General features: G+C 47.0%; 3 protein-coding genes and 2 pseudogenes across 3 annotated transcripts in view; 3 read left to right on the top strand and 2 right to left on the bottom strand.

Moving 5' to 3' along the window:
- Nucleotides 1-16,641: 16,641 nt before the first annotated feature.
- LOC136449903 (pentatricopeptide repeat-containing protein At1g07590, mitochondrial-like) lies at nucleotides 16,642-20,567 on the top strand (annotated as a pseudogene).
- Nucleotides 20,568-20,746: 179 nt separating this feature from the next.
- LOC136449904 (uncharacterized) lies at nucleotides 20,747-23,325 on the bottom strand (annotated as a pseudogene).
- A 990-nt stretch (nucleotides 23,326-24,315) lies between these two features.
- LOC136452094 (pectinesterase-like) lies at nucleotides 24,316-26,175 on the bottom strand. The gene is made up of 2 exons (XM_066452736.1): nucleotides 25,200-26,175; nucleotides 24,316-25,016 (listed from the first exon to the last, which is right to left on the bottom strand). The coding sequence occupies exons 1-2, from the start codon at nucleotides 26,173-26,175 to the stop codon at nucleotides 24,316-24,318; spliced, it is 1,677 nt and encodes a 558-aa protein (XP_066308833.1).
- Nucleotides 26,176-48,252: 22,077 nt separating this feature from the next.
- Nucleotides 48,253-56,004, top strand: LOC136452095 (pectinesterase-like). The gene is made up of 2 exons (XM_066452737.1): nucleotides 48,253-49,355; nucleotides 55,159-56,004. The coding sequence occupies exons 1-2, from the start codon at nucleotides 48,320-48,322 to the stop codon at nucleotides 55,842-55,844; spliced, it is 1,722 nt and encodes a 573-aa protein (XP_066308834.1). The 5' UTR covers nucleotides 48,253-48,319; the 3' UTR covers nucleotides 55,845-56,004.
- Nucleotides 56,005-69,997: 13,993 nt separating this feature from the next.
- The window catches only part of LOC136452096 (endoglucanase 3), a 2,349-nt gene continuing 257 nt past the window's right edge, over nucleotides 69,998-72,089 (top strand). Inside the window, exons 1-3 of the mRNA XM_066452738.1 lie at nucleotides 69,998-70,342; nucleotides 70,440-70,646; nucleotides 70,932-72,089. The exon at nucleotides 70,932-72,089 is cut by the window's right edge and continues 257 nt beyond it. Coding sequence (XP_066308835.1) covers nucleotides 70,109-70,342; nucleotides 70,440-70,646; nucleotides 70,932-71,996 — 1,506 coding nt within the window. The 5' untranslated portion in view covers nucleotides 69,998-70,108 and the 3' untranslated portion in view covers nucleotides 71,997-72,089. The remainder of the gene's footprint in view (nucleotides 70,343-70,439; nucleotides 70,647-70,931) is intronic.

Genomic DNA, 72,089 nt, shown 5'->3' on the forward strand with positions numbered 1-72,089 from the left:
CCACCCGGAGAGAGTTGACCACCCTCGTCGTGCTCTCAGACGGCATGGTCATGCTCCTCATGGACTATGTCGCGCTCCGAGCAGAGTCTTTCTGTGGTTTGGCATGGCTTGTCTCGCTCCCTGTGTAGCCAGGCAATCACCTCGGCATCCTAATTCGCCCTCTGCTACAGGGCCACAGACCTTTCCTTAGCTCCTAGCTTGAGGTCCCGCTCCTTCTCCAGCTCTTCTAGGAGCTTGATGGCTAATTGGCTAGCCTCGATGTCCTTCTAGAGCAGCTTGTCCTGCTCTTTTTGGACCCTAGCGACCGCCTCCTTGTCCTGCTGCACCCTCACCGATAGATCCTAGAACATCCCATGGATCTTCTCTGCATCCCGATGTGCCTTGGCTTCCCGCTGTTGGGCGGCAGCAAGCTAGGCGCCCACATCTCCGTGCAGCCAGGCCTCTTCGGTGAGGCGATCCCATTCCACCTTCTACTCATGGAGGAACTAGGACTTCTCCCGACAACGAGTAATAAGGGACTAAAAAAAGACTAGTGTCAAAAATACAAAAATGCATGAAGAAAGAAGAAAGCGAGAGGGAAGATCAGGCAGATACCTGACCATTGGGAATGATGATGTCATGCAGGACGACCCTAGCCTGATCTAGGACATCCATCATCACCGAAATCCCTTCATCGAGACTCTCCCGCTCTATACTCTCGGTAGCATCATCGAGCGAGAAGAGAGTCGACGTTGGGTCTCGAGGATCCATCCACTAGAGCGGCGGCTCACCCCACGTGGACGAGCGGCTGCCCCCCGACATCAGGGCCGAGAGCAACCTTCCGCTGGTCCTCTCTACCACCACCATGGCGCCCAAGGACCCTCTGGTCATGTCCCCCTCCGTCCGGCCAGCCTTGGGGGCTGTCGCCTGGGTCGTCGAAGGCATGGATTACGCCGCCCCCTCGAACAACATTGTGGCTACGTCTGGCTGCTCTTGGCTTGGTGCGGTCATGACCACCTCCACTTGCGATGCTGGTCCCTCGGCTTGTAGCGCCGCGCCCACCACGAAGGGCGCCACAAGCACGGGCGGCAGCTCTGTCCGCTCCAACGTAGGTGGTGGAGTCACCTCCACCGTCGTCTGCTTGGTGAACCCCGTGGGCGCTTCTTTAGCCCTGGCGCCTACTTGACGCGCCCACCATGAAGGGCACCACAAGCACGGGTAGTAGCTCCATCCGCTCCAATGTAGGCGGTGGAGTCACCTCCACCGTCGTCTGCTTGGTGACCCCCGTGGGCGCTTCTTCAGCCCTAGCGCCTACTGAGAGCGACCTCCCGCTGGTCCTCTCTACCACCACCATGGCGCCCGAGGACCCTTCGATCGTGTCCCCCTCTGTCTGGCCAGCCTTGGGGGCTATTGCCTGGGTCGTTGGAGGCATGGATTATGTCGCCCCCTCGAACACCATCGTGGCTACGTCTGGTTGCTCCTAGCTTGGCGGTCACGACCACCTCCACTTGCGATGCTGGTCCCTCGGCTTGTGGCGCCGCGCCCACCACGAAGGGCGCCACAAGCACGGGCGGCAGCTCTATCTGCTCCAACGTAGGTGGTGGAGTCACCTCCGCCGTCGTCTGCTTGGTGACCCCTGTGGGCACTTCTTCAGCCCTGGCGCCTACTTGACGCACCCACCACGAAGGGCGCCACAAGCACGGGCGGCAGCTCCATCTGCTCCAACATAGGCGGTGGAGTCACCTCCGCTGTCGTCTACTTGGTGACCCCCATGGGCGCTTCTTTAGCCCTGGCGCCTACTTGACCCATCAAAGGCATGGGCGACGCCTGACTGGCCAACAAGACCGCAACATCGGCGTCGCTCCTGCCCAAAATAGGAGCGACATTGGGCCATGGCGTCCCTCCTGCCTGAAGAGCAACGCTCTTCTTGGGCGCCAGCGCTAAAGAACAGCCCTATCGCAAGACTTTATAAGAGTTAAAAGGCATAAAGTCACGTAGAAAAAATAGAAAAGCAAAAAAAATAGAGGAATCGGCGACTTATGCTGGTGCTGTTGGGCGGTAGGAATGTTTTGGGGATGAACCCCTATTTTTTTGCTCCAACTCATCTGGGCAGGACTGCTTCGAGCCTGCCCCCTGCTCCCGAGCAGAGGGGCTCGTCCCCCTTGCCTCCGAGGGCATGGCGAGGGAGCCACCCCTCTCTATGGGTACCTCGAGCATGGCGGCAGATCTGCCCGCCCCCATCAGCTCATGGGGCGCGGTAGCGGAGCCGCCCCCCTCCACCGACACCTCAGGTGAGGCAGTAGATCTGCCTCCCCTCATCCACAGGTCCTCCATCGGCACCCTAGGTATGGTGGTGGATTTGGTTGCTCCCACCGGTCCCGAGGACAGGCCGATGGTTTGGCCCACCTCCGCCGGCCTCACGGACTCACTTCCCTCTGCGTGGAATGAGAAGGGTCCCTGTGTGGACAAGTGGGTACTTGTTAGCGTATCCTCGCTCTCCAGGACATCCTAGTCCACATCGTCTACTACCTCATCAAACTCCTCCTCCTCCTTGTCATCATCTTCATAACTGCCTGTTTCCTCTCCTCGCTCCCGTGCTTGCTGCTTCCGTAGCATTTTCTTCCTCTTGAGCTCCCTCGTCTTCCTATCCTACTCAGCCATGGTGCGATTCGCCTTCGCCATAACCCGATCCTTCGGCAGCGGAGCCAGGCTATCCCTGAAGATGAGTCCCTTCGGCTGGTCCTGCTATCCCGAGGTCAGCATCAAGGGGCCAGGAATTCAACTAAAAAGGAGGCACGGGGAAAGGGAACTAACAGAATCGATGAACCCCGGTTCTAGCCGCATTGGAGGATGCCCCAACAACAGATACACGAAATCAAGGACAACGCCGGTGTTGTCCTTCGAAGGCTCCATTGCCTCCTTGATCCACTGCGCCACTTCGGTGGGGGAGTGCTTCGTCGACAAGCGCCATCCCTTCAAGCGATGCCCAGGCGCCATCAGGTACAGGGGAAGCGCGTGGCTCATCAGCGGTGCCACCCTCCGCGTATGGTAGGCACCGATGATCCCCGATCCCTTCATGCCCCTCTCCTTTAGAATTTGGAGGGCAACGAGATGGTCCTTGATCCTCTTCTTATCTTTGTCTGGGACACCCCACTTCCATGACCCCGGGACCTCTTTGATGATGCGCCCAGAGAACACTGGCAAGGGGGCAGCCATGTTGTCCTTGATGTAAACCAATGTGAATGCCACACCTTGTTGGAGGTCGATAGATGCATCGATGGGTAGTCATTCACCTGGTTGTTGCGCAGATGAATGTTGGCACATCCCATCGGCATGCTCAGCTCTTGCTTCCCAACCCGCTTCTTCGACAGGTTGACGGCGAAGAGATACCACCAAAGATCGAAGTGGGGACTAATCCCTAGGAACCCCTCACACAGGGAGACAAATGCCACGATGTGCTAGACCCCATTGGGTGTAAGGTGCTGCAAATCCACCTGGTAGTAATCCAACAGCCCCCGAAGGAACTTGTGAGCAGGTATGATGAATCCCCACTCGTGGAAGTGAGCGAAGGACACAACATACCCTTTGGGCGGCGACGGCTCATCCTCATCACCAGGTAGCCGCCACTCCTCGACAACAGTCAATGGGCAAAGGAGGCCACGGCGAACAAGGCCCTCCAAGTGCTGAGGGGTGATGTTGGATCTGCACCATGGCTCCATTAAAACGATGGGGAGGGGGGAGGATGCAAACTTGACGGTGGCTGCGATGTGGATGCAAGCTTGACGGTGGCTGCGATGTGGGTGCGGGAGGCTCTAGCGATTGGCGGTAGAGGTTGTAGATGCGAAGGCGAGGAGGTGGAAGTACGGAACCTTGGGGGTGAACCCCATGGTTTTATAGGGGCAACGGATGCGAGAAGAGCAATCGCCCACCTCAGTCTCTAAGCCTACCATGATACACCACCACGTCACATCATGGGATATGCGCCTGCGATTCCTATCCTTTCCCACCAAAATTGCACTGGGCGTTTCACCTTCCCAAGTAGACCAGGACTCTTTTCCCGCAGAGGAGATATGGGTCAAAAGGCATTTCTTCGGCCCGCCTAGGCCCAGGAGTTTGAGGACCGACCCAATAGTTTCGGCGGTCATCCCAACGAGGGATGGGTCCACGAGCGGATAGAACTCAGGCGCACAAAACTCAAAGGAAGTCACGATCCACAAACAAATCTCAACAGGGCTGACCCTAGATGAATCCCTATGAACAGGATACCAGGGTTCCCCTTAAACTATCTAGTTGATAAAAACCAAATCTCACAACCACACCCGCGAAGGGTCCAAAATTACCCCCCAAGCGATTCTATCTGAATCACCCGGGGGCTCGGGGGCTACACCCGACAGGTGCGCTCGCACGCACCCTCTAGCAAATCAAAATACCCCCTAGGCGATTCTACCTGAATCACCCGAGGGCTCAGGGGCTACACCCGACAGGTGCGCTCACGCACACCCTCCGACGAATCAAAATACCCCCCGGGCAATTATGCCCAAATCACCCGGAGGCTCGGGGCTACACCCATCAGGTGCGCTCGCGTGCACCCTCTGATAAGTCCAATCACCCCCCGGGCAATTCTATCCGAATCACCCGAGGGCTCGGGGGCAACTGTTGGGGACCTAATACCGACCCAACAGTTGACGCTTCCAGTTAGACAAAAACACTACTACGCTTCTTGCCCGAACAATGGAAGATTGGTTCTGCCTCGCTCGACCCCCAAGGACTAGACTCCACCTCACCCGACGACTGAGGGCTAGCTCCATCTCACTCGATGTCTGAGGGCTAGATCCGCCCCACCCGATGTCCGAGGGTGGGCTTCGCCTCACCTCATGTCTAAGGGTGGGCTCCGCCTCACCCGATGTCCGAGGGCGGGCTTTGCCTTGCCCGACGTCTAAGGGTTGGCTCCACCCTGCCCAATGCCCAAGGGTGGGCTCCGCCTCGCCCAACGCCCAAGGGTGGGCTCCGCCTCGCCCAACATCTGAGGGCTGGCTCTGCCCCACCCGACGTTCGAGGGTAGGCTCCACCTCGCCTGACGGATGCACCATGCTCCTTCATGATGACGAGCACAGGGTACGACAGGACATTTGAGTCAACCATAGTATGAGGACCATGCCCTGCATGCCTGTAGGAAGGTGCCATCAGGATACGATGGGACGAGTGCTTTAAGCCCTTTCTGACCTAACAGGGCTCGAATAGTGTTGTAGGCACCAACTTTTGTCCTACAGTGTTGTAGGTGCCACCATCAGCCCTCGAACATAGATCCTGATGCAAGCATATGACAACCACTATGGTCCAAGATAGAACTCACATCATCTATAGTGACAGACATATGGTCACTTCCCCATCTACTCCCTAAAGGGTCATAGCTCGGCTCTCTGGCATACCGCACCGTCCGCTGGTGTAGGATGGGATGCACCCACTTATTGAATGAGGCCAGGGCACGACCCTATGAGTATTAGCGAACACGCCAACCCAGACACGGTCTGCCATGTTAGCAGGGCAGGCACAGGGAAAAAGGAAGACCTGGCTCCTTTGAAGGACCTTCTCTACCCTCTGGTTTTTCCTCTTTCTCCCATCTGTAATCCCTCCTCCCCCTTGCTCTATAAAAGGGGGGGACAGGGCACCCCACTAGGGAGGACGAATCAATTCCACATACAACACACAGCCAAGCAGCAACCAAGCTCTTGGCGTCCTTTTGACCTTTCCATCAGAGACTTAGGACCTGTCCCTCTCTCGACCGTTTATACCCCCTACTACGAACCTTTTTTGGTACTAATAACACGAGCAGCAGCGAACTGGACATAGGGACATTCTGCCTGAACCAGCAAAAACCTTGTGTCCTCTAATACACCATCCGAGCCTAACGCGCAGCAATTATAAATTTACTAGTTGGCATTTGTTCGAAACACCGATAGTAGGAATTGATTCGAATCGTCGTCTCTCCCGGATAGTGAGAACTTGATTGAGCAGCGGCAACGTAGATACACTTAATTGAACTTGATGGTTATAATGATGATGATGATGTTACAACATTATACCGGATATGGTTACTAATATTTGGAGTTAATCAATTACTTGCTCTAGTACAGGTGCTAATCTAGATGACAGGTTAATATTGATAACTTGCTACTTAATTAATAATTTAAGTTATGCTCTTGTATCATTAAAGCTTTTATGCAAAATGGTTGTCAAGCAAGATCCACCGATAAAGCCTTGCATACTCCTTGGTGTCATTTATTTTTGGTTTACGATGGGTAAGTCTAGCTGAGTACACTCTCATACTCAGGGTTTATTCCCCCTTGTTGGAGATGACGTGCTCTATAACGGCTACTGCAAGTATTGTCTCCACCCTACGGGGGATGAAGACTAGACATGGGGTATGATCATCTATGTTATCTTATCATGTTGCTTTTGCTGGATATGACTATGGAACTGGCTTGTATTTGAACTAAGTGTATGTGATGATCTCAAACTACTTTGCTTCCGCTATTTGTGAACTCATTTTATAATAACTATGTGAACTTCGATGTATGAGGTACTTGTGAACTACTTGTGAAATGGATGTAACATGTGGCTTATTATGTTGAATCACTACGATCTTGGTTGTATGCAAGTTGGTTTGAAATCCTTTGTGGTTTCAGTTGACTACTGGGTTTATATGGGTTCAAGTATGACAGTTTGATCACTCTGGTGATTGCTTTCATACTTGTGCCCTTATAAATTGGTCGGTTCTGTTACAAGTAGTTCAAACGGAAAGAAGGCCTCTATTTAAAGACCCAAGGATGGACTACGTGGCCTATGACCCCCACGTTGCGTGGCGAACTACGGGAGGTCACAGATAATGTCAAATGCTCGCGTGAGGTCGAGGAAATCGAGGTCCTCCTAAAGGCAAAGCCGGTACAACATCGACAAGCCACTCGGCTCTGCCTGGATCGCGTACCCTGGCACGTAGAACACTGACAAAGCCAGGCTTAGCAGAGCAGTCGTGTTTCGCACCATCAAGGTGGCTTGACGGGATGGGACGTAACAGTGACCTACCGCATTGAACAAACCAGCCCGCAAGGGGTCAAGCTCCGAGCTCAAACCAGCCATAACTTTGAACCCACACCCGATATGTGCAAACATTAGTGCCTCCACGATCACTTCATGATCATAAAGACGCTCGGGGGCTACTGTTGGGGTTATGATACCTAGGTATCTGAAGACACGATTAGTCAGCCGCTCGGGCGGCCCACGACAAACAAGCTAGTACAAGCCCAAGCGACCATGACCCAACTAAGCTACGTAGGCCTGGGCCAAGTGCCAAGATAGGGAGTCAACCACGACCTTCTCTCTCTCCCTTCACCGCACGCCTCCCGGCATCGCACGACCTCTCCTCCATCTTGACCCCTGGGAGGAATGGGAAATGATCGAGCTCCACCAAGTATGCCTGTTCTGATAAGGACATGCATGCCTGCTCAGTCCGCCAGGACCGAGGGGACAGCCGTCTCGGAGCAAGCACCATCCTTACGCCACGCTGCAGACAAGATAGGACTGCTGAGCGATGACGACAAGTATGGTGAACCACTATCTAAATATGGCCCGATAGGACGGGCGTACGGCCCCACCCACTGCAGGATGGAGCTCACAACTATGGCCTTGACTTTCAAGACCGACCGAGCTAACAAAGGCCACGACCCCGGAGCTTGAAATCATGGTCGCCAGCTCCGCAACCAGCAAGACTGCCAACTACCCAGGGGCGGCCACCTACTCCCAGGCTAACACCTCCAGAAGGACGAAGGACACAGCCAGCTCACGTTGCATAGGATGGCTGGCAAACCACCACCATGCCAACAATGCCGACACGACCGGCATTGTAGCACCATGCCACCCATGCTGCGACATGGGCACAAGACCATGACGACAACCACGTTCGGGCGTACGCTGACGTCAAGACAAGACGGTCTTCTTTGCAAGCCAAGATAGCTAGTTTCCCCTCCCTTAGGCTCACAGCCGTTCGGTCGGGAGAACCTAACTCTTTGTACGTGGCCTAGCCCCAGACTCTATATAAGAGCACCCAGGGCACCCTTCCAAGGGGATGGACTCTCGAGACTTCATTCGGGCAGTCCCTCTCCACTCTCCTACCTCTTCCACTCTTCTTGCATATCACATTGTAAGAACTTCAAAGCATTCAACCGAGGAACACGCAGTCGATCTTTCTCTAAGACTGGACGTAAGGCTTCGATCTGAACCAGTATAATTTCTTGTATCTTTAGATGCTACCATCGTCTTCCTCGAGCAGCACGACATATATATAAATTCACACGTCGGATGACAAAACACCGACACTATTAAAAGAGTTTTTTTAAATTACTATTAAAAGAGGTTTGATTGGTTAGAAATAGTTCTGCGTTCCGAATGTAAAATTGTTTAGAAAACTATTATAGATAACTATTAAGAGAAAAATAAATTGAAGTTGCTACTTATTTTGTTAACTCTCTAAACTTATTGATTTATAGCAAGTTAATTATAGGAAACACCTAGAGTTATGTGTTATTAAATTTGTCATGAGATGATTTTTTATAGCATAATTTATTTAGAGTCGTAAATATTGATATTTTATCTATATATTTAAGGAGGCAGCTAATGCACGGCCGTCCGTAATATAAACCAATTATTATATTCTTTTTCCGGCGAGGATGCTAATCACGTTAGTTTGTTGGCGCGTGAAAGAAATTTTTTCCCACTGTATGTAACTGAGACTACTCAGGCTTGCGTGGCCCAGGCCCAAATACTAACCACAGTTTATGAAAAAAAGACAAATCAGGCCCAGATATATGCTTTTAGGTACTACATGTATACGTTGCAAAGAAAAGAACATATTTGCATCTGCAGTTTTCTAGAGCACAACACTATACATTTAGTCCCCAGGAAAGCACACATTTCGGCATCTTCTCTGTATATAGCCTGCATCTTCTTCTCTGTACATGGCCTCTACATCCTGCTTGTCCCAAAAAGGATAACATGTGTCATAAATTTGTTGCTGGATGGAAATAAAAAATGATGCATATGTTAAAAAAAATAAAACCTTGTGTTGTCTATTTGAGAAGACATTATTGTTTCTAGAGCCTCTATTGGTGATGAGCAGGTTGTTGCTGGTAATGCTTTAGTAGATTAGATTTTCTTAAGCAATTCAAATGTCATTTGTTAGGCAACAATGTCTTCCTAAATAGCCAATTTAGCCTATTCTTACTAGTCAAAAAAAACAAAATTTGTCGATCACTGACCAACTCTTTTATTTAAAGGCACAAGACTGTACTTTAGGCTATTCTTACTAAGCAATTTAGCCTATTCATTAGAAACAAATTTTCGATCACTAAAAGAAACAAATTTGTAATTTGAGCTATTATTTATATAGTAGTCACTAATCAAATCCTGCTATTTCAAATTTTCATTGTATCATTGCTATTATAGATGCATAGTACATGCTTAAGTCATGATTGCTTAAAGATACATCACTGTCAAATTTAGCCTATACTTACTTAGTCAAAAAGGCCATCCATACAATGTGATAAAACAGGCATTGTGACAGACACAAAGTTGTAGGCATGAAAAACTAATGTCTACATAAAGTAAACATAAGAGAGTTAGAGACATTAGCAAGCTTTCTCTTACTAAGATCATTGTCAAAGAGCTTGCACAATCCACCAAAGTTGAACCAATGCTGCAGAATGGTTTCCCATCTCTAACTGGAGGACAACGCATGCCAATAAAACGAGATAATGTCAGGTTGCCATAAGAGAAGGGGTGCATGCAGAAATTGCACTCTCAGTAGTTGTGAAGTTATTATCTTTTACCTAGAATTATCATTAATCCATGTTTTATCCATCATCAACCTTTAAGCAAGAGATCCAGCAGCTTACAGTATTAAATAAAAAAAAGATATCATAAGCATTGAAATAGTTGCATACTTTGACAATATTGAAAAAACAGATGAATAGCTAGCGAAAGGGAATCCTACCCGTGGAAACAACAAGGAGAGCTGCTACCATAATAACGTTGGAACGTCTTCTCAAGGAGCGCAAGTAGAAATACCAGTTGTCCAGCAGCCGCAACACCACACTCAACAGCTGCGCCCACACAATGAGAGTTGCTGAACAAGTTAAAATCACATAACACAGGAACTGAAAAAACATATATATGCATCTACCCTAACACAGCAGTTTACTTTTGGACCTATAACATGAAATTACTGAAGGTTTGGTCCACAGCACGTAAGCAACCAACACCTCAGCACAAGCAGACTAAAAAGTGTGTTCTGGCGAATGGAGAAGCTGCCCTTGCACGTCGCCAAGCAATGTCCAAGAAAGCAAAAAGATTCACGCATTTAGCTAAAACTAATTCATTCAGAACCGAAAATGAATCTTGAAGACTGTTGACACTGAAGTCTGAAGAAAATCACCGAGCCGCTAACCTTTCTAATAACTTGTAGTGGCTGGCTGCTGAGACTGAAGTCCGGCACCACACAGTGTAGGAGGCTATGGCTCCCTAGGCGTGGCCCTCCTGCGCGGCGCGGCCCAGCTACTGGGCGTGGTGGTGTGGCCCCCTGCTGGGCGCAGAACCTGGGAGCGGTGGAGGCGCGGGACGCCCTACAGCAACCCACGACCCTGTGCAGCGGTGGCGCCCCTGGGATCAGCATGGCCCCCTACAGTGGCATGCGACGCCCTGCAGCAGCAGCACCCTGGGAGCGGCGCGGCCCCTACGTCGGGTCCGATAGCGCCTCACTGGATAGCGTGTTGGACACCTTGACGTGGCCGTCGAGGTCTGCGACGGCGAGCGCTAACCGAAGGTTGAGCATTGCCGGGACCAGGAAGTAGGCGCTGCCAAGGAGGTTGTGAGCATGTCCTCCAAGCAAGCAGATCCAGTCACGTCTGCTTGACTCCAACCACCAGGCGACCGGATCTGGCAGCCCCATCATGGGTCCACCCCTACCGACAAGCAGATCCGCGCGCACCGGCCATGTGCCTAGATCCACCTCCCCCTCATGGTTGCCGAAGCTTTGTGGCCCACTGGTGCCCAGATTAGAAGGCTGACGCTTGCTGGTGGAGCTAGGTCCACCGCTTGCAGCCGCACCTCCAGCCAGAACGTGGCTCCACCCGCCTTAGCCTTGCCCAGCATCAGGCAAAGGAGGAGGCATAGAGGAAAGGCAACATGGCGCCTACGGGACACCATATCTCCATTAGCGACAGCCATGCCCTCCCCCATTGCGCCAAAAAAGCTTCTCACCTAACCCCAACCCTAACTGGATTTTTTTTATTTTTAACATTTTTTGTAAACTAATTTTAAATCTAACACTGTTTAATTTTTTTTCAAAACTAACACTTTTGGCCGCGCCTATTGCCATGGCGCGGCGAAATGTCTGTGTCGCGCCATGCATGGTGGCGTGGCGGGAGGATGACGTGGCGACGACTGGGGCGCTGATCGATGATGTGGCAGGCTCTACCGCGCCATAGGCCACGGCACGGCACTGATGCGCCAAGGCCCACGACACGGTAGGACCTAGACACAGACAGAAGACCAGCCTCAATTGCAATTGAACGGGAGCTGTTGTCGGTGAGGATCGGCAACGACGCGACCATGGACCCTGGCTTCGCTTCGTAGTTGAACGGCACCTGTAGCTCCGACCCCAACACCTTCGCCTTCCTCGACCCCTCGCCGGTGGGCTTCGACAACGCCTTCTACCAAAACCTGTAGGTCAGCAAGGGCCTCCTGGGCTCTGACCAGATGCTCTACTCCGACATGAGGTCGTGCAGCACGGTTGACTACTACGCGTCCAACCAGGGTGCCTTCTTCGGCGATTTTGTGGCGGCAATGACCAAGCTCGGGAGGATCGGGGTCAAGACGCCGGCCACCGGCGGTGAGATATGTCGGGACTGCCGGTTCCTGAACTAGTTGCTAGTTAATCTCGCCGGCAGTGCTGCCGCGACGCATTGAAACGAATATGAAGCAAATAAATGGAGTCTATGCGCAAGTTGACAAGTTGCCACATAACATTTGTTAGACATAAGTTTTGGACGACAATATTTGTTTTACATAAGTTTGACATAACCAACTAAGTCCTAGGAGTGTAAGGATCCCTCAGACGCCTCTATCTCTTTGGATTTGTAGGCAACACATTAAGAGTGTAGCCAACATCGGTGTGGTCGCGTTACCGGTGTGTACGGCTCATACCCTTCAAGTATATGATATGCACGATTACTTATAATCTGTATGATCGTTAGTTCATGGAGCCTACGTATTTAAAGAAACTACCTTTGTTACTACCTGTGAGGCTCCTTAGGTACCAAGCAGGGCACCACCTAGCTGACACATGACGATCTCGTTCTACTGCCAATCGTCCCACTGGTGGTGCTGTATGCGGAAGCCCGGGGGGTCATTGTTGTCGTTGTCGTCATCGTCATCCTCGTTTGCAGGGTCCTTCCTAGTGCTATGATGTGGTGGTGTACGCACTACGGAAGCGACACCTATCACCGGCTGAGAAGAGTCGACTGGTGTAATCAAAGAGCCAGAAGACGTGCCACCCGACCGCGCCGGGTAATCGGGTTCCACCCAAGGAGTGTCCATGTAGCTCAGCTTCTAAGCTAGCTTCCTATAGCTCTTCTTCACCTTCTGCATAAATAGACATTAAAGTTAGTACATTTCCTAAACGCATATACACTAAAGAAACATTTTTGGAATGGACAAGTTTATGTTTACCTCCACAAAAGCCTCGAGAACGCCTGGCCCTTGCCCTCTAGACTCGTGAAGCCAAAACGCTGCTTTATTGGATAGCCTTGACAATTGTGTCGCCTAGTTACAGAAATATGGTTGGATAGTTTTAGTACACATACTTAATACCAAATGGATAACAAATTGTACCATTCGAGTATCTTTGAAGCGGGGCTCTCTATAGTTGTGTGTCGTCCCTAGTGGCAACATCATACACATCTTCGATCACATCTTCCTCGTCGTCCTCGTCAATCACCTCCTCAGTGTACGAGGGCTTGATATGTGTCCTCGTAGACCTATAAAGCCATCATAGGTACTCGTTGAAGGTGTGCTGGTCATGTGGGGGACCCGCATTGACCGGCTGTCGGTCCCTGTTCTGCCACAACTGGATGTATGCATTGTGTGTCACACGCCAATCCTTGGTGTTGTACCTCTTTCTGCGGTCATACCTGCAACAAAACGATTGTTAGTTGTACCATACACACCTCTGAATTATAGCTTTGTTATTAATCGATAACGCACCGTGCAATTCTTGGTTGGTGGAGTAAAACGGTGGTGGGTAGCCTGTCATTCTTCTAAACTGCCTGCAAACCCTGATGGGCAAGTGAATCTCGACCACGTGGAAGAAAATAAGAGGAACGTTACAGCGATACTCATCTGACTCATCCCTAGTGACAGGACTCAGATAGTACTAGAGCTCCGGAACATCCCAAGGACACCAATGCACCTGAACATTTCGTAATTGAGTTAGGTTGTGATATAGTATATATCGAATAAGACACATGTATGATAGTAAAGAGAGCGTGACCTGGTGCTGTGTCAGGACGTCGAGACAGTCCGTGTACTCCCTGTACTTACACCTCGTATTCCCTCTAACTAACTCTACTTGCATCTAGATATACAGAGTTGTAGGGAGTGTATCCTGCCCGTTCCAATGCTGCATTGAATACGATAATGAATTAGCCATTAATAATTTCATCATATATAACTGCCTCGAAGAATATAGTGAACCAAAGTACTTACCAATAAACCAGTAACAAGGGGCCTCCCAATAGGCCATCATTCCCAACACCAAACCTGGAGTAGGTAGGAGCAACCCCTAAGGTTCGCATACCCTGAGGTGCGACGATAAGCAACGCATAGCTGTCGATACGTCCATGCCAGGACTGCGCTGTCCTAGCTATACGCCGCTATGTTATCCCACGGCTGTCGTAGTATGTCAAGAAAGATCCAGCTGATGGTGTTGCCTGAGGTGTCTAGGAATAGGAAAGCACCAAGGAAGTGCCAGAGCCACACTCTAGCGAACCTGTTGATCTGAGCCTCATCAGCCTGTGGGTCCAAGTAATCAAAGCGCTCTGTGATCCACGACGACAAAACACCAGAACTTTTCTTGAAATTTACCAAAGAAAATGAAACCCGATGGCTGCAGGAAAGCAATGCAAGTATTAAATAGGCTTCAATTGCTCACTTATTTTTCTTGGAAACCTCGTTGTCCGGTGGAAGAAAGCCAGTGAACTGAGCCAATAGCTCCCTCCAGTGATCGTTGTCAACTATACCTGTCACTAGAAGTCCCCCCAACTGAAGGCCAAAGATAGCCTTCACGTCTTGCATGGTCAAGGTCATCTCGCCGTAAGATAGGTGGAATGTGTGGGTCTCAGGCCTCCACCTGTTATAAGAATATAACGACTGTTAGTTACCTCAAATTTATTATAAGATTGTTTATGTACAATGAAGGCACTCGCACCTATCTACAGCTGCAGTAAGTAATGTTGGGTCAAGGGGCAGAAGACCGTAGTTGACAACACAGACAAGCTCGAGGAAGCCGGCACACCGTATGTATGGGGCGTAACGCTCGTCCCACAGGTGAGCACTAGTGTACGTGTGGGGTCTCAAAGGAGGCAAGGGCACCTCTGTGTCTGTGTCAATCAAGAAGTGTGCTCGGTGTGGCTCGTCGTACTCCACCTCAAGAAGGGGTACAATGGGTGCTACGTGGGAGGGGCCATCCTATTACAAATTGATAAATAAAGGGTTAGAGTATTCAAATTAACAATATTCGAATTAACATTATGTAGCATTATAAATTTTGAACTACTTGTTATGCAATACGAACACAATATGAAAGCACGTGTATATATTCAAAGTAACATTTACAGACATATTAAACAACTTCACTATGAAAATAAGCAACTTCTATGTATAGACCTGCTGCCCTCGTCTTCTATGTCTGCGGCATCCGTGGCGCGGTGACCACGCGCGCACATAGCAGGGCGGCGGCATGGCTCCCTTTTGTGGCCACCGGCAAACTCGTGAAGGAGCCCGACGGTGCCATCTTAGTTCTTAAGATAAGTGAAAAGCATCTTACTGATCTTAGGGTTGGGGATTGTTACCGGATTTGGGTAATTTGCATTCCTAGGGTTCGGATTTGGGCAAAAATTGGAGCTTAGTGTTGAAGTTGATTCGACTCCCCTCCTTCTCAGTGCTTAAGTGAAACCATATATTCTGATTTGTCTTAAAGAACTTTGAATCAGACAAATTCGAGTCTATTTAGATCTTAACCAAACACTAATTAGTATTAGGGTTCAAGAATTAGGCTAAGCGGCTTCTCAGATACCAATTGTTAGAACTTATACTTAGACAAGATCTTAATTAACCTAATTACCAGAACGCCTAAATCGAAATTAGCACTTAATTAGGACTTTAATCAATCTTACTCGCTGTCGGCGTGCGTCGTCGTCGTGGTCTTACGGGTGTCATCGTCGTGGTGGCGTGCGGGCGCGACAGGCGGCATTCGTGGCGCGGCCGTCGCGGCGAACGCATGCGGGCACGGCGGGAGGGACGCGCCGGCGTGCGTGGCGCGGCGGGCGGCAGGTATGCGGGCGCGGCGAGGCGGGTAGGCAGACAGAGGGAGGGCGGTGGCTCACGGGCAATATTTACCTGGGACTGCCGCACCGTGGGCTATGGCGCGGTAAACCCTGCCACGTCACCGGTCAGCGCCCCGATCGTCGTCACGTCACCACTCTCGTCGCGCCACCATGCATGGCACAGCACAGGCGTTTCGCCACGCCATGGCAATAGGCATGGGCAAAAGTGTTAGTTTTAAAAAAAAATAAAACAGTGTTAGATTTAAAATTAGTTTACAAAAAATGTTAAAATTAAAAAAAAATCCCTAACTGTAATCTAGCCTAGCCATGTCTCCATTCGAGAGGAGGGAGAAGGCGAGGAGCAGGTGGAGAGGCAATCTCATCACCCTACAAGTAATTGGAGCACCAGAATCGCCATGAAACTGGGACCAGAGCTTGCGGGAGGAAGGGAGAGAGAGGAGAGGAGAAATGGATGGGATTGGGGAATCAAAGGACGAGCGACTGAAAGAAGTCGTGCCTTTCGATCCTATGGGCTGTGGATGGACGGGTGCGTGCGTTGTGACAAAATCTACATAAAGTCTTTAGCTACATTTTAACTAGAATGTATATAGAATTATATTTTTTTTACAGAAGTGAGAGAATGTCTTTTGAACGTGTGCCGTTCGGTAAGATGACACTTATTATTTAAATTTTATATAAAATTTTATGGTGTCACATCGAATATCACAAGAAGGAGTAGGGTATTGAATACTAATAAAAAAATAAATTACAGAATCTATCACTAATCTGCGAGACGAATTTATTAAACATAATTAATCCATCATTAGTACATATATACTGTAGCACCGTATTATCGAATCATAGATTAATTAGGCTTAAAACATTTTTTATCTCCTAAATTAGTTATAAATTATATAATTAATTATTTTTAGTCTATATATAATATTCATGTCATAGGGAGTAAATAAAAGGCCTAAATATTCCGCCTTCCGAAGCGTCCATTTCCGATCCGACGACACCGAGACCGAGAAGCCTTCACTGCTCATGCTGCTGCTCCGGCGCCGGCGACCGCCGCTCCCCGTCCCTGCCGCAGGATTCTTCACCTGCTCCGGAAGCAACGCCACCGCGCCTCCTCCTCCGCGTCCTCCTGGTGCGGAGGGGCCACGCAACGAGCCAGGGCAGGAGGGCTCGCTGGCGCGGCGGGTGGAGCGGGCTGCGTCGGTCGGCGCGGCCATGCGGGGCTGGATGGCCGACGGCCGCGCCGTGCACCGCGGCCACGTATTCCACGCGGTCAACCGCCTCCGACGACACCGCCTACACCGCACCGCCCTGCAGGTGCCCCTTTTGCCCCACTTCGCCTCTGCCCGGTCATCGCATTCCCTGCCCCATCTTAGTTAGATCCCCTCCGCCTCCTCACATGAGAGCTTTCCTTGGTGATCGACTCGAATTGAGCTGAGCAGTGACATGAAATTTCCAGGTTTCTTTGCGCTCCCTTCTGTTAGTGCTCTTGTGTTCTGCTGATTTCTGTACTTGTTCACAAATGCGGTGAAAAGCTTATTTGAATGGTACTAGTTCCCTTCCATCCCCGTGGAACTAGCTTCTCTTTATTTGTGCTTGGATAATGTACAAGTAGTGGTAACTAAATTAGACATAAGATCTCCCTACCTTCTAGTATTTGCTTAGGATGTAACAGTTTTTTCTTTTCCTTACCACAGGTCATCGAATGGATCGTGAGAGAGAGGCCCTACAAGCTGAGTGAGCTTGATTACTCATATCTGCTGGAGTTCACAGCTAAAGTCCATGGCATTTCTGAAGCCGAAAGCCTCTTCCTTCGTGTGCCCCAGGAACACCAGAAAGAGCTCCTCTACAATAACCTTGTCATGGCTGCGTTAGATCTGGGTCTCATTAAGCATTCATACGCTTACATGAGGAAGATGAGAGAATTGTCCCTGCCGATCTCGCCTTATGTTTACAACCACCTGATCATCCTTCATTCATCACCCGGCCATAGGAAAACTATATCCAAGATCCTTTATCAGATGAAAGCTGATCGTGTGATCCCTCACACGTCAACCTACAACATCCTGTTGAAAATACAAGCCAATGAGCACAACATTGATGGGGTAGCCAGGGTGTTCAATGATATGAAAAGAGCAAAGATTGAGCCCAATGAGATCACTTATGGCATTCTAGCTATTGCACATGCTGTTGCATGGCTATATACTGTTTGCCAGACATATGTAGAAGCCATTGAGAATTCCATGACAGGTACTAACTGGTCCACGCCGGAAATTCTTCTTATCTTGTATGGATACCTTGGGAAGGAAAAGGAGCTAAAGAGGACATGGGAGGTCATGCAAGACCTCCCTCATATTCGATCCAAAAGCTTCACACTAGCAATAGAAGCATTTGGAAAGGTTGGCTCCATTGACCAGGCAGAAAAGATATGGTCTCAGATAAAATCAACAAAGAATTTAACCCTTACAGAACAGTTCAATTCCATGTTATCAGTTTATTGCAGGCATGGTGTTGTGGATAAAGCATCATCTGTATTCAAGGAAATGAGAGCAAATGGATGCCAGCCTAATGCTATTACTTATCGCCACTTAGCATTGGGTTGCTTCAAATCGGGTCTTGTTAAAGAAGCTTTGAACACAATAGATATGGGAAAGAAGGAGGCCGTCACTAAAAAGGTGAGGAGTTCAACACCGTGGTTGGAGACCACACATATGTTGCTTGAGAACTTTGCAGAAATCGGAGACATGGAAAATGCAAAGAAACTATACAGTGAACTGAATGAATCAAAATATTCTCGGAATTCCTTTGTGTGTAACACCCTCCTGAAAGCTTATGTGAAGGCAAAACTTTATGAGCAGATTTGTTGAGGACAATGATTTTGAGAGGGGCAATGCCTGACGCTGAGACATATAGCCTTATCAGACTGATTGAACAGTTCAAAATCTAATGCTCTATGTGTGTTGTTGCTTTCAAGGAGTCCAAGGGCTACGAGGAAAACCACTGCTGGATTTTGCCATGCAAAAATCATTAGAGAACTTGTGGGTAACATGTTGGGTCTGTGAGAGTGGTAATTCTTGTGGGACAGAAAAGGATGGTTGCCGTAGGATGATGCTTGATGCATATGAGAGTATGCATTGTCAATTGGAATCTGTTGTCGCTGCTAGATGATTGAACTCCATGCTTAATTTGGTCACAACTTTAGTATGGTGATGCTGGCGGTATGGTATCTAATTTGGTCTTTTAAAGTAATCAGCAGCTAGTGTTGAGATCCTATGCCCACTGCCACTGTGCCACTGCCTAGCAGCATCATATTTCACAGCCATTGGCTGGTTCCATTCGAGCATATCCCAAGCTTGTCCATCTCATCTTTTTTTTGCAATGTACTCAACCAGATCGGATGGCCATGAACCATGGGTAAATAACAGAACTAGCTAGCTTTGTGCAAGCAGGCGGAGTTAGCTAGGTGGCACTGTGGTCCATGGACCACTCTGAAATTTGGTTAAATATTAAACTATAGTAGATGTGCTATCTAACATTATGAAATTGCATATGGACCACTCTATAATTTAGCTTTAGATCTAAGATGGACTACCCCTGACACTAAATCCTTGCTGCGCCAGTGATGGTGCGTGTGCATCTGCCCCATAGTCATAGAGAATAACAACTTTACGCTAGTTATTTGTATTTGTTTTGAGTTGAAACGCTCAACACACAAATGGAGCAGAAATTTATGCACAAATCCCTGTTGCAATGGATAGAATGATTGATGAACTGTTGGTTAGAAACTTCTGGCTGCTGGTCTGCTCGTGATGAATGCTGTGTTGCATGGGTTGCTTGCCTACCTTTCATGTCAATGGCCTGTTGGGCTGTTTGTTATTCTTCCATTTATGAGTATCAGTTGGAGGTTAGGCGCTGTCCTTCAATGCTTCCATGCCAAGCAGTTAGCTGCTAACTGATGCACACAACATAGTTGAATTACTAATGCTTCCTCCTTTTCTCATAGGCCTTTTCTGAATAAGGAAAATGTATCAATATCTTTAAAATGGCTCATCTGTGAACAAACCTGAATCAATAACACTAACAATTTGCATTCTTTTCCTAACTTAGTACTAACCTTTTCTTTTAAAAATCTAGGAATTATTCCCAGGGCGTCTCGCAAAACTTTGCCCAATGGAGGGTCTTCCATAATTAACTTTGGAAACAGGGGGGTTCTCACTACATAGTAATTCCAGTACCGCTCTATATAAGCGGATCTGATCTAGTCACTGGTCATCTTTAAAACCGAGAAGAAAATACCTGGCCAAAGGAAAACAATCCTAAAACCAAGCCATGGGTCTGCAGGTACACGGCTCATCACTCCCTAAATCACCATTATCTGTTACTCGCTTGTTAAAGATTAAATCTTTACTCATCTGATCATCTCCAAGATTTGTTCTTTCTTTCCATTTGGTTCTGGATCTCCAGTTCCGTTTAGATTGGTTCTGGATCTCCATGAGCTTCGTTAGATTGTCCAGAGAAACGATCTAGACTTTGAATCCGGTGCTGCATGGTCTTAATTTCCATCTAGATTTGTATGTGTAGCCATGATCTGGTGGATTCAGACTGTTGGCTCTTTGCAGCACTTGGAATCTTAGATGTTGTGCCCTTTATGTTCATGCTTAAGAGGGGATCCAATGCTTTTGCGCTGCCTTGACTCCTGAGCGGCAGTTACTATTGTGTTCATCATGCCTTTGGATGTAAGATGGGAAATTCCCTGTTTGTTTTAAGTATTTTGCGATCTCTCGGTTTTCTATATAATAATTATACAAAGAAATAGAGCGGCAAAGTGTGTGGTTCAAAGACTGGATTTCTTAAAACAATTTACATGAAAGATTACCTTGTAAAACAATTTAGCCTAGTATTCCAATTGTGGCCCCACGGAACATGACCTATGAGCTGTATCTCTGTTGCAGGAGGAATTTGAGGAGTATGCTGGCTAGGCGAAGACCCTGCCTGACAACAAGAGCAATGAGAACAAGCTGATCCTCTACGGACTCTACAAGCAAGCCACTGTTGGAGATGTGAATAATGGTTAGTATGTAATCACAAAGCTACTTTTGTTCTCTTTTTCCAGTTCCCTTTGTAAGTTTGTAGTGTGAATGAAGTTCTTGGTTTGCACAAACCCAATTTAAATGCCACTGCTTAATACTATTCCTAGCATGGATGGTGTTTAACTTTGTGTCGTAATACAAATTCCCTAAAAGTTTGACTATTTGCTTCCCCTATATTAATAAACAGCACCCCCCACCCACCCACCCACACACCACCCCAAGAAACAAGACTGCCCTGGAAGTATTCATATCCCCAGACTTTCCCGCTGGAGAAGAGATTGAGGCAGAGCACGCACACAACCAGCAGCACACCTGGGATCCACCAGCTGCCACTGCCGTTGGAAAACATGGCACACAGCAGCAGCAGCATGTAAAATCCCAGCTTGGGTGCCCCGGCGCCCCACTTGCCGCCGAAACCACCATCGTACCCGTACCCTCTGTCTGCCCGGTAGTAGTATATGCCGGCGAAGTAGGCCACCGCCAGCAGCAGGAGAGCGGTGAGCACGATGTTCTGGATCAGGAACATGACCACCACCAGCGCCACCTGGCTTCGGTTGCCGGCCATGGCCAAGGCGAGCAGTAGCAGCCCGGCACCAAGGACCAGGAGCAAGACATTGTCTGTCACGGTCTCGTGCACCTCTGTCACTTGCTCGTACCACCCCATCAGGGTCTCTTGTCGTCTCTTGTCAGATGACCCATCCCAGCACCACCATGATGAGCAGTGGCACCACCAGCGACGGCCCCCGGCTCGCCGCCACGACGGTGGTCCACCTGGGCTTCCCCAGTAACTCATGGTCACCTCTACAGGTCTACTGAGAATCTGAGATACATACCTGAAGATATTTTTTCTTCTTTTCTTTTTGGCTGTTGCCTACCCCAACTTGTTTGGGACTTAAAGGTTTTGTTGTTGTTGTTGTCTTTTTGGCTGTTCTATAAGTAACAACAGACTACTTGTTGCAAATGACAATGCAAGCCTAACAAGTTCCTGGTATATATATGGATTCATGCTCATCTTGTTCCAACTAATTTTTACCACCTGCTTTTGCAATGTGTAATGCTGATGTATATCTGTCTGGAGTGTGGTTAGGGCAGGAGCTAACTTTGATCTGGTAGATGAGCTGATCCCAGAGAAAGATGACACTGAAGACAAGGGCTCGCGGTAAAGGTCAGTCATTCTCAGGCTTAAGTCACAGTCACAAACTAATTAAACTAGGGTTTAATGAAGAAAATATTCTTTTTATCGACTCCATTAAGACTTAAAAGCTGGTTGAGTAAGCTGAAAATCATGGCTGATATCATGAGCTGGACCGTGGATCACTCCAACCACAAGAACTCTCAACCCATAGTGGGAGTAGTTATGTTAGCGGTCACAAGCAAAAGTTACAATTTGTTCAGATTGACCACAAAGTGCAGTGTATTATAGCACATCGGTTTCTACAAGTCATAAAAAAAAAGATGCTTCTGTATGAATCTAGAATCTATGCATGATCTTTGAAGTTTGGATTGGAACCTGAGTGGTAGAAACTTTTTGCGACAAAATATCTATGCTGATGAGGGCAGCATTGACAATGGAAGCATTTTTGAAAAGCATGCTGCCTTTCGGTAATAAAATTGAGTAACTGTATAACTAACAGTGCATGAAACTTAGACAAGCCATTAGCCTCAAATATTGTATATTTCTTTTCTCTTTGCTATATATCACTCAGAATGTTTTGTGAGAAGATCATGCACAGCAAAAATTGGTTATGGAGAATGAACAGCCTATCGCAGGCCATACACAAGCAGAGCCCCTACTCCGATGCTGCCGATTACCAAACTTATGATCACCGCAACAGGAGGCAGCGCACCGTCGATGGCCTTCCCAGTGGTAGCATCTTACCTTGCAAAACGCTTCTTTGGCGAATTGCATTGTGGGCAGACCATAGTCATCAGGCTGCAACCATACAGAAAATGGTTAAAATTCATCAGACGAAAACAAAAATACAGTACTAAATTAGATATAAACAGATAAAGTAAACATTAATTTTGTAATTGATTTAGAGAGACCTATGCATTGCTTACTGTTCTTCAAAAGGCTTGGGTAGGAAGTATATGTATCCACAATCAAGGCAGATGTGTGTTGCCCTCTCCTGGAAATGGGGTATTTGCAGTTTATAAAAGACATGCAGAGGCTTCAATTTGGGGAGAGAGGGGGTGGGGGAGATGTAAGGCATGGTTATGCTGATCTTGCCTTTTGTGAACCAGGGTGGTGCCGGCCTCTTAGGTAGGCGCTTCATGTCAACTTTGGCACCCCTGAGATCACGCAGATGAGATTTGGGGGAAACATATACATAGATGCTACATGAAGAGTTTAAAGACGCTCGAAGGAAGAAGACGACCGATCTGGTCATTGATATACTCTTTTTTTTTTCAAAGGGTCGTTTTGTGCCTTTTTCTCCGTTGTTTGTACTGGCCTTTGTTCTCCTTGAGATATGTAGTCAAGCCTCTTTTGAGTGTCTTGAGCGAGCGAGAGAGAGAGAGAGCTCACTCAAGGGCAATACTCATTTTTTTCACTATATCAAATCATAAATACTAGAAAATTATATTGTGGCTTGTTGATGTGTTTACGTGTCTTGACGTGCCGTCCAACGTGCTGAGATCTTAGTCACGACTTGACCCTCATGTTCGTGCCGTAGTAACACGACTAAAAAAATTTCATGTTGTGATGTGCTTTGGACAATGCCACGATCCAAAATGACATGGCCCAAGTTGCAGATAATTTATAGCTAACTAGATAATTTTATCTATAAACTAGTATTACTTAGCTAACTATTAGCTGCAAATAGATCCAATCAGTACATAAAACACTTGGATTTTGCTTTATATAGTATATATACATACTCATCACCACCGTAAAAGCACAAATCTTAACATAAATTGAGATATGCAAAATCATGTCCTCTGAATCGATCACTCAGGTGAGATTCAGCTTTTCAATGTAGGGAATACTAATCGACGCAAAACTAAAATCATTTTTTTATATAAAAAAAAAGGACCAGCATGCTATGGACAAATAAATTTAAGAACAAAGTCTACTACCGGTCCTAAACTTGTATCGCTACGTCATTTCAGTCTCTAAACCCTCGAAACGATACTTAAACAGTGTTCGGGTCTCGTTAAGCCCAAGTGACGGTGTCATGGCAGTTATCTGCTAGCTTGCCACGCACAAAAAGGGATTGTTTCCCGCCTCTGCGACAGCTGCCAGCCTGCCACGCACAAATTTGATGGAAGGGTGCGCAATGGCTAATCCATTCAGCTCGGCATCGGCTCGTGTAAATTCAATCAGGATCTGGTACAGCATGCGAACCTAAACATGACTATGGATGATGCATGTGTTACGTTGTTGCAGCACACTTATTATTCTGTTATATGTTAATTATATACGCACCTTAATTTTTCTGTATACCTACCTATCTACCTCTTGCAACGAATACAATACTCAGTATAACATATCCACTAAGACCGACTTTTGCACCGACTTGCCCAATAATTAGCTAGCGCGAGCCTGCAGATCGATAACGATTATCCATGCATCATCAGTTGATGAGTCCGCTGGTGAACGGCACGCCGGTTTGGGGCAGCCAGAAGTCCCCGAGCACCATGTTGCCGACGGTGAAGTTGGCGGCGTCCGCGGTGCCGTTGAGCACGTGGAAGCCCGGCCAGGCCACCCTCCTGCTGGTGTCCGCCCCCGGGCCGGAGTTGTTGTACTCGGCGTAGAAGAGCGTGCTGAGCGCGTAGTCGCCGTCCCACGGCATCCACCCGGTGGGGTCCACCAGCGCGTCCACCTCCGACTGCATGATCACCGTGCGGGAGTAGAGCTTCCATGGCCGGCCCAGGTAGGTGGTCACGGGGAACGCCGCGTTGGCGGCGAGGTCGGGCGCGGCGGCGAACGTGCAGCCCTGGAGCGTGGTGCCCGTGTTCTGGTTCGGGTCCGTGCGCCCCTGCGCCGTCACCGTGTTGCTCTGCCCCTGCATCGGCAGCCGGGAGTAGAGGTTGCAGTCCTGGAACACCACGGCTGCGTTGCCGAACACGTAGTCCACGGTGCCGTAGATGTCGCAGCTGCGGTAGAACTGGCGGAGGGAGTGCGTGTACAGCGTGTCCTGGTACGCCTCGAAGCTGCACTGGTAGAACGTCGACAGGTCCGCGCCGGAACGGAGCGCCACCGCCTGGTGCTTCGCCGGACCGGCCGTGTTCCGGAACGTCATGTTCACCGCGACGAACCCTGTCCCAAGAACAGCTGCATGCATTCCGAAATTCCGAGGCGTAAGGTAAACCTCAACTGAAGAGTCAATATATTCGCTTTCAAGAGACTATGATACGAAAATACTAAAATAGTTATCTTGGCACCGAGTAACCGACCGACGCGCCAAACCAAATGAAGACACTAGCAAATCATCAACTAACAAAAGTGGACGCTCACCGAACGTTGCGGAGTTGAAGGTCGTCCAGCCGTCGACGACGCTCCGGTTGCCGGTGACCACCGACTGGCCGATGCCATCGCCGATCATCATGACGTACTTCTTGTTCTTGGGCACCACCACATTCTCCTCGTACACGCCCGCGGGCACGCGGATGACGAAGTAGCCGGTGCTCCCGCCAAGGTTGCTTGGCGCCGCCGCCACGGCCTCGCCGATGGTCGTGTAGTTCCCCGCGCCGCTCGGGTCCACCGTCACCTCGCCGACCACCGAGACCGTGGCCGCGACGCCCTCGAGCGCCATCCTGCGGACCATCTCGTCGTCGGTGGCGTCGAACAGCCCCCTCCCGTGGCCGCCGCCGTGGCGGGGCGGCTTGGACTTGGACTTGGACGACGAACGCACCCATGCCCTGGTGAATAGCGACAGCGAGACGCTGTACAGCTTGGTGCTGTTGACCATGGGCACGGCGAGCCCGTTGCGCACGGACCACGCGGAGGCGGCCACCTGCAGGCCGTCGGCGCACGTCTGCTGGTTGGTCAGGATCGCCGACAGCAGCGTCTGCACGTCCTCGGCCTGCGGGTCCAGGAGCGTGCTGTTGCCCGACGTGTTGAGCGTGGCGCCCGCGGACGACACGAAGTCGATGTTGAGTCCCGAGAGGAGCTGGCAGTCCTGCAGCGCCGCGACGGCGCCGGGGGAGAGGCCGCCGCGGGCGAGGTACCGGTCCACGAGGCCCAGGAACTTGTTGGCGTTGGCGAGGGACTTGGCCACGGAGAAGCGCCCGTAGGTGTACAGGTTGCTGGTACCGTTAGACGGGAGCACGGTCCGGCAGAAGTTAGGGTCCGTCGTCTCGTTGCACGCCGTGGACGGCGTCACCGGCGTGGCCGACGTGTCGGAACGGACCGCGGCGACGAGCAGCGACAGGGAGAGCAGCGCCAGGATGGCGGAGAGCGCAGTGGTAGTGCGGAAGGCCGCCGCTGCCATGATTGGTTAGTGTGAATGAAGCCGGAGTGTAGTTGTTAAGTGATCGACTGTGTTGATGTACTCGAGCTTGAGAGGTGCTGGGAAGAGACAGATGGATTCACCAAGGATCGGATCAAGGTGCCCTTTTATAATGTGGATCCGAGGGGTTTCATGGTCATTTCGAGAAGTTGGCAGGTCAAAGGTGGGTTGACTCGCGAGGTCCCCCAAGTGGCTGTTCATGGAGGCCGGGGTCCCTAGCGAGGAAAGCGCGTCTGCATCTGCACCATGACGGTGGCGACGATAAACCGGCGGCATATGTCTAGTCCAACTCCCTACCTGTATGTACTTCGAGCTTGCAACTTGCATTGCATGGGGGAGGTCTCATTTGTCTGGGTTGGGTTGGTCGGGTTCAAATACACTAGTTGCTCTCTATATATATATATATGGATGTTTGTGTTCTAACTTCTAACAGTACCTTCAGTGGTCATGGCAATCACGTGGTTACTTCCGATATCATTTTAGTTAGGTTAATGGGCATTTGGATTGAATGGTATTGAATTCCACATTTAAGGAGACTGTGTTTCATTTTTCTTCTTCTTTCGCAGTGACAAAAACATATTGTCCAATTAATTATAGAGGCCGAAACTGTATGATTCATGGTAAGGCTTATTTTATCTAATAAGAAAGGAAAAGTACAAAAGACTGGAGACATTTAATTTCAAAATTTATTATGTATGGAGTGAAAAGATCAAAATATAGATGTGCCATTGATATGATTTCATAAAATACTTATTTAGAGAATATGATAATTAAATGTCGGTGAGATCTTTTTACTATATACTCCCTCCGTATCGTAATTAGATAACGTTCTGGAGGCCAGGCTATTTGCGGCAAAAGATGACGTTCACGGTACCGAGGGAGTATTTGGACGCGATTACCCCTAGCCAGGCACGCGCGCCGCCCGTTCGCATGGTCTTCTCGTCATTAATCGCGGACTCCTCGACTGAAGAGATCGCCGCAGTCGCCCCCCGTCCACAGCACGCTCGCAGACCGCCCAGGCACGCGTGCCGCCCGTTCGCATCGCCGGCCATCCACAGCACGCAGACCGCCCACAGTACGCTCGCCTGTTCGGTCCGTTTCGTCGCTATGGATCAGCTTCTAAGGCAGGCACTCTTGCTGGATCAGCTGACATTGCAAGCGGTACATGCAAAGAGAAAACAGGAAAGTGTGGAGATGATGCACGGCTATGGAAAGAGAAGAGGCCGGGGAAAGACTGTGTATTAATAGCCACGGTGGAACTCAAACGACGCAGGCAATCGAGCGCTAAATTGTAAACACAGTGGCGCCACCGCAAAAGAATGTTTGCCTATGAAAACGGAGCAAAAACGCTGCTAAACGCGCGCGCCTCGCCCAGCCAAATGAATCCACACGGCACCGCACGCGCGCCAGTGCCACGCAATGCTGCCAAACTCGCGAAACAACGAAAACGCGCAGCACGCGCGAACGGCCAAACACGAGCCCGCACAGCGCCATGCAAAGCCATGCAAAAATTGTGGCGACAACGAAAAAGGCTGCCAGGGGTCGAACCGTGGAGCTCATGCCTCGGGCCATGGAGCCTTGGCCAACCGAGCTACGATGGATTGCTGTACAGGTAGCACCCTCAGAAGTATTTAATAAGGCCAAAACAGGAAAACTAACCTCTAATTAATCACCCCTTGGTAATCGTACTCATGTCCTAAACGTCATCTAATTACGATACGGAGGGAGTATATAGTTACATACTCCCTCCGTCCACAAAAGAAAGCAACTATGGGATCCGTATCGGTCAAACTAGGTTAAATTTTACCGAGTTTATAATAAACAACATTAGCATTTATGTGTCCAAATAAATTTGTTATGAAAATATATTTTATAACTAATCTAATCTAATGGTACTTATTTTGTATCATGAATGTTAGTACTTTTTTATATAAATTTAACCGAAGTTCAAACTGTTTGACTCCTCGAAAAATAAAAATTGCATTCTTCTGTAGGCGAGGGAGTATATATGAGATAGAAAATTGGCGTGACTTGGCTAGAAAACACCAAGCTGTACCGTGTGTCACTGATATGGAGCGAGGCTAAGGTTAACAGAATTGCATGGATGTGATTATGCAAGGTTAAGTGCGCACGCAAGCGTCAAGCATTAAGCCACCCATGCAGCGCTCAAAAGGATGCATGATTAACCCATGCATGGCTGAGATGGGTGGCCATTTTAATTTAAACATAATATGTGCGTTAGTGATGGTACGTGGCCGAGCCAGCATGGAAACCTGTAGAACATGCATGTTGGGATTTGATCTGCCTGCGTCAAAAACCACTGAAATCCCATTTGCTAGCCCGGCAACTTGTTAACTCGCGAGGTGCGCTCCGGCGGCTGCCCTGTATACATACGTAGCTCATGGCGCCACAAGATCTACGTGCGGACGTTGGATGTGACAGCCACGAGAGTTCATCAGCAACATTATCGAAGTTTCTGTGTGGTGTGCAGTGTTCCACACAGTTAGGCAACCACTAAGCAGTGGTTGACTCCTAGTGGATTTAGTAGATTACGTGCTTTGTGTGTTCGGTCGGTGGCTAATTAACAACGCTCGTCGTATATTGAATGATCAATATGAGAGTTCTGTTTTTATATAGCTATAGAAACCACACATCGGTAGTACTAGCATTGTAAGAGCATCTCAAAGAGTTTGGCATATTTTGTTTCCCAAAACATGATGTTTGCCAACTCCCAAATAATTATGGAGAAAAAAAGAGGCCATCTCCAATGGTACCCCATAATTAACTTCCAAAATATTAGATTTGTGGATCCACACGTGAAATCCTTCGGCGCCGCCTCCTTCATGCTCGTGTCGATCCCTTGTTGGTCTCGATCAGGCGGCGACGGCCAGCTTCCCGGCCATCAGCACAGTAGCATGCAGCCGGCTATCAGGCAAGCAGGTTCACCACGAGGCCAGTAGCTGCTTCACCGTGCGTCAGCAGACAGTACCATGCATGCAGTAGAGCAGCCGGCCAAGAGCATTACTTCAATACACATATACACGGGCGTAACTATCGTCGGAGTTCATCGCGACCGACGGCAATCCCGGCACCGCGAGCGAGCACACCACTGCGAACGACGGCAACCCCGGCGGGCACGGCAATCCCGGGGGGCACAGGCGTCGGAGATCATCTCGCGAGCGAGCGACAGCAATCCCGGCAGCGCCGGGCGGTAGGAGAAAAAAAATCGCTGACACCGCATGGGAGGAGACGGTGCGGGGAACCACGAGTATGCGCGCAACTACGGATGGAGGCCGGTTTGCCGAGTGCCAAAAGATGGAGAATGAACATGGGATACTCTTGGAGATGAGTTTTTTCTCTTTTCTCAACAACTAAAACATACGGATTGATTCACGGCCATGCCTCCGGTCAGCTATCACAGATCACAAACGAATAGGGGTTAGTCAAAGAACTTAGGTTATGCTTGTAAGTTCATAGAGTTGCCTTGATGATATGCAAATACGGATCGCTTGTGTCATCTTAATAGGTCCGTTGGGACAGCGGCCACAAACAGCACCTAATGATCGAAGCACGATAGAAAACTAGTTGTTGAGGCCTCCCCTCAGGGAAAGGCTCCGATGACTGGGCAGGACCAAAATCTTCTTGCGATCCATGACTACCCGACGCAAAAAAGAAAATTCCCCCAACCCCTGCATGGCTGCTCTACCCGGCTCTATCCCACGCTCCTCCCTCACAGGTTCCTTCGGGTCTTTCCATGCATGGATGCATGCACGTGCACCCTGCTCCAATATGCAACCGCGGTATTCTTATCTTTTTGACAAATCCAGAAAGCACAGATCATGGAAAAATCAACAATAAGGGAAATGTTAACGTCCACCGGCAGGACGTTGTTGTGCCCGATTGCGTGCACCCCCGCGCTCCAAGATCTACGGTATTTTTTTCCTTTCAAGGAAAATCAGACAAATCACAGGAAAAACAACAACAATCAAATCCTGATGCCATCTATTTGCATCCCTATCCACAACCACGCCTCCAGTCAGCTATCACAGATCACAAACGAAGAGGGGTTAGTCAAAGAACTTAGGTTATGCTTGTAAGTTCATAGAGTTGCCTTGATGATATGCAAATACGGACAGCTCGTGTCATCTTAATAGGTCCATTGGGACAGCGGCCACAAACAACACCTAATGATCGAAGCACGATAGAAAACTGGTTGTTGAGGCCTCCCCTTAGGGAAAGGCTCCGATGACTGTAATAAGTCTTCTCTGCTGAAATTGATTTTAATCCAAACCTGTGATCACTAGTAAATTGGTAGTTGTTAATATAACTCATCTGCTTCGGCTGTTGCAACCACCTCTAAAAAAACAAAAGATTCAGCCATGCTTTTCTATGGTTGGGGATGGGTAGGTTTGAAATCTATGGTGTTGTTTAGATCCTCAATTTTTTGTCAACTTGTTCAGGTACTAAAGTTACTTTGTTTCGAAGACAAGGAAGTTTGATTCTCTGCCCCTAACCCTCCTAAACCTAAGAAGAAAGCGACAAATGATATATTCACAAAGAATATCGTATATAAAGAGGTTCTAACTCCATAAAAGAGGTAATGCATCTAACTTCGATACATATTTTTTTAGATATCAAATGGTATTTTAACTTTAAAAATTAACAAACAACTTATATGCAGGATACTTCTAACTACAGCTTTAACCATCTATATGCTTCAGCTGCAAGAAGTCAGACGCCACATCTTGGACTAGAAAATCTTCTGGATCATCATTGATTGGTGACCAACTGCAGCTTGGTATTCATGCAAAGCACGTTATCTTAATTGAACTATCGAGAGATTAGATTCTTAATTATAGAATAGATTCTAAAACATGTATTGTGAAACACAAACTTGTTATGATTATCTTTCCGTAGCACTTGATTCCTAAAGAAGTGCAAGCTTATCTTTCGCGTATCGTAGGCATGGAGTGATGCAACAATTGAAGTTGATGTTTTAGTTTTGCATTCAAATTTAGAGTTATGTTTTAACTATCTATCTTTCGTGAAGACTTATGTAATATTGATTGGAACATTATGATTGCGATATCTATTTTAGATAACAGTATAACACGCGTTCATACATATGTTATCGTGGTATTATGTGTTCCCGTTGCAACGCACGGGTATTTACCTAGTTTCTCAAAAAACATGGATGGAGAAGGGATATGGGGCACTCTTGAGATGCTCTAAGGTCTTTTCTGTCTTTTTTTTTTTTTGTGGGGATTTTTTGGGGATTGGGGGTGGGGCGCTGTGTGCAAATTTTGTAGCGCCAATTTCTGGTGCTCAGTTTCATGTAAGCTGTGGCCGTAAGGCTTACTATAGTTAGTCCTTTCATGGATCCTACTAGAAGAAGATGATGACCATATGTTTAATTAATTTAGTTTCCAATTTTTTTTATATGGTGATTTGTTTTTTTAGCAGAATATAGTGATTTTGGTTTCCAAGGTTGTGCATGGATGAGCCTTTTCGGGGCTTCCGTAATAATCAAATCAAAGTATCTAGCACACAGTTAATATATTTTTTTGGTCGAATAATAATATATGGTCAATTGGACCACACAACGTTTGCTACTAATACAATACAAGTAATTATCCGCATGAATGCAATGTGATTCACTCCGGTGGCCAAACACCCCAAGTGAAGATGATGAGGCAATATTGAAGGCATTAGAAGATCAAAAAGAAGGTCCAAGACATGAAGAGATAGACATCTATCTATATCTCATCCCACTATAGATCATATCTCATCCCACAGCGATCCATGTCATCACAAGGACCCCACCAAATCACTAAGCACAAACCTTGCACCAAAATGCACTTAGAAAATAAGAAGACTACAACTAACAATACAAACTATTCAACTTTAAGAAAATGATGGAAAGCTCTCCATCTCCCTAACCATGTGGCATGTGCTGTTGCTTCTATAAAGCCATAAGCATGCATGGTCGGAACCATACTTGATCCAATAATTCACTCGTTAGAATCAAGATGTAATAGTCCAACGATTGATCCTTAGCAGCCAGGGAGGAGAGAGACAGTGATTCGCTTTAAAGAAGATTAAGCCTCATTTGACATGGCTCTAAATGGCTTCGGGTCCTGGCTCTTTGTGCACAAAGAAGCCAGAGATAGGGTTGGGGGTACGCGGCCATGACGGCTCTTCGGAAAACTTTAGGGCGGGTTCTGCAAAATAGTGAAGTTATAGAATTTTGCCTTTCTTTGCATTGAAATAAAATTTACATCAAGGTTCTAGTAATAAAATACCCAAATGTGACTACTGTTTAGGGAGGACAAGTTGGACCGTGGTTTTATTTTCTAAAATATAGAGGACCTTTTTGTAAAATTATAGAGAGAATTACAAAGATTTATGATATAGTATACTATGACAATATAATTAATGAAATATATAATGATACTTATTTGGTGTCGTAAATGTTATTATTTTATTATATGAATTTAGTAAAACTTAAGATGTTTTGACTCTCAAAAAGTTAAAATAACTTAAAATTTGGGACGAATGGAGTATCAATTACGACTGCTCTAGTGGACATCTGGGACGTCAGAATATTCAGAAACAAGTGGTGCGTGATTGGATTTTTCGTTTTATAAAACCATGGGGCTGGCATTGACAGCCGAAGCGGCCACACGCGATGTGCAGTTGTGCATGCTGCATGTCCGGACAGCAAAGCAAGCGACTGACTTGCCGGGGCCAAGCAAGAATAGGAGATCGACGCGGCAAGAGTTTGGCAGATCCGAGAATGTATCATCCACCATCCACGTTCCGCAAGCTGGGATGCATCGATCAATGCATGGCACGGTCGGTGCGTGCGAACGGTCGTCGACGGTGCTGGCCGAAGACGCCGACGACGTCTGACCGGATCGATGGGGCTTACACAATGTGTGCCTTGGAGCACGGTTTATCCGCTAGGGAATGAGAGGAGTCTGCGCCGCGCGTTCCACGCGCGCCACCGGTTAATCTGGTACCGGCGCACTGCACTGCACTGCACTCGTCGTCTTGGAGTTGTTGGATCCTGCTTGTCGTTTTCCAGCCTCCGCTAGGGTAGGCAATGTGTGGTATGTAGCCCGTAGCCGTAGGGAGGCCATCACCCTGTTCGCTTGTTGGTTTCAGCCAGCCCAAACCAGCCAGCCAACAGTGTTTTTCTCTCACAACAAACCAGCACCAGCCAGTCCAAACCAGCCCAGAAACCAACCAGCGAACAGGGTGATGGCAACACTTGCTTCCTGGACCTCCCGAAATTGTTTAAACTGGGCTTATGGTCCCATGGACCTTAGAACAAGGTCTCCAACCGAGGCGACGGAAGCCCATGTCGCCCGGCCAGGCCCATGGCAGCCAAGCAGGCGGACTAAGTTGCTAACTGCCGATCACCCACCGTCTTCTCCGACCGACTGGCCCGAGTACCCGACAGGCAATGGCCAGCGGCCCGCAGATGGCGGTGTCCCGGAGAGACGAGGTCGTCGTGGGAATCTGCCGTGCCCGCGCCTGCTGTGTCGTGGAGTGGAGATGCAGATGGGGCGTCGTCCTACCTCCTCGGCGGACTGCGGTCCTGCCCCGGCGGCCCGTGGGGCGCGCAGACGCAGCGAGCTGCCGAGCTGGACGCCTGGACCTCTGGATGACCTGGGGTGCGGTGGGTGGATGCTCCCCCAAGCCGAAACGGGGCCGCACCAGCATGCCCTGTTACAGTCGTCGGTCCATCGATCGATCGTACTACTGGGTGAGATGATGAGGTCCTTGTATCGTGCATGGTAATTGGTCATGGTATACCCCCAGCTGAGTTGGCGTCGTCACAATGGGCTCAGGCTCAGCAATGCGGAGTGCTGCGTCGCACGGGTGGGAGTCTGGCACCCAGCGTCACGGCTTCGGATCTGTTGCAGCTGTTCATCCGTGCCCGCTTCCATCGAGTGAATCCGCCCTTGCCTCGACCACCATCGTCGCCGTCATCTCCTTCTGCGGTGGGGCCCTGCTACTGTGCAGTGGGCCCCGCCTCTGCAATGCGCAACGCATGCAGGTGGTTTAGAGACATGGAAGTGGGAAAGCAGTTATTGGTGTTCGGGTTGACCGTCAACGATCATTGATGCAGGTCCTCAGGTTTGACACTAATGGTCGTGGAACTATTTTATTAAGTCTGGTGAAGCCTACTCTTCTTTACGGCCCAAGATTATTTATCCTCGAAGACACAGACCGATAAGACAGTCGAGGGGAGCGCCGGTTGTACTATCGGAGTGTGAGAACGAGAACCCTCGATGTCTTTGTCGCAACCACTTCTCTTAGGTCCTGCACCCTCGACGAGAATATCACCTATGTCTACAGGTTGAGTTCACCGGTTTCTTTTACGATAGCTTGCTTTGTATTCTCGGAAAGGTTTTCCCACACTGTTTGTATCAAGCTTTAACTTTATATATTATTATTTATTGCTCCTCTTGTCAAAAAAGTTAAAAACTAGTAATGTTTTACTGTCGAATCTTAGGAACTAGACAAATTTGACCATCAAACTGATTTTTTTAAATAGCTTTTTTTTCCTTAAATTTTTAGAATAACTTTTGGTTATATTGAACTTGATACTCGATGTGATCTAAGTAGTTTAGAGGAGAAATTTGTGTGCACTTAAAATATACTTTGGACTGAGTACATATTAAAAACCTACAGTGATGCAATGCAAAATGAAAACATATATAGAGTACGTGACTGGTAATAAATTTATCATAATTGAATAGAGATTACATAGTACTCCCCTTATCCCTAAATAAATCATTTTCTAGGGTTATCTTAAACTAATATTTTATGTTTGACTGAATTCAAAGAAAAGATAATAGATATTTTCGACACCAAATGAAAACATTATGAAAGTATGTTTTATGGGATATCTAATGATACTAATTTTGTATCTTAAATTTAGCACTCTTTACTATGATTCTAGTTAAACAGTAAAAAGTTTAACTTAAAGCAATTTTAGAAATTAATTTATTCAAAAATTTATCATAATTGGATATAGATTATATAGTACTCCTCTCGTCCCTAAATAAATCATTTTCTAGAGTTATCTTAAACTAATATTTTATGTTTGACTGAATTCAAAGAAAAGATAACAGATATTTACGACACCAAATGAAAACATTATGAAAGTATGTTTTATGGGATATCTAATGATACTAATTTTGTATCTTAAATTTGACACTCTTTACTATGATTCCAGTTAAACAGTAAAAAGTTGAACTTAAGGTAATTGTAGAAATTAATTTATTCATAAATTTATCATAATTGGATATAGATTATATAATACTCCTCTCGTCCCTAAATAAACCATTTTCTATAGTACTACCGGAAACATTAAATTTGCCGAGTGTATTCTCTCGGGCACTCGGCAAACAAGTTCTTTGCCGAGTGCTGCGCTAAAAACACTCGGTAAAAAAAACACTCGGTACAGAGAAGGTTTGCCGAGTGTCAAAAAAAACACTCGGCAAAGATGGGGTTTGCCGAGTGTTTTTTTTTACACTCGGCAAAGAAGTAAAATCTTTTTTCTGGGAGAGAAGAAGAAAAAAATGAAAAAAAAATTTGCCGAGTGCCCAGATCCAGGACACTCGGCAAAGGAAAAAAAATATTTTTCCTAGGAAAGAAGGAGAAAAAAATGAAAAAAAAACTTTGCCGAGTGCCAAGATCTGGGACACTCGGCAAACCATAAAAAATCTTTTTTAACCCCTAGCGGATGCGCCCTACCCTTCTCCCAGCACGGCACCCTCCCATTCTCCCCGCGCTGCGTCCACACGGCCCCTCCGCTTCTCCGCCCCTCCCCGCGCACGCGCACGCGCCACCCCCTCCTCCCTCTCGGCATCGGCGCGGGCCCCGCCCTCCCCTCCTCTGTAGGGTTGAGATGGCAGACTAGGGGGGTGAATAGTCTTTTCTAAAAATTAATCGCGTCGGCTAACCGAAACAAGTGTAGAATTAAAACGATCGGTCTAGCCAAGACTACACCCCTCTATCTATATTCTCTAGCACCTTCCAAAGATACTAATCAAGCAACAAAGGTGTCGGGCTAGCTAGAGCTCACCTAACCAATTCTAGGAGCAAGGTCACACAAACCTATACCACTAGTACTTTAAGCAACAAGGGAGCTCCTACACATGCTAGTAAACAAAAGCACAAAGCCACCTAATGATCACTAGCAATGCTCAATAACAAGGCAACCAATGCCAAATTAGAGAGCGCAAATACTTAGCTACACAAACTAAGCAAAGTGACTAACAAGGTTACACAAACCAAATTAGCCACGCAAGAGAGCTACTTCTATGCTACACAAGCAAGAAGGTAACTAGTAAGCTACACAAGCTAACTAATTACAAGAGCAACTACACAAGCATAATGTATATGAAAGTAATTAGAAACTTGTGTAACGATGATGCAAACCAACGGGAAGAATAAGGTTGACACGGTGATTTTTCTTTCGAGGATTACGTGTTTGCCAACACGCTACGTCCCCATTGTGTCGACCGCCCACTTGGTGGTTCGACGGCTAATTGGCATCACCCACCAAGCCCGCACGTCGGGCACCGCAAGAACCTACCCCAAAAGTGAGGGTAGCTCAATGACACGCTCAACTAGAGTTGCTCTTCGTGGCTCCCGCGGGGCGAGCACAATGCCCATCACAAAGCTCTTCTCCGGAGCACTGCACAAGCTTCTTGCGGGCTTCGACGGAGACCACCACCAAGCCATCTAGGAGGTGGCAACCTCCAAGAGTAACAAGCACCACCGGCTTGCAACTCGATCACCTAGTGCCACTCGATGCAACCTCACGATGCAATCGCACTAGAATCGCTCTCTCACACACAATCGGATGATCACTATCAAGCATATGTGAGATAGAGGGCTCCCAAGCACTACTATACAAGCCACCAAGGCTCTAGTGTGCTCAGCTACTGGCCCAAGGCCGACCATGGCTTCTATTTATAACCCTACGAACAAATAGAGCCATTACCCCTTCACTGGGCAAAAGTCGGGACGACCGGACGCTCCGGTCCAATCGACCGGACGCTGGACCTCAGTGTCCGGTCACGCGATACTCGCCACGTGTCCCCTCCTTCAAACACTGTTCATTCGATCTCAACAGTCATCTGACGATCGGACGCAGCAGCTTCAACTGACCGGATGCTGAGCCTCCAGCGTCCGGTCGTTTCCAGTAAGGTTCCAGAAACGACATTTCATGACCGGACGCGTCCAGTCGATCGCGATCGGACGCAGCACCAGCGTCCGGTCACTCTCCAGCTTCTGCTCTGCCTACGTCACCATACGTCAGCCCTGACCGGACGCACACAACCAGCGTCCGGTCACTTCTAGAGCCAGTGTCTGGTCGATTGACTGATGTTGCACGCTGCCTGCCACCCACTGACCGGACGCTGCAACCCAGCGTCCGATCACTGCGTGACCAAAGTCCGGTCCACACTGTGGGACCCTGTCTTTTTCTATAGGGCACCGGTGGAGTTCCTAACCCTTCTCGCCTCCGTTTCATTACTGAGTTGGTCCACATCAACTCTAACTTCATCTCCTTTATAAATGTGCCAACACCACCAAGTGTACACCATCATGTGTATGTGTGTTAGCATTTTCACAATCATTTTCTAAAGGATTAGCCACTCAACTTGCCACGTCACTCAATCCTAGCGATGATGCAAAGTTAGATCACTTGAGTGGCACTAGATGACCATGCAAACAAGTTTGCCCCTCTTGATAGTATGGACATCTATCCTAAACCCGGTCATCAACTTCTCTACACACCTATGACCAGTGGAATGAAATGCCCTAAGTTATACCTTTGCCTTGCGCATTCCATTCCATCTTCTCCAATGTCGATGCAACACATGCACCAACATGGTCAACAATGATATGATCCACTTCATATCATCACGTGATCATATTGGTTCATCGATCTTGACTTCACTTGCTTTTCACCATTGACTTCGTTCATCGGTGCCAAGTCTTGCTCAAGCATCACCGCCATGCGGTCCATCGCTCCAAAGCCTCTGACTTGCCTTCCATGCTTGCAACCGGTCCATCAAGCCAAGTCTTGTCTTGATCTTCTCCACCTTGATCACATGACTCATTGTCATGTCTCATGTGCAATGAGCTCCTTCATCATCACATGTGTGAGCTTTGCAATATCTCCAAGCCATTTTCACCTTCATGGCATATGTTACTCACACACATATACCTGTGGACTAATCACATGTGTATCTCATATAAACACAATTAGTCCACCTAGGTTGTCACTCAATTACCAAAACCACATAAGGACCTTTCAATCTCTCCCTTTTTGGTAATTGATGACAACTCTACAAAGATATGGAAATTAAGCTCTTTTGGATTCATGTTGCTTGCCCAAGCAATTTTACCATGTGAAAATAATTTTGGACAAGTACCACAAACCCGAGATGGTAGTATTAGCTCCCCCTACATATGTGCTAGAGTGTTTGATTTGAAGGTCGCACATATGCATAGATTAAAAATTGTGGGAGAGTAATTACTACAAAATGATGCTAAGGTGTATAGAATAAACCTTTGAAGCGTGTACCAATCGGAGTTGCACCTTTAAGTTCATCCTTACCACCATGGTTAGCTAGATATCACTTGGAAATAAAAGCACTAGATACCTTGTGAGATCAACATTAAAAGCAAGGTACTAGCATTACTTGAAAAATATACCAAGTGTCTAGCTATCATCCTATGCATGTTAGTTATCAAATCATCATTTAAGTTCTACAACTAGCATACACCACACAAGCATGCATATTGAATTTGAAAGCTTATGCAATGCAAGCAAGCACATGAATATGCATATATCAAATGCAATCAATCAAAGTTCATGAGCTTGCTCCCCCTACTTGTGTGCTTCTCTTGTCCAAGAAATTTTGATCCATCTCTTTTCTTCAATGTTGCTCCCTCTTTGTTCATGTCCATGTCCAACCTCTACTTCTTTGAGCTTTTCTATCTTATCTCTCCCTCTTGTACAATCTCAATCTCAAAGCAAGCTTTCATATCTTTGTACAATCTCTTGTACAATCTCAATCTCAAAGCAAGCTTTTATATCTTTGTACAATCTCTTCCCCTTTGTCATCAATTTCCATAAAAGGTGAGCTTCTCATTGATGCAAAGGTATATGTTTGTGGTAGATGGTTGAGGCTTGAATCTTGTATTTTTTATGGACATCACTTGATTGTTGGAATAACACCACTTGTAGATACCACTTGTAACTCATACCACTTGTATCTTGTGTAAGGCTTCTTGAGATACCACACATAGGATCTTTGATCTTGATACCAATTTGTGTGACACCTCCCCCTATGTGATAGCATGGGTCATCCATTTGATATACTTGAGCTCTTGTAGGTAAGGAATGCATTCTTCATTTGATGATCACTTAAAGTTGAGGATCACTTGTGGAACCATTTTATTGCATGATTGATATTATGTGTAGATGTGATATCACTTGGAAGAATCTTCTAGTATGGAACCACTTGTTTGAGTTTTCAATAAAAATCATTTCTTGAACATTTGCTATCTTTATGAGTACCACTTATAGGATATCACTTGTGAGTTGATCTAGACATCATTTGTAGATTCTTGATAAAATACTTGAGTCTAGATACCATTTGAAACAAACAAACTAGATATCTATTTGCATTATTGTCTTGTGCTTGTACTCTTATCACTATCATGAGCTTCTATGATTGACTTGAACTAAATTGATTTGCCTAAGCTTCTAAGTCCGGTTTGAACCAATGACAAGCTTCTTCACACCTCTTGCAAGGGTTATCTTGCCAGTGTTGTACTTGTCACTTGTTAGCAATCCAAATTGAGTCAAGTACTTGGGTTCACTAGCTCATGAACAAATTCATGTACTAACCACTAGATCAAGTAATCATTCAAACAATAGTGGTAGGCTATGAATTTAAGCATTTCATTTGTTATGCATGATCCTATGAAGCATGTACTATATGCACTAACCACATACTAGTAAGGGATGAAATGATCATGCACATTACAATGATACCTTTGCTATATTGGAGTAGAGGATAGTCACATAGATTCCAATTTATTACTCCAATAGCAATGTGAAGTCCAATTATAAGCTTGGTGAAGACCAATAGATACCATGTTGAATTTCATTCTTCACCCATATGAAATGAATACCACTTATGATCAAGTGCACTTTCTTATTGTGGTTGGCTTGCTTTATCTTTTGATCTTTGCTTGTATGAGAGTATCAATTTGAGAATACCACTTGAAATATCATGACTAGCTCTCTTTTGGGTGTTGCTTGCTTTTCTTGATCAACCATTTTGATTGCTTCAACTAAGCATCTTAAATGTTTCTCGGATCACCACTTCCATGTTAGCCTTCCAAGTACCACACTTGGTTCACCTACACATAGGCGGCAAACCCCTACACTAGGGAGAAGTGACCTCTCTCCAAGAATCATTCTTGATACTCACTTGAAATGACTTGATTTGATTGATCCAAGTGATGGACTTAACTTGATGAGTGACCTTGATTCCTTCTTTAAGTCATTTTCTTTCTACTTGTTTAAGTCCTTTTCTTTCTATCAAATGATCTCCAATCATATCTAGAACTTAAACTATATCTTCAACTTGAGTTTGATCGTGATCTTCATCTTGAGTGTCAAATGTGTGCAAAGTGCACTCCACAACCAAATGGCCTTGTACTCTTTTCTTGTCATGCTTATAGATCATCTCAAAACCAAACTTAGGTGCCTCAATTACTTATTAAACATGTTTCCATCTTAAGGACCTTTCAATCAAAGTGACTCTAGATCAATCCAACATTTGTCACTTTTCTAACAGATTTTGTACCCTTCAAAGGAATAAGCATATTTCCCAAAGTATAAATCCAAATACCATGAAATTTGGTGGAGGTGTACTTCACTAAGTTATATAGCAGCTATAAAAATTTGAGCTTTATTTGACTTCTAGATTGCTACCAGATTTCAATTCTTCCACCACTGCTACATGCTAAAAACTGCTGCACTATAGCTTACAAGAACTACTCCAAAACCGAAGCATTTCTTATCTAGTTTTCATGAAATTTCTACAGCATCTCATACCATAAGTCTAGAGCATGTACACCAATTTTCATGCCAATCCAATAAGTGTTGATTACTCAAACATGGCTAAGATCACAGCTCACTCAGATTTTCAATATAGGACAGATTCCAATCACTTGAGCTATACTTCATCAAATATGAATCAAACTTGAAACTAACTCGTTTGAATACTTTCACAAGACATAAATCCATTCAAACCACTTACTAAAAGTCATCTCATGAATTTATCCAACACAAGTCAATCCAAACTTGACTACTAATCAATTTATCCATTCAAACATCTCATAGCAAGCAACATTGCATATTTATCCAATTCAATCAACTCATATGCACCCAAATGAAATGATCAACAAGAGATATACGTTGGTTAGTTCATGATCATCTAACTAGCAAGCTTCAACTTAATTATTTGCAAGCCATCAAATATATCCATTGAATTACCAACAACTTGAATTATAGCACTTGTATGTTCATAGCACTTTGGACTTCACTTAATTTTCACTTGGCATTGGGTTTGGATGTGCACTAGGCTTTATATCTTGACTCAACATATGATGATCAATATGAAATCAATTAAATCAAGTCTCCAATGCCGATGGTACCTACAATCAATCATCCGCTTTTTGATGGTACCCAAACAAGTTTGGGTCCTCTCAAGTTAGGAGCAACATACTTAGGCAACACCTTAGTATGAGTAGCGGGATATTTTATAATAGCAACCATAGAGGTACCATTACCATCCTTTCTAAGCATATTATTATCAACAATTGAAATAGTCTTAGAAATGTCACCTAGGGGACATGAATGTGCCATGTGTCCCCTTTCCCGGCATGAGTAGCACTTTCTCTTTGCTTGAGCTTTCTCTTCTTTGCACATGTGGTGCTTCTCATTGTCTTGCCTCTCATGGATTGCTTGAGCCTTCTTCTCAAGCTTGGTAGGACACTTAGAGGCAAAGTGTCCCATACTTTCACACTTGAAGCACTTGATGTGAGCATAATCTTTCTTCTCATCTTCATTCTTGCTCATCATCTTGGCATCTTGAGTTTGCATTGGATGCCTTGCCTTTCCACCCCTTCTTATTTTCTTCTTCTTTATCATTAAATCACCACCATCTTTATGGTTGATCTTAATTTGCTCTTGGGGTATCTTCTCTTGCTCAACATGTGGCTTTGGTTGAGGCTTCACTTGTTTCTTCACCAATTGCTTGGTTGGGCACATTGAGGTAAGATGACCCCAAGTGCGGCACTTGAAGCACTTGACATGTTTGAGCCTCTCTTCTTCTTTTATCTTCTTGAGCTTCTCAATGTTAGGGCAACCATTTGTAAGGTGTCCCGCTTCATGACACCAGTAGCACATGGTATGAGAAAGCTTTCTTTATTGTAGCTTCTTCATCTTTCTTTCTCTCTTTCTTTCGCCCTTTGCCATCTTCTTCTTGAAGCCAAGGCCACACTTGTCACCATAGTTTCTTTGAGTCTTCAACATGTGTTTAAAGGTGACTTTTGAGTTGTAGCACCTCTCTAGCTTGTTGCTCAATTTCTTCACTTCATTTTTGAGCTCATTGTTCTCCTTCAAAAGGTTAGTCTCACAAGATATAGAAGTAGAACAAGCATCTAATTGTGAAGAGCATGGCATATCTAATAAATCATCACAAGAGGTGGATACATGCTTCTTGCCTACATCACATGGGTTAGCAACATTTTGCAATTTATCATTTGATCCATGTGATGAGCTCTCATTATTTTTAAGTTTCTTTGTAAACACTTTAATGAGAGAAGTATGTTGTTCTAATAATTCATCATGAGATGCAAGTAGTGTCTCATGATTCAATTTTAGCTCATCATGTGAAGATTTATAAGCATCAAGTAATTTCTTATGTTCTTCACAAGAGTTCTTTAGAAATAAGTTTTTGTTTTCTAAGTTCAATGTTTTAGCTTTCTCATTTTCTAAAGACATGGTCATGCTAGCAAGTCTACTAACAAGCTCATCATATGAATCAACATGATCAACCACATTATCATTTGTTACCTTGGTGTCACCTTGTGACATGAAGCAATGTGGTGATGTAGTTGGAGAGCTTATAGTAGCATCTTCATCATGGCTTGAGCATGAACCATCATCACCATCAAGTGTGCATGGGGTAGCATCATCACTTGCAACACTTGTGGCATCATCATCAACCTTGTCAAGTGAACTTGTAGTAGATCGATCATCATCATCATCACTTGACCATGAGGTGGAGCAATCTTCCACAATCACCAAATTGTGGTTTTGCTCAACACACTCATGCACCTCCTTCTTGGGCTCATCCTCCTTGAATTTGCCATTATCCCATGTGGAGGAATCACCGAAGGTTTCCTTCATGGACTCCCATATCTCACGAGTGGTTCCCTTGATGTTTACTTGTTTCATCAAATCAAAGCTTAAAGCATCCATTAGAAAACAACAAGCATGTGCATCAAATTCATAGAGAACTCTTTGAGCTTTGGTGAGATTTCTATGGTCCAAGACATGGGTGAGACCACTGTGACAACCCACCAAAATTTAGGTCCCTTTGCACAAAAATGATCAAGCATGTGATTTTTCCAAAGTACAAAGTTTGTGCCATCAAAAATGTGTGCCTCACAAACATCTAGCCTATTAGATATCATCCTCTCGGGTCGGTGAAGATCATAAATGAGAGACCTAGCTCTGATACCACTTGTAGGGTTGAGATGGCGGACTAGAGGGGGGGGTGAATAGTCTTTTCTAAAAATTAATCACGTCGGCTAACAGAAATAAGTGCGGAATTAAAACGATCGGTCTAGCCAAGACTACACCCCTCTATCTATGTTCTCTAGCACCTTCCAAAGATACTAATCAAGCAACAAAGGTGCCGGGCTAGCTAGAGCTCACCTAACCAATTATAGGAGCAAGGTCACATAAACCTATGCCACTAGTACTTTAAGCAACAAGGGAGCTCCTACACATGCTAGTAAGCAAAAGCACAAAGCCACCTAATGATCACTAGCAATGCTCAGTAACAAGGCAACCAATGCCAAATTAGAGAGCGCAAATACTTAGCTACACAAACTAAGCAAAGTGACTAACAAGGTTACACAAACCAAATTAGCCACGCAAGAGAGCTACTTCTATGCTACATAAGCAAGAAGGTAACTAGTAAGCTACACAAGCTAACTAATTACAAGAGCAACTACACAAGCATAATGTATATGAAAGTAATTAGAAACTTGTGTAATGAGGATGCAAACCAACGGGAAGAACAAGGTTGACACGGTGATTTTTCTTCCGAGGTTCACGTGTTTGCCAACACGCTATGTCCCCGTTGTGTCGACCGCTCACTTGGTGGTTCAGCGGCTAATTGGCATCACCCGCCAAGCCCGCACATCGGGCACCACAAGAACCTACCCCAAAAGTGAGGGTAGCTCAATGACACGCTCAACTAGAGTTGCTCTTTATGGCTTCCGCGGGGCGAGCACAATGCCCCTCACAAAGCTCTTCTCCAGAGCACCGCACAAGCTTCTTGTAGGCTTCGACGGAGACCACCACCAAGCCATCTAGGAGGTGGCAACCTCCAAGAGTAACAAGCACCACCGTCTTGCAACTCGATCACCTAGTGCCACTCGATGCAACCTCACGATGCAATCGTACTAGAATTGCTCTCTCACACAATCGGATGATCACTGTCAAGCATATGTGAGATGGAGGGCTCCCAAGCACTACTACACAAGCCACCAAGGCTCTAGTGTGCTCAGCTGCCGGCCCAAGGCCGACCATGGCTTCTATTTATAACCCCACGAACAAATAGAGCCGTTACCCCTTCACTGGGCAAAAGTTGGGACGACCGAACGCTTCGGTCGGATCGACCGAACGCTGGACCTCAGCGTCCGGTCACGCGATACTCGCCATGTGTCCCCTCCTTCAAACGCTGTTCATCCGATCTCAACGGTCATCTGACGACTGGACGCAACAGCTTCAACTGACCGGACGCTGAGCCTCCAACGTCCGGTCGTTTCTAGTAAGGTTCCAGAAACAACATTTCACGACCGAACGCGTCTGGTCGATCGTGATCGGACGCAGCACCAGCGTCCGGTCACTCTCTAGCTTCTGCTCTGCCTGTGTCACCATACGTTAGCCCTGACCAGACGCACACAGCCAGCGTCTGGTCACTTCCAGAGCCAGCGTCTGGTTGATTGACCAACGCTGCACGCTGCCTGCCACCACTGACCGGACGCTGCAACCCAGCGTTCGGTCACTGCATGACCAGAGTCCGGTCCACACTGTGGGACCCTATCTTTTTCTGTAGGGCGTCGGTGGAGTTCCTAACCCTTCTCGCCTCCGTTTCATCGCCGAATTGATCCACATCAACTCCAACTTCATCTCCTTTATAAATGTGCCAATACCACCAAGTGTACACCATCATGTGTATGTGTGTTAGCATTTTCATAATCATTTTCCAAAGGATTAGCCACTCAACTTGCCACGTCACTCAATCCTAGCGACGATGCAAAGTTAGATCACTCGAGTGGCACTAGATGACCGATATGCAAACAAGTTTGCCCCTCTTGATAGTACGGACATCTAACCTAAACCCGATCATCAACTTCTCTACACACCTATGACCGGTGGAATGAAATGCCCTAAGTTATACCTTTGCCTTGCGCATTCCATTCCATCTCCTCCAATATCGATGCAACACATGCACCAACACGATCAACAATGATATGATCCACTTCATATCATCACGTGATCATATTGGTTCATCGATCTTGACTTCACTTGCTTTTCACCGTTGACTTCGTCCATCGGCGCCAAGTCTTGCTCAAGCTTCACCGCCACGCGGTCCATCGCTCCAAAGCCTTTGACTTGCCCTTCACACTTGCAACCGGTCCGTCAAGCCAAGTCTTGTCTTGATCTTCTCCACCTTGATCACATGACTCAATGTCATGTCTCATGTGCAATGAGCTCCTTCATCATCACATGTGTGAGCTTTGCAACATCTCCAAGCCATTTTCACCTTCATGGCATATGTTGCTCACACATATGTACCTGTGGACTAATCACCTATGTATCTCACATAAACACAATTAGTCCACCTAGGTTGTCACTCAATTACCAAAACCACACAAGGACCTTTCATCCTCCCTCTTCGGCGCCGGCGTGACCTGCCCTCCCCTCCTCCCTCGCTGGCACGGCCCGCCCTCCCCTTCTCCCTTGTTAGCATGGCCCGCCCTCCCCCTTCCTCTCTCGGCATGGCGGCGCTCCCCCTACCACTCTGTGCGCGGCGGCGTACCTTCCTCCCTCCTCCACCGCCTCCACCAGATCCGGCCCCGCCGCGGGCGGACAGATCTGGCGCGTGTCCCTCCTCTCCCGGCGCGGCGGCGCTCCCCTGCCTCTCCCTGCACGGCGGCGCACCTCCCTCCCTCCTCCACCGCCTCCACCAGATCCGGCCCCGCCACGGACGGATCCGACGACGGTGGCGCACGGGAAGGCCAGATCCGGCCCTGGCGCGGGCGGATGGATCTGGCGCGCGGCCCTCCTCTCCTATGCGGTGGCGCTCCCCCTGCCTCTCCCTGCATGGCGGTGCACCTCCCTCCCTCCTCCACCGCCTCCACTAGATCCGGCCCCGCGTGCGGGCGGATCCGGCGATGGTGGCGCACGGGGAGGCCGGATCCGGCCCTGGCGCGGGCGGACGGATCTGGCGCGCGACCCTCCTCTCCTGGCGCAGCGGCACCCTGCCCTCTCCCTCTCCCAGCACGGCGGCGTCCTCCCCCTCCCTTTCCCGGCGGTGGCGCCCTGTCCCCTTCCTCTCTCGGCATGGCGGTGCTCCCCCTGCCTCTCCCTTTCCCGGCGGCGCTCCTCCACCGCCTCCACTAGATCTGGCCCCCACGTGGTGCGGCGTGGTGGCAGCCACCACGCGGGGGGCAGATCTGGTGGAGGCGGTGCGACGTGGTGGTGGTGCGGCGTGGTGGCGGTGCGGCGTGGTGGTGGTGCGGCGTGGTGGCGGTGCGGCGTGGTGGCAGCGCGGCGAGGAGAAGACAGCGGCTTGGTTTTTTTTTTTGAATTTTTTTACCCAGTGTTTTTTTGGCACTCGGCAACGTCTTTGCCGAGTACGCAACAAAAAACACTCGGCAAACTAGCGTTTGCCGTCAAAACGTTTACCGAGTGTCGTTTGTCGAGTGTAACACTCGGCAAACCCTTTGTCGAGTGTTTTTGAGGCTTCGTCGAGTGCCCCTGGCACTCGGCAAAGATCATGTATCCGGTAGTGGCGGATATCAACTAATATTTTATGTTTGACTAAATTCAAAGAAAAGATAATAGATATTTACGACACAAAATGAAAACATTATGAAAGTATGTTTTATGGGATATCTAATGATACTAATTTGGTATCTTAAATTTGGCACTCTTTACTATGATTCCAGTTAAACAGTAAAATTTTTAACTTAAGGCAATTCTAGAAATTAATTTATTCAAAGACAAAAAGGAGTATCTAAAAGTATATTAGTTAATAAATAAATAAATAAATATAGACACAGTATAATAAATACTCAATTTGCCCAGTCAACTTCTAATGTTCATGTACCGTAAGATTATTAATAGATTATACAGATGCGCGAAACATGGATTGACTCATTGCCTGATGGGCTAGTTTATTTAAATTAAAGACCGATAATTCTTCCACATTTGGATCCCATATAAAACGAAATCTCAGTCACAGGATCCATGTAGGGGGTAGGGACCATATAGTTTGAAATTTTTGTGTTTCAACTTTCAATCGCTACCGAGTAATTTTTGGCGACTGCTTCGGATCTCGGTTCCAACACCGACACGAAGCTGCCTACGGAGTATATAGCAAAGCAACGACCCATAAACCCCCGTCTATCTATCACTCTTCACTGTCCACTTTCCACTCTGCAGCTCTCTCCGCAGCTCCACTGCACGCGAGAAGACAAGGACACAATGCCACCCATACCCAAGCGAGCCGAGCATCTCCTTGTCCTCCTAATTGTCGCATTCGCTGCCGCCGCCGCCACCAGCGCCGACTCCGACGCCGCCGGCACCGTCCCCCTCTACCCCTCCGCGGAGGCCGCGGCCGCCGCGCACTGCGACGGCACGCTCTACCCGGAGCTCTGCCTGTCCACACTCGCGGACATCCCGGACCTGCACAAGAAGCCCCTCCCGGACGTCATCTGCGCGGCCGTGAACCGCACCGAGGACGTCGTGACCGCCACCGCCACCAACTGCTCGTCCTACCTACAGGATAGGTCTCTCTCGGCGTGGGACCGCCTCGCCATCAACGACTGCCTGGAGCTGCTATCCACCACCATGGACGAGCTCCGCGCCACCACCGCCGACCTGGAGTCCCCCGCCGGCAGGAGCTCCGGCGCCAACGGCTCCGCCGCCCCGTCGCTGGGCGCCAGGCGCGCGACGATGGACCACGTGATGACGGTGCTCTCCGCGGCCATCACCAACCAGTACACCTGCCTCGACGGCTTCGCGTACCAGAACGGCGGGCAGGTGCGGCACTACATCAAGCCGACCCTCCACCACGTCTCCCGCATGGTGAGCAACTCGCTCGCCATGGCCATGAAGCTGCCCGGCGCCAGCCCCTCCGCGCCTACGACGGAGACCGCGGCGGCGGCGCGGCAGCCATTCATGGGGTACGGGCAGATGGTGAAGGGGTTCCCGCGGTGGATGCGTCCCGGGGACCGGAGGCTGCTGCAGGCCCCGTCGACGGCCATCGCCGCGGACGCGGTGGTGGCCAAGGACGGGAGCGGGGGCTACACGACGGTGTCGGCGGCCGTGGCGGCGGCGCCGACCAACTCGAAGAAGCGGTACGTGATCTACATCAAGGCCGGGGCGTACATGGAGAACGTGGAGGTCGGGAAGAAGCACGTGAACCTGATGTTCGTCGGCGACGGCATCGGCAAGACAGTCATCAAGGCCAGCCTCAATGTCGTGGACGGCTACACCACCTTCCGCTCAGCCACAGTCGGTAAGTACACTAGCTACTTCAGTATATGCTTTAGAATGATTAGTTACATTCTAATTGCTCCCAATCCCATGGCATCGCATCGTGCATTAATCGATCCGATCCGATCCGGTACGGTACTGCTTGTGTTGACATCCAAAATTCAAATCAATCGTGCAGACAGACCAGTTCATCATTGCAATGCGTACAGTTTGTAGTACTGGTGGACAGCACCCACTGCTCATTAGCTGGCAGTTAACACTCTATTTGCTTAAACTTATCAGCCAGTTAGGCCTTGTTTAGATCACCTCCAAATTCCAAGTTTTTTCACTCTCTCTCCATCACATCAATTTTTAGCCACTTGCATGGAGCATTAAATGTAGGTAAAAAAAATAACTAATTACATAGTTTAGTTGGAAATCACGAGATGAATCTTTTGAGCTTAGTTGGTCCACGATTGGACAATATTTACCAAATAAAACGAAAGTGCTACTATTCATCGGGTTGCAATTTTTTACAATCTAAACATGGCCTTAGAATCTATAATATTTTTCTCCCACAACAAATCAGCTTCAGTCGGCTTATCAGTAGCCTTTAATACCAGCCGAACAGATGACTCAAAATCAACAGTGAGTGAAATATGTTCGGCTGTTCCCGGATAGAACAACATACTTAGGTGACTCGATCCACAGTTGAAAAGAAAATGAGTAGGTGGCTGCTACTATTGGGGGTGTTTGATTCCCGGAACTAAATTTTAGTCCCTGTCCAATCGGATGTTTGACACGTGCATAGAGTATTAAATATAGACGAAAAAATAACTAATTGCATAGATTGTGACTAATTTGCGAGACGAATTTTTTAAGCCTAATTAGTCCATGATTTGACAATATGGTGCTACAGTAAATATGTGCTAATGATGAATTAGTTAGGCTTAATAAATTTGTCTCGTAAATTAGTCTACATCTGTGTAATTAGTTTTGTAATTAACTCATGTTTAGTCCTCCTAACTAGCATTCGAACGTTCGATATGACATGGACTAAAATTTAGTCCGTGCAACAAACACCCCTACGTTGCAGTAGAAATTAACGCGTGCATGCTCGGACAATGTATTTAGACGGATTGGAGAAGAAATTGGCTGGTGTCCAAACCATGGGGCATACGATGCATAATTTGCGCACCGTGGCATTCATGCAGATGCAGTCCTGGCCGATGGATGCATGTGATGATATTGCCATAATGCCATTGCTATCCACCAGATCAGCTACACACTGAAATGCTTGGTTGATCCTGCGTGAATTTACTCACGCCCAACTAGATACTTTGCCAAGAATCATCGGGCGTACCATTTGGGGAGCGGAGTTCAGTAATTACTGGAGTAGCACAGTATTTTAGGACACCTCTAACCCTTCCTTGATTTATCTTGGAACGAAAAGCCGGAGATAGTTTTGAAAAAACGTAGAACAACTGCGTTGATTTATCTATAGGAACGAAAAGACTAAAAAAAGCATACGAGAAAGCATGCATGCATACATATACCTTAGCTGCATGCTAAGTATATGCCTCTGTCGGCATGGTATTTCCCGGGATGTCTTGTAGTAGTAGCTAAAAAACTTGTGCCACTGCCACGAGTGCCAGGAACCACATGATCTAGCAGAGCCAGCTTTTGCTGCTGCGCTGCTTTCTGTGGTAGCTAAATAATAGTACCCCGACCAACAATTTGGCTGACATTGCGATTTTCATAATACTAAGAGCACGTACGATGCAAACCGCGTGTACTAGATTCGCTTGCCGATTATACTGTGCGTGTAAGAAAGTATGCACGCACGAGCAATCGAGCATGGCAAAGAACTAGCAGGGCGGGGAGGAAAGCAACTGCTGCGCACACAGATCCTGATCCTCCATGCACGCGGCGTGCGACCCAGGTCCACTCGTCCGGCATGTCGTCCGTGATCCGGGGGTGGATGAGGCTATCTTCAACCGTGCAGCCCCAAACCGGATACCCATACCGTGGTTTAGGTCACGCACAGTCGAAAGGTAGCGTACCCAAAACTTCCAGTCTCCAACAGCGCGACAGACCTCGAAGCTTCCGACGGCCGGATCCAACGACGTTGCGACGGCGTCCACGGCCGCCCCGGTTTTCGCGCCCCTCCCCCTGTGCCTCGCCCTCGCGCAACCCCGGCCGCGCCCCGCTCCCACCGCGGACCCGTCCCAGACCCCGGCCGGAGTTCCTCTTTCCCTCGGTCGAGCGCGCGGGAGCGCCAGCGAGCACCTCCGCCCCTCCCTCCCTCCCTCCGGCGTTCCCTCCCTGCGAGATCCGGAGGTGCTCCCAGATCCGGCGAGGCAACCAAGACCGGCGGCTCCGGAGGTGCTACCACGGCGAGCTCTTCCGGCCCCCCCCCTCCCTCTCCTTCTTCTTCCTTGAGCCCGGCGAAGCTCGCGCCTGCGTCCGGCCCCCCTCCCTCTCCTTCTCTTTCTTCGCGCCCACGGCTCGGCGGAGCTCGCGTCCGCGCCCGCGCCCTGCCCCAACTGCTCCTACGGGCCCACCATTTGCGTCGTCTCTCTTCGAAACGCGGATTTGCCTTCCGAATCGCAGAGGACCCAGAATGGGTATCTACTTTCGGTCCTCCGTTGGAGGATGTTTTTGGTACCAAAAACACTGTGCCGAACGCATTTTTGCGTTTAGGTCACGACGTTGGAGACAGTGTGATGCCGCCTCCGTATCGGTGTCGGTGTGACTTCCAGTGCGTGCATGCTGGCGAGCGTCTGTGGAATGCCTGCCTGGCTATCTGACCCCAAGAATAAAAATCGCCAGTTCATTCGCTCAGAGAGTCTGGACCCAATAAACCAAACCATGCGCCGCCCATGGCATGTGTCGTCGCCTCGTCCGTGGACCGGGCCGGTGAGAGTGCCGGAGCCACCAGCGGCGGTGGGGACTACATGTCTACATCGGGTAATAACTGCACTACTGCTACGCGCGTTTTGCGTACGTGCGTGCTTGCATGCAGGTTTGATCATCGATTCACCTGCTGGCTGCTGGCTAATCCTAATCCACAGAGTTATGCGAGAAAATGGTGAGTGCATTTACGTAATCCACCCACTGCAAGCAAGAGATGTCTGAAACTGCAAGGCTCCTCCCAAAGGTGAAGTTCTCCGCGTGGATTGCATTGCATGACAATCGACAGATGCTGGGCGGCACAAAGAAGAAAACGTCGTCACGGCTTGCAGGACGACCATGACAATCTCTTGATTTGGCTGCTCTAGAGGTTTACTCCGCTCGTAGACGTTTAGTGGACGGTTCTCTTTCTTTGGAATTTCAGGATCGATCTCCACACCGCTGCGTTCTGAACTTCTGGTAATATATGTTTGTCGTGTAGTGGATCCAAGCGAGGAAGACAGTTCGCGCAGACACTTGAATTAGGAAGGCTTTTTATACTCTCACTGAGACTCTCCCGGCTCTTGGTAATGGGAGTGTGATTATTTCTTCTCTTAAGAGCAAGGTTAATAATTACAACCGGCTGCTGGCCGTAAGTTTCTTTGGAGCCTTCTTTTCGTCCACTAATATAGTAGTTAGCTCTTCATTATTAATATATGCTCCACAAGTCTCTCTCATAAGTTTTTTTTTTTGTTGCCTAAGCCAGCTGTAAAGCTTATAGTCCTCTTCTCTTTCCTCCATCACAGCGTTTAGCCAATTTACAACCAGTTATTATACTTGCTCTTGTAAAAATACTATAACGACAGATCCTAGGCTGCATGCATCCGCAAACAAAAGGAACGGCGGCACCCGTGACTATAATAATAATAATAATTCGTCGTCTATTCCTTGCGAAAACAGCATGTGTGCGCAGGTACAGTTTACCACACAGAACCATGGCCATGCCATGAGAGTCGTTAGTATACGAAACATAGCATGTACGGTACTGGCAGCACGTGATACTACACAGTATACGGTACAGTAGGCTGTTTGGAGCCGTTCGTACGGCATTCTTCTCTGCTGCTAAAATTACCATGTGCGAAGGAGTCGGTGCTTATCAGTTATCATGTCACTCAGTGCCATGGCAGCCTGTTCGTTTCCGACCGAAACGATTGTGGATTATAAGTTAAAAGTATCGTTGACTGATTTGGTGTGAAAAAAAAATATTCTTCTGATCCTATGAGCCGAACAGGCTGCATGCAGCGTGGTCTCCGTATCCGACTAGGACGGGCCCTGCCGTGGCTGCATGCGCCGCAGTACGCGGTGGGTTGCCCACCACGCGCCTGCCTTGGGCGCGTCCGCATCCTCCAGACCTCCCGGGATACAGTACGTGGGCGCGCTTTCCATGCATCGCTAGTCGCCCTGCTGGCCTCTGAGGCTCCGCCGAGATCGCTGAATGCGATTGGAACTTCCTCTCTCCTGCACCTCAACATTCAATCTATTTACATCCTATTATTATACTTGCTCTTAAGGCACTAACACCGGATTTTTTTTTCTTAAAAAAAAAGAATGCCACCAGATCAAATTTAACCAAAAAAAAAGCTGGGTTCTGCGTGCTATCGAATCATTTCGCGTGCCACTATATTATAAAACCTAGGCTAACAATCCGGGGTATAATTAATGTTATGGGACATATAAGTTCGTAACTAAAACGAGCAAAAGAGCCTTATCCTTGTAGTCGTATAAAAGATACGTACTCTGAATGTCTATTCGGTTGTGAAATTTTACCAATTACCCTATATATGCTTTTCGCACAAAAACAACTATATGTTTTCATTCATGTTCATAGTTTTTACTCTTTTGCATCACACCTTTGTATGTCTTCAATATGCATTTAGTTGAAATATTTCCTAAAATTATACCAACTCTGCTGTATATTTTTTAGTTGGAACCTTTGTTTAAATTATATCAACTCTTGTTGTAGCCCATATGCCGTGACATTATAAATCTACATTTTCGAATTTTAATCTTATTAGTTGTAACAGTTTTTATCCATATTTTATATTGAAACTATAGCTCTTACCAATGCGTTTATGCAAAATTCCCCTTTTGTGCTGCACTCCCCCTGGTCATAAAAATATGTTGTCTAGGCAAGATTTGGTCAAATCTTAACTACAAACATTAATAATTTTTTTATTGTTCTAACCTGGTTGTTGCTGTTGGACCCTTTTAGGGGGTCTTTGTTGCTCCATTGTCAGGGTTTTCTAATCTCTCTAATATAACTAATAGCTCTCCTACGGGTTGCTTAAAAAACTAAAATTATCAAGCTTGGAAAGATATATATACAAGAGATTTTTACTAAAATATCATTGAAACTTTTCAAAATTTTGAGAGAATATAATATTCAAAAAAATATTTAAAAATATACATTGAAGTCTAGGCAAAATTAAATGTAACATGTACTATGTTTAATGAGACGGGGTACTTTCACGATCAATCTTTTAGTTTTTTTAGAATTATACAGTACAACGTAAACGCCCACAACACGCACGCACACTCACCCCTACGAACATATGTAAGCACACCTTACCCCTATGAGCACCTCTGAATGACTGAGCCGACAGATCTTGAGATTCACGAAGTCACCACAAGTGTTGACAGGGACGACGCGTACCATTAAAAACATAGTGTCGTTTAAATACTAAAATAAATTCAGAAAAATACGAGCATCCGTCTTCGGATGGAAAAGCAAAACAGGCCAAGATCCAGTTTTAGACCAACTGGGCTAGATTTGTTCGACGGGCCAAGACAACGAAAACTAAAGACATTGATTGATGAATTGTTCCGGTCCTCTTTCTATGGAAACAGTTGGGCCAGTCGCCAATGCTGACGACTTGTTGCTTGCTGTGCTGCAGCTGTGGTGGGCAACAACTTCTTGGCCCGCGACCTGACGATCGAGAACTCGGCTGGCCCGTCGAAGCACCAGGCGGTGGCGCTGCGCGTGGGCGCGGACCTGTCGGCGTTCTACCGCTGCAGCTTCGTGGGGTACCAGGACACGCTGTACGTGCACTCCCTCCGGCAGTTCTTCCGCGACTGCGACATCTACGGCACCATCGACTTTGTGTTCGGCAACGCCGCCGTCGTGCTGCAGGGCTGCAACCTGTACGCGCGCAAGCCGCTGCCCAACCAGAGCAACATCTTCACGGCGCAGGGGCGGGAGGACCCCAACCAGAACACGGGCATCTCCATCCACAGGTGCAAGGTGGCGGCGGCGGCGGACCTCGACTCCTCCGCCACCAAGAATTACCTGGGCCGGCCATGGAAGCAGTACTCCCGCACGGTGTACCTGCAGTCGGAGCTGGACTCGCTCATCGACCCGGCCGGCTGGCTCGAGTGGAACGGCAACTTCGCGCTCGACACGCTCTACTACGGCGAGTACATGAACACGGGCCCCGGCGCCGGCACGTCCGGCCGGGTCAAGTGGAAGGGGTACCGTGTGATCACCAGCGCGACTGAGGCCAGCGCGTTCACCGTCGGTTCCTTCATCGACGGGGACGTCTGGCTCGCCGGCACGTCCATCCCCTTCACCACCGGCTTGTGAGCGCGCAAGGGATGGCAATAAATTGGATTGGCAGCGGAAGTAATTCGTTCATTTCATCAGAGCCAAAAAAAAAAAGCATCGATCCGGTCGTGCTGCTGTCGTTGATTCTTTTGTGTTTGGGGACCCAAGCCAATTATATATTATAATAAATCGTTCCATATATGTAAACGTGCATATATCATGAATGTGCGGTTGTTCGGCGGATGGTTTCTACGGCTCATAAGCCAGTTGATGCTGTTTTGTTGTGAGAGAAAAACAATGTACTATAGCTAATAAACAGTTCAAGCGAACATGATGTAATTTTTTGTCTTTCAACTTTTGTCTTTATCTAATTTTAACCTTCAAAACTACAAAATCGTCTAACTTTAGTACCTCAACTATCAACATTGTTTAATTTTAACCCTAGAGCCGTGTAAAAGCCACTTAAAACCATCTCGGGGTTCAGAACTGAATGGTTTTATAATAGTTAAGGTGCTAAAGTGAGATAAAGGCGAGAGTTAAGGATCAAAATGGACTTAATCAAGTACTTTAATTTTTTAGATATTATATATTAAATTTATTTATTGAGAAATATCTATATGTACTAAAATTATCTACACTTTATTGGATTTTTATCATAAAAAAGTTTCAAAATTATCAAAAATTAAACTTTCATACCAATAATTATCTAATAATATAATCTGTCTCGTCAACATCTGCAACTTTGATCTGAGTTATTTCTCATCCTAGTTCATTCGAACAAATTTGAAAATTCTAAATTTCAAAATATAGGAACGTGAAACAGAAGTTTGGGACCGTAAATGATTTCAAATGAAAAACTCATCAGCTATAAAGTTGTATATCTCATCAACATCTACAAGTTTAGTTTTGGTCATTTTTCCATCCGAATTTTTTGAACAGTTCTTTAATTTCAAAAAATGATAATTTAAATAGAATTTTTGAACTATAAATGACTTCAAATGAAAGTCGTCAACTATAAAGTTATATATCTCATCAAGGTATACAAGTTTGGTTTTGGTCATTTCTCCATTTGAGTTCCCTCAAATAATTCTATTCAAAAAGTTTAAATTTCAAAATACGAGGACTTCAAACAAAATTTTAGGTCCCTAAATTATTTCACATGAAAAAGTCGTCAACTCAAAAGTTATAGATCTCAACGAGTATCTGTAGCTTTAATTTGATCATTTCTTCATCCGAGTTCGTTCAAACCATTCAAAAATTTTAAACTTCAAAATATGAGAACTTCAAACACATAGATTATATCTTAAATAAATTCCGATTTGCATTCAAAACAAAAAAAATCCAACATATAAAAATCCAAAAAGTGTAGATAGGTATTTTAGTACATAAAATTTTATCAATAAGTAAATATAAATATATAAAATTTGCACAAATATATAAAAAACTAAAGCACTTGATTAAGTATATTTTAGGCTACTCAACTCTTGCCTTTGTCTAACTTTAACAGCTCAACTATTTAAATCGTTTCACCCAAGACGGTTTCGAGTGGTTTTGAGGTCAAAATTAAACGATTTTGATAGTTAGGTGCCAAAGTTTTACAGCTGGGAGTGAAAATTTGACAAAGGCAACATTTTTTTTAGAATTACAACACAGATGCTCACAACATACGCACTTAGCCCTATGAACATATGCACGGAAACTCTACCCTTATGAACATTTTCGAAGACTGGACCGATAAATTTTTGAGATTGACGAAATCACCATAGGCGTCGCATGAAAGCACAAATACTGTTAAATTCCAAAAATATTCGCTCTAAGTCAAACCCAAGACCTAAAGCGTTACTAAAGTTCTTGTAACTACTAGCCTACAGGTAAAGGTAAGAGTTGAGGGGCAAAAATAGACTTAATCGTTATTATTAGCCCTTGTTTAGTTTCACCCCAACTTCCAAAAAGTTGCTACAGTACCTGTCACATCGAATGTTTGTGGCCCATGCATGACCCATGCATGCATTGCCGCGTACGTATGTAGTAGGTCTTTCGGTGGATCATTTACTGTTATCGGCTTATCGCGTTGTCACGTTGCCACATGTCCAGGGCCGTTCTTCTAGCAGAGTCTTTTCGTGACGCTTTTGCACATGGCATGGTTGTGTCTAGCGATCGATCGAGGACGAGACAAGAACGAAGTCAATGAACATGAAGTCCGGCGGTACCTTTATGTTCTACAGACAGACTGATCGCTCGCTGGTTTCAGTCATGACTTATCAGTTAATCAACAGTGTTTTACTTTCGCACCAAACCAACACCAGCGCACAGGGCGTTTTATTTCGTAAGCCTGCCTTGCGCGTGCGCCGAACCACGGATGAGAACGTACGGGAGAATAATAATGCGCGGCTTGGCTTGCGTCCCGCCGATGATCACGCACGGCCTTCGCGTCTCGCAGTTGGAGTGGAATTGGAGAGGGCTCCGAGATGAACGGAGAAAAGTCATGGCGACCCGACGTTGGTCGTGCGCGCCCATACGGACGGCCATACCCAACTGCTGACGAGCCGTGCCCGCGCCGTACATGCGCCATCCTCTGCTCGTAGGCAGAGAAAAGACAGGCTCCGAGGTGCACCTTGTTTGTTTGCTTGGACTTCATCGGAGATTGTGCAGCATAGAACCCAAAGCAGCCATGGGCCAAGGTTGGAGGAAACGAAACTTCCGGGCACGGCTCGCTCGGGCGCTCATGCGGGCGCAGGTGCTTGGTGGGTGTGGCTTGTGGGTCCTCTAGCATAGCGTAGGCAAACAAACAACGTCTATACAAACCACGATACAAGTCCACCAAATAACATGCATTTGCACCGATCTAGCGTGTGTCTGAGAATACCCAGGCTCCACTCGTCCGTCTAGGCCAGCTCGGACCAGGCAAACAGACAGGCCCGTTGTGTGGCTCTCCCATGTCCCGCGTGTGTCTCAAGACGGCTCGCCGGGTCGAACCGACACAATGCAACGCGGATGCGATTGGGCACCCGTGTCCCACCCGTGTCTAGAATCCTTGCAATTCCCCTCTTTTATCCATGCTCATGTCAAAGAGGCCGCAATTATGAACTATGAGTCAGTTTGGTATGACTCTGCTTCAGTGTTCAGTGGTAGCTGATGTTGTCTTAAAAATATTTGATAAAACATCTTTCAGGGTAGATAGAAATGATAAAATGTTTATAAATACTTTTATTATCATTCTTATTTTTCTCCCATATTTAATTTCCCTTGTTTTTGTTTGTTCTTGTTATTCAGACAGGTTATTTTATCTCGAGATTTCGACGTCTCCTGGCCTTCGTCCCTTTCTTCCTCATCTCTGACCCTGCCTCGGCGTCACGGTGCCCGCACGTCTCAAACCTGCCACCGCGCCACGACTACACATGCACAGAGGAGAGCCATGCGGGGGCCTGCCATGGTGCATCGGGTGGGAACGACCATGGCAGGGGGCGGCTATGCCACAAGACGACGATAGGCCCAGTGAGGGTGCTCGCGGCAACGTTAGGGCAAGGCTGGCACATCCATGGTGGCAGGACCGCGGCGCACCTTCGAGCAGCCTGACAGGGGCAAAGCACAATGGCCATGGTGCCTCGGCGTCACAGTGCCCGCGCGCCTCAAACCCGCCACCGCGCCACGACTGCACATGCACAGAGGAGCCCATGCGGGAGCCTGCCATGGTGCGTCGGGTGGGCACGACCATGGCAGGGGCGGCTGTGGCCGCAAGATGACGACAGGGCCCCGGTGAGGGTGCTCGCGACAACGATAGGGCAAGGCTGGCACATCCATGGTGGCAGGACCGCGGCGCACCTTCGAGCAGCCTGACGGGGGCAAAGCACGATGCCCATGGTTGTGTGGCCACCGCGCGCCTCCGAGCAACCGGGTGAGAGCGACCAGGGCTAGTTCGTGGAGGGCCCACTTGCCTGGATAGAAGAGTGAGGGAAAGCGACTATTTTCAACTTGTCGGTGCAGAAAGTGACCAACATGTAAATATTTGTAGTTTTGTTGTACGTTGTGATCAGATGTGGCCTAGCTGAAAGCACCTAGGCCCCTAGTTGGGTTTCGGTGATTAATGACAATACGTGATTACTATGACTAACATGTGTATTGCAGAGGCAATTAAGTTAAGTCATGGTAATGGAGATCGATTGGGCTATCATTATGGTCATGCCCCTACGATGGAAATCGTTTCGGTTTTCAAATGATGAACGACAAGGTTAAGGATGAACTAGTTCTAAGTGTCGATTGAAGTGGAAGAGACACTTAGAGTAGTTTAGGACTTTGTTTTTTCCTTTGGCCGTACTATTAAGGGGGGTATGGACGGGTAGCTTGACCTAGGTGAGTCTAGTGAGTTAGGTATGGTGCACACTTGCTAAATCTAGCACTAGGTAGCTCCTAAGAAGCCCTTAGATCCATTGGAGTAAACTTCATTCACATATGATCGAGAGTTGGAAGTGAATGGAGGGTCAAATACTAACCGGACGCTGGCTCCGGGGTGACCGGACGCTGGCGCAGAGTTCGGTTAGTTCATTTGATCAAGGTGAAATCGTATGGTGCGACCGGACGCTGAGAGGTGAAGTGACCGGACGCTGAATCCCAGTGTCCGGTCGACTCCAGTAAGGTTCCAGAGAGGGAAAATCACGACCAGACGCGTCCGGGCACATCTGAAACACTGGAGTTCGTGGAGAACTGACCAGAGCATCCGGTCACCCCGCAGAGGCACATAACGGTTCGTTTTTTAGCCATGGTTATAAATACTTCCTCCATTCGTGTGTGGGGGTACTTTTGCTCATTCCAATAGCTGAGAAACACCTTTGAGAGTGCCAAAAAGAGCAAGGTTCTAGTGAGGTGATTGAGATTTAAGAATCCCAAAGAGAGCCCTCATTAGTGAGATCAAGAGTAGCAAAGTGTGCATCCACCCTTCTTATTAGGCTTGTCGTGGTCAAGTGAGAGTTCGTGCTTGTTACTCTTGATGATCGCCATCACCTAGATGGCTTGGTGGTGATTGGAAGTTTAGTGATCATCCGGCGGAGCTTGTGGATGACCCAACTCAAGTTGTGAGCGGTTGTGGGTGATTCACCGCGATGGAGTGCCAAAGAATCAACCCGTAGAGAGCACTTGATCCTTGCGTGGATCAAGGGGGAGCTACACCCTTGCGCGGGTGCTCCAACGAGGACTAGTGGGGAGTGGCGACTCTCCGATACCTCAGCAAAACATCGACGCGTTCCTCCTTCTCTATTTACTTTGAGCAATTCAATTCTTGTCATTTACATTCATAGAATTGCCATGCTAGAGTAGGATTGAAACATAGGTTGCTAAACTTTTATGCGGTAGATTAATAGAAACACTTTCTAGGCACAAGGGGTTAATTGGGCTAACCATATGACTTAATTATTGCAAAAAAATTTAGAATTAGCCCAATTCACCACCCCTCTTGGGCATCTTGATCCTTTCAATTGGTATCGAAGCCTCGTGCTCATGTATTTAGGCTTAACCACCTAGAGAAAGATGTCTCATGGGGATGGACCTCCTCCTATCTTTGAGGGGGATGATTTTTCATATTAGAAAATCCGCATGGAGGCGTATTTAGAAGCTCTAGATGTTGGAATACTTAGAGCCACCTCACAAGGCTTCCCAAAACCTCAGGATGCTACACACCTACAAGGCGATGAGGTGAATTACGAAAAATGGAATGCAAAGGCTCGAAACACCATTTTTAGAGGCCTTTACAAAGATGTGTTCAACCGGGTGAGGAACCACAAAGACGCCCATGCACTATGGTCGGACGTTTGTGCGCTCTATGAGGGAACAAAGAGTGAGCGTGAGGAACGCTATCATTTTGTCATGAAAAAGCTTAACTCTTTTGAGATGCTTCCCAAAGAATGTGCTAATGAAATGTATTCACGCTTAAATATTCTTGTAGAGGAAGTCAATGGGCTTGGACTCACTCAAATGCAACCATTCGATGTTGTAAGAAAGATCTTGAGTATCCTCCCCATTGACAAATATGGGCATATTGTGACCGTGCTTCATCAAGGTGATCTTTCCACCGCTACACCAATATAAATCTTGGGAAAGATCAATGCTCATGAGATGTACATACACATCACACCACAAGATGGCTCATCCTCTACTAAGAAGAAAGAAAAAGAATTAGCATTCAAAGCTAGCCAAGAGAAGGGCAAAGCAAGGCTTGAGTATGAGAGCTCAAGTGATGATGAAGTTGATGATGCAAGCCTTGCTCTCATAGTGAAAAAACCGCCAAGATGCTAAAGAAGCTCAACAAGAGTGGCATCAAGTTCGATGGCAAGAAGAAGAAGTTCTTCACAAACTCTAGAAGGAAGCCAATCTCTGAGATGGATTGCTACAATTGTGGAGAACTTGGTCATCTAGCACATCAATGCACAAAGCCCAAGAAAGACAAGTACAAGAACAAGTACAAGGGCAAGAAAGATGACTCAAGCAATGAAGACAAAGAAGATGAGAAGAAGAAAAACAAGCCATACAAGAAGAGAGATGGCAAGAAGAAGGACTTGCACAAGAAGAAGAAAAGTGGAAAGGCATACATCGTCGGTGATTGGCTCACGGACATTGATTCATCTAGTGGCTCATCCGATGATGATAGTGACAACGAGAAGGTGACCGCCATTGTTATTGACTCTTCATCATCTTCACTGCCACCACCGCCATCATCCCCTACATGCCTATGCCTTATGGCCAAGGGTGATCACAAGGTATCAAATGATGATAGTAGTGGTGATGAACATGCTAGCAATGATGATAGCGATAGTGATGATGATGAATATGAATCACCTTCTTATGATGATCTTGTTAAATTGCTAAATCAATACACTAAGATCATTAGAAAGAGTAGAGCTAAGAATGAAAAACTAGAGGCTAAGAATGATTCACTTTTAGCAAAATATGATATAGCCAAAAAGGCTAGTGTTGAGCTTAGAGAAGCAAATGATACTATATCATCCAAACTCAAGGAGCTCAAATCTTCTAAGAAAGAGCTTAAAGATAAACATGATAAACTTGAGGGGATGCACAAAGAGCTCATCACTAGCCACAACAAGCTAAAAGAAGAATGTACTACTTTTAAGATTAATCATGATAATCTTGTCATTGCTCAAGAATTTCTATCCTATGAGCCACATGATGCTACTAACAATGTTGTTAAGATTGATATAGCTACATTATGTGATGATTTGATAATTGAGAGCATTGAGCAAAGTTCTAGTAGCAAGGGCAAGCAAGTGGTTGAGGCCGATGATTATGATGAGTTTATCAAGCTCAAAAATGACAATGAAAAGCTCAAGAAAGATCTTGAAGAGCTCAAGACCACCAACACCATAGTGCTTGAAACTAGTGATCATGATAGTGACTTGATTCTTGAGAATGAGAAGCTCAAAGAAGAGAACAAGAAGCTCAAGCAAGAGAAAAATAATGATGCTCTCAAAGAAGAGAATAAAAAGCTCAAGTTGGAGAAATAGCATCTCAAGATTGGATTGAGCAAGTTCACAAGAGGCAAGCATCTTCAAAGTGAGCTACTAATGAACACCGTCATGAAGATAGATAGAAGTGGCATTGGGTACATGGCAAACAAAGAGAAGAAGGCTCCAACAACAACAAAAGCCAAAGCCAAAGAAGTGTTTTGAGTGTGGACAAGAAGGCCACTTTGCCCATGAGTGCCTAACTCCACCACCACAACCCTTGCCCAAGCATGCTAGACCTTTTGCCTTCAATGCTCATTACATGCTTAGAAAGGATTCTAGTGGAAAGATGAAAGTCATGTTCTTAGGACCTCCAAACAAGAATAGGCCTAAGAAAATTTGGGTTGCAAAATCACTTGTTGAGAAGGTGAAGGACCCTCAACAAGTTTGGGTTCCTAAAGCTTGATCTCTTGTGTGTAGGTGAACTACAAGACCGGTGAAAGTCATTGGGTTATTGATAGTGGTTGCACACAACATATGACTGGTGATTCTCGTATGTTCACCTCACTAGATGAAGAAGTAGATGGACAAGAAAGAATCATATTTGGAGATAATTCTAAGGGCAAGGTTAAAGGATTGGGCAAAGTGGCAATATCAAATGATCATTCTATCTCAAATGTGCTCTATGTTGCTTCATTGAGCTTCAACTTGCTATCCGTTGGACAATTGTGTGATCTTGGCTTCCAATGCTTATTTACCGAGAAGGAAGTTGTTGTATCTAAGAAGGATGATGATCAAGTGATATTCAAAGGATTTAGATACAACAACCTATACTTAGTGGATTTCACCTTCGAAGATGCTAACTTGAAAATATGCCTATTCACCAAAACAACACTTGGGTGGCTATGGCATAGAAGACTTGCTCATGTTGGGATGAGCTCACTCAAGAAGCTAATGAAAAATGATTTGGTAAGAGGGTTGAAGGATGTTAAGTTTGAGAAGGACAAGCTTTGTAGTGCATGTCAAGCCGGCAAGCAAGTTGCAAATACTCATCCAACAAAAGCTTTCATGTCAACCACAAGAGTGCTAGAACTCCTTCATATGGACTTATTTGGACCAACAACATACAAGAATTTGGGAGGAAATCTTTATTGTCTTGTGATTGTTGATGACTATTCAAGATACACATGGGTATTCTTCCTTCATGACAAATCCGAAGTTGCATCTTGCTTCAAGAAGTTTGCCAAGAGAGCACAAAATGAATTTGAAGTGAAGCTCAACAAGATTAGAAGTGACAACGGTAAAGAATTTGACAACACAAACATAGAAGCCTATTGTGATGAAGTTGGGATCAAGCATGAGGTCTCCGCAATATATACTCCTCAACAAAATGGTGTAGTTGAGAGAAAGAACCCGATATTGATTACTCTTGCAAGAACAATGCTAGATGAGTACAACACCCCCGGAGCTCTATGGACGGAAGCTATCAACACCGCATGCTATGTATCCAACCGCCTATTCCTTCAAAAGTTCCTTGGCAAGACACCTTATGAGTTGCTCAATAGGAAGAAGCCGGACGTCTCCTTCTTTAGGGTGTTTGGTTGCAAATGCTACATCTACAAGAAGCGGCAACACCTAGGGACATTTTAAAGATGTTGTGATATTGGTTTTCTTGTTGGTTACTCATCAAAGTCTAAAGCATATAGAGTATTTAATCATGCCACCAGCTTGGTTAAAGAAACATATGATGTGGAATTTGATGAATCTAACGGCTCCCAAGGAGCACATGAGAATTTTGATGATGTAGGTGATGAACCATTGAGGGAGGCTATGAAGAACATTTTGGTTGGAGACATCAAGCCTAAAGATGATGTATAAGTAATTGATCCACCTTCTTCATTAAATGTGCCACAAGATGGTGATAAAGATGGGAGAGTAGAAAATGAAGACACTCATATCTCCTATGATCAAATAGTGGTACAAGCACAAGATGTTGATGCTCCACAACCTCCTCCTCAAGTGGTCAATAGAAGAAACACACCTCTACTACAAGATCATCCACAAGATCTCATCATAGAGAGTCCATCAAAGGGTGTAATGACTCGCTCACAAAAACTTACTTCATTTATTGCACATCACTTTTTTGTCTCTTGTTTTGAGCCTACTAAGGTAGAAGAAGCTCTTCGAGATCTGGATTGGATAAATGCCATGCATGAAGAGTTAAACAACTTCACCCGCAAAGAAGTTTGGACTCTTGAAGAGCGGCCAAAAGGTGCAAGAGTCATTGGAACAAAGTGGGTGTTCCCAACAAGCAAGATGATCAAGGCGTAGTTGTGAGGAACAAGGCAAGACAAGTTGCAAAGGAGTTCTCTCAAGTTGAAGGTTTGAATTTTGGAGAGACCTTTACACCGGTTGCAAGACTAGAAGCCATTCGTATCCTCCTTGCATATGCATCACATCATGACATAAAACTATATCAAATAGATATGAAAAGTGCATTTTTAAATGGCTTTATTAATGAACTAGTCTATGCTGATCAACCTCCCGGGTTTGAAGACCTTAGATATCCTAATCATGTTTATAGGTTGTCCAAGGCATTATATGGGCTTAAGCAAGCCCCAAGAGCTTGGTATGAGTGTCTTTAGAACTTCCTTATTGAGAAGGGCTTCACCATTGGGAAGGTCGACACCGCACTATTCACCAAGAAGCTTGATGGGCATATCTTCATTTGTCAAGTGTTTGTTGATGATATTATCTTTGGATCATCAAATGAAGATTCTTGCAAAAAGTTTGGTGAATTGATGTCAAAGAAGTTCGAAATGTCAATGATTTGAGAGCTTACATTCTTTCTTGTTTTTCAAGTCAAGTAAATGAGAGAACGGATTTTCATCTCTCAGGAGATTCAAGATGGATGAATGTAAGCCAATCAAGACACCAATGCCAACTAATGGACATCTCGACCTAGATGAGGGAGGTAACATGGTTGATCAAACTCTCTACCACTCTATGATTGGTAGCTTGTTATATTTAACCGCATCTAGGCCCGACATCATGTTTAGTGTGTGTATGTGTGCTAGATTTCAAGCTAATCCTAAGGAAACTCATTTAATTGCCGTTAAAAGAATCCTTAGGTATCTTAAGCATACACCAAGCATTGGCCTTTGGTATCCCAAAGGAGCTATATTTGAATTAGTTAGCTATTCTGATTCGGATTATGCCGGTTGCAAAGTGGGTAGAAAAAGCACATCCGGAGGGTGCCATTTGCTTGGTAGATCACTTGTGTCTTGGTCCTCCAAGAAACAAAATAGTGTGGCTTTGTCCACCGCCGAAGCGGAATATATTGCCGCGGGTGCTTGTTGTGCACAAATTCTTTATATGAAACAAACTTTGCTAGACTATGGTGTAGTTCTAGAAAAAATACCTCTTTTGCGCGACAATGAAAGTGTGGTAAAACTTGCAAATAATCCGGTTCAACACTCTTGCACCAAGCACATAGATATCTGCCATCACTTTCTTAGAGATCATGTTGCAAAGAATGATATTTCATTAGAAGGTGTAAGGACCGAGGATCAATTGGCGGATATCTTCACTAAACCGCTAGATGAGGCGACTTTTTGTTGATTGCGGAATGAGCTCAATATTCTTGATTTTAGTAACTTCACTAAAAAATGAGCTTGTGTTGTCCCTTGTATTGCATTGTAATATACAACATGTTTACTCTTTATGGTAATACATATAGGGCTTGTCTAACATGGTTAAGATAACCGCCAAAAAGCGTGTGAAGAAGCTTAACCTTGGATCAAACATGACAAGCAACTAGATTTACTTTCAAGTATTGCATTGCATATGCATGAATGTTGCTTTGTCATTTATCTTAAATTGCCCTCTTATTGCCTATTTTCTTAAAAAGAATTATAGCCTAAGGCAAAATATTTTGAAAAATGTGAGGGTTTGAGAGAGGTCACTCACATCAGTCCCAATTGGTGTTTATTTGGATCTTACTAAAGTTGGGACTTGATTAGAAAAACAGGCAGCACGAAGGACTTTGAAGGTTTGCTGGAAAAAGGGTGATCGGACGCTGCATCGGACTCTGATGTCCAGCGTTCGGTCAGTTCACAAGAGGTGAACTGCTGCCGAGAAGGAGTGACCGAGTAGTCCTTACCCAGGCCTTGTTTAGATCACCTCCAAATTCTAAGTTTTTTCACTCTCTCTCCATCACATCAATTTTTGGACGCATACATGGAGCATTAAATATAGGTGAAAAAAATAACTAATTGCACAGTTTGATTGTAAATCACGAGACGAATCTTTTGAGTCTAGTTAGTCCATGATCGGACAAAGTTTGTCAAATACAAACGAAACGTGCTACCGTGTCCAGATTGCAAAAATTTGCAATCTAAACAAGGCCCCACTTGTTTTCAGTTAGCTAGGACAATATATCATCCCATGTTTTCTTTGCCTTGATGCCACCAGTTTAATTTGTGAGATAATGTATAATCTCACAATCATAATTGCCTGCACTCTTATAAAAGGAATTATTTACATATTAATTCCTTGGTATCATCATATCTGAATATCTGAAGTTCTCTGAATTATTTACAGTTAGATCCAGCAAAAAGGATGCCAATTTCAGCAATACTAATCCTGATTTTACTAATTTTAATTCCACTTGCATTAGATTTTTATTTGCAAATATTAACTGAACCCACTTGAATTTCAGTTTCAAAGAGGTGAGGATGTTACAAAGACATGCTTTATGCTCTGTCCTTCATGCTTTGGCTTATGATACTAAAACTTAATAGTACTGAATATGCTTTGAACAGCGTATCTATATGTGGACTTACTAAGCTCAAAAGAATTAGGATTTAGCCGGCTAAGAATAGTATCTATATGTTATACAGTATAGTGTGGAATGACAAATGAGACATGAAACGTAACCATTCCAAAGGAACAAGAGTATCATGTGTAATGAGATTATGTTGTTGGATTGTATAATCTGAAAGGACAAGTTCACAACCCTAGCACAGAATTTTGTTCTATCAATCAGTTTATAAGAGATGCTCATCTTCTTACTATTTGTATGGCAAAATTAAGATCAGAAGGGACATTGTGATGGTTCAGTGCTTGTATGCTGGTGATGGCATGCGAAAGGAAGTTGGTTGTCACAGTTTGTGCCGGAGCAACCTCAACTCTCCAAAAACTTGAGGTGCTCAGCGTCCATGTGCACATCAAAAGTGTTCGCAGAATAAAAATGATATATGTGGATTCACGGTACTCCAAACGAAAATTAATAGACATTTATGTAGCATTCTTGGTCAGATCATTAACTTCATTCATTGTCATATTTTGACATCATCCTTGATTTATCTTCACGGAGATAAATTTGTTAAAAACAACAACAACAATGGACAGCTCCATTTTGGGCGCGGCCTGGCTTTCTAGTAGATCCTAAAGAAATACACATATCTATATCTCTTATTAAGTTGATCCCCGGTACAAGTTTGCATCAACATGCAAGCCATCCACATCACTCTTCACTAACTATCCACATCATCTTCACTAATAGGCACGTCATCCCACTAACTTCTAACATCTTAAAGTAAGACATCCGTATTCTCTCCACTTAATTTTCCAAATTTTTTGTAATGCATGCAGCATCTAACATCTTAATGCAAGCCATCCGTATTCTCTTCACTTAATTTTATTCTATTTTTTTGTAATCCATGCAGCAGCGCGTGAGATATCTACTAGTTTACTAGAACTGAAATTTCCAAACAAAGCTGATTTATGGATAGACAGTAGGGGGTGGTGCATAGCAAGCTGGGCCGGGCTGAGCCTCTTTACCAGGCCGGACAAACAACAACGCCTACGGTTTTTGTTCTTGCGCCCGAGGTCCCTGAGCAACGAAAGAGCGGGCATCCTGTGCAGCTCAAATGAAAAAGCGGAAAAGTGCACCTCTTGTGGCTTAATGGCCGGCGGTGATGGCTGCACGGTTCCCTCGTCTGCACAGTCATTGCTGCGGCGGGTGAAGCTCCTTGAGCCAACCGTCTGCCTCTTCTCATTTCCGAGCTCTGTTTTAAAAAAAAAAAAACGTACTAGTGCAGAGAGCTCCCGCTCTGTGCGGGTCTGTGGAAGGGTGTCAGTGATGAGCTTTATCCTCACCTGTGCAATACGAGGAGACTGCAACGGGAACCCGGGATCTTCCGGTCAAAGCGGTAAGACTCCACCGCTTACCGGGCCCGCCTTTCCGTTAACAAAATCAATTTGCCGTGTTGAGAAACCAAAACCTGACCGTGCTTGATTTCTTGGCAATGGCAAATTCCTCCTCGGCAGCCACAATGCACACGAGACATCACGCATTTGCAGTCTCCAGGGAGCCAGGGAGGCATCTATCTTATCCCACAATTTTTTTATCCGTTTTCATGCGCCGAAACGGGCTTAAAAAAAGCCAAACCTGTTGTGTTCTGCCACTGACGATATGTCGATATGGGTACCATTTCCTTGACGAAGCGGCTGAGCCTGTCACCCACGCTCGCTCACTGGCGCATGCCAGCCAGTGCCCAGTGGCCATGTGAAGGAGCTCAGGGGGGGGCTCTCGGGGCACGCGGTCATGGCAGGAGAAAAGTAATGGCCGTTCTAAACTAAAAAAGGAAACGACAATAAATATACGGCGAAAAACAGTCGCGCGTCTTTAAAAGCAGCGCTCGAGTGGCCACTGGTGCCGAGCGAGGAGGCTGGGAGGAGAGCCAGTAGTAGCCGAGGAGCCAGTGGCCAGTGGCCAGTGAGCGACGACGTTCCAGTGTCCGTCCAGTCCAGTAGTCGAGCGAGGAGAGGAGGTCCAGTGGCCGGCCATCCATGGCTCGTCTCCGCTGCCTCTTGGTCGCCTTCGTCCTCCTCGCGGCCGCCATCCGCCTGCCAGGCGACGCCATTGCCTCCCGCGGGCACCACGGCCCCGCCGCGCACGACTACAGGGACGCGCTCGCCAAGTCCATCCTCTTCTTCGAGGGCCAGCGGTCGGGCAAGCTGCCGCCGTCGCAGCGCGTGACCTGGCGCAGGGACTCGGGCCTCTCCGACGGCTCCTCCGCCAAGGCAAGTAGCTAGTGACCGCCTCTCTGCTTTCAGCCCTGCATTGTGCTGTTTGTTGACGGCCGGCGTTGTTCTTGTTGACCGTGTGGCTGGCGGGCAGGTGGACCTGGTGGGCGGGTACCACGACGCCGGCGACAACGTCAAGTTCGGGTTCCCGATGGCGTTCAGCATGACGATGCTGGCGTGGAGCGTGGTGGAGTTCGGCGGGCTCATGAAGTCGGAGCTGCAGCACGCGAGGGATGCAGTCCGCTGGGGCGCCGACTACCTGCTCAAGGCTACGGCGCACCCGGACACCATCTACGTCCAGGCAAGTGGTGGTCTTGCCTTCCTGTTCCTGTTCCTCATGGAGCAAGTCATGGTCGAACAGAAAAGAGTCACTTGCTAGTACTAGTACAGCAGTACAACAAGCACGGCACGAAAGGCTGCTTCCTTTTCTGCAAGCAATGAAAGAAAACAAATCCTCTGTAGTCCTTGCACGGTTCACGTCATCGCTGGCCAAGCAAACAGTGTGGACTGCTGCTGGTGTTGCCCATTGGCGGCAGCGGCAACCCAAGCTGATCGATCTCCCCTCACTCTCACTCTATGGTCACAGGTTGGTGACGCGACCAAGGACCACGCGTGCTGGGAGCGTCCGGAGGACATGGACACCCCGAGAACGGTGTACAAGGTAGACCCCGGCACCCCGGGCTCCGACGTCGCCGCCGAGACCGCCGCCGCGCTCGCCGCCGCGTCCCTCGTCTTCCGCAAGTCCGACCCGGCCTACGCCAGCCGCCTCGTGGCCAGGGCCAAGCGGGTGTTCGAGTTCGCGGACAAGCACCGGGGCTCCTACAGCACCGGCCTCGCGGCGGACGTGTGCCCGTACTACTGCTCCTACTCCGGGTACCAGGACGAGCTTCTCTGGGGCGCGGCGTGGCTGCACCGCGCCACCCGGAGCCCCTCGTACCTGAGCTACATCCAGAAGAACGGGCAGGTGCTGGGCGCCGACGAGTCGGACAACACGTTCGGGTGGGACAACAAGCACGCGGGCGCGCGGGTGCTCCTCGCCAAGTCGTTCCTGGTGCAGCGCCTGGGCGCGCTGCGCGAGTACAAGGCGCACGCCGACGGCTTCATCTGCGCCATGGTGCCCGGCACGGCGACGGACGCGACGCAGTACACCCGGGGCGGGCTGCTGTTCCGGCTCAGCGACAGCAACATGCAGTACGTGACGTCCAGCGCCTTCCTCCTGCTCACCTACGCCAAGTACCTGGCGTTCGCCAAGGGCACGGTGCGCTGCGGCGGCGTGGCCGTCACGCCGCAGCGGCTGCGCGCCATCGCGCGCCGGCAGGTGGACTACCTGCTGGGGAGCAACCCCATGGGGATGTCCTACATGGTGGGCTACGGCGCCAGGTACCCGCGCCGCATCCACCACCGCGCCTCGTCGCTGCCGTCCGTGGCGGCGCACCCGGGTAGGATCGGGTGCTCGCAGGGGTTCACCGCGCTGTACGCGGGCGGGGCCAACCCCAACGTGCTCGTCGGCGCTGTCGTCGGGGGCCCCGACATGCAGGACAGGTTCCCCGACGAGCGGAACGACCACGAGCACTCGGAGCCGGCCACCTACATCAACGCGCCGCTCGTCGGCGCGCTCGCCTACCTCGCGCACTCCCACGGCCAGCTCTAGCTCAGTAGCTGCCTTTGGGTGGTGCGGCTTAGCATTCGTCATTCATGAGAGGTATTATTAGTGTGTCATTGTTGCCGTGTCGATTGATTGTTC

Source organism: Miscanthus floridulus, chromosome 5 (genome assembly GCF_019320115.1).
Source record: "Miscanthus floridulus cultivar M001 chromosome 5, ASM1932011v1, whole genome shotgun sequence".
Classification (NCBI taxonomy): domain Eukaryota; kingdom Viridiplantae; phylum Streptophyta; class Magnoliopsida; order Poales; family Poaceae; genus Miscanthus; species Miscanthus floridulus.

What these genes read in the sequence shown, in the direction of transcription:
- LOC136452094 (XM_066452736.1), bottom strand. Translation starts at nt 26,175, where the DNA reads ATGGCAGCGGCGGCCTTCCGCACTACCACTGCGCTCTCCGCCATCCTG. An exon ending in CTTCAACTCCGCAACGTTCG is followed by an intron (nt 25,017 to 25,199) that starts GTGAGCGTCCAC and finishes GAATGCATGCAG; the next exon opens with CTGTTCTTGGGACAGGGTTC.
- LOC136452095 (XM_066452737.1), top strand. Translation starts at nt 48,320, where the DNA reads ATGCCACCCATACCCAAGCGAGCCGAGCATCTCCTTGTCCTCCTAATT. An exon ending in CTTCCGCTCAGCCACAGTCG is followed by an intron (nt 49,356 to 55,158) that starts GTAAGTACACTA and finishes GCTGTGCTGCAG; the next exon opens with CTGTGGTGGGCAACAACTTC.